General features: G+C 46.7%; 3 protein-coding genes across 7 annotated transcripts; 1 reads left to right on the top strand and 2 right to left on the bottom strand.

Moving 5' to 3' along the window:
• Window positions 1–1,627: 1,627 nt before the first annotated feature.
• Window positions 1,628–5,352, bottom strand: UBE2C (ubiquitin conjugating enzyme E2 C). 4 transcript variants are annotated; one of them, XM_021689160.1, is made up of 6 exons: window positions 5,212–5,352; window positions 4,625–4,652; window positions 3,763–3,849; window positions 2,524–2,728; window positions 2,355–2,414; window positions 1,628–1,849 (listed from the first exon to the last, which is right to left on the bottom strand). In XM_021689160.1, exons 1-6 carry the CDS (start codon window positions 5,310–5,312, stop codon window positions 1,791–1,793), a joined length of 540 nt encoding a protein of 179 aa, XP_021544835.1. In that variant the 5' UTR covers window positions 5,313–5,352; the 3' UTR covers window positions 1,628–1,790. The 4 variants fall into 4 exon arrangements, with proteins under 4 accessions (XP_021544835.1, XP_044774756.1, XP_044774754.1 ...); XM_044918821.1 differs by lacking the exons at window positions 2,524–2,728; window positions 3,763–3,849 and adding exons at window positions 2,729–2,863; window positions 3,080–3,094 and having other exon boundaries at window positions 4,621–4,652; window positions 5,212–5,349; XM_044918819.1 differs by lacking the exon at window positions 2,524–2,728 and adding an exon at window positions 2,729–2,871 and having other exon boundaries at window positions 3,752–3,849; window positions 5,212–5,349.
• Window positions 5,353–6,236: 884 nt separating this feature from the next.
• DNTTIP1 (deoxynucleotidyltransferase terminal interacting protein 1) lies at window positions 6,237–29,179 on the bottom strand. Its single transcript, XM_021689310.1, has 13 exons — window positions 29,027–29,179; window positions 28,378–28,448; window positions 27,618–27,714; window positions 23,249–23,347; window positions 16,930–16,998; window positions 16,633–16,689; window positions 16,316–16,374; window positions 15,192–15,237; window positions 13,086–13,144; window positions 12,924–12,984; window positions 8,261–8,332; window positions 6,702–6,757; window positions 6,237–6,591 (listed from the first exon to the last, which is right to left on the bottom strand). The coding sequence occupies exons 1-13, from the start codon at window positions 29,129–29,131 to the stop codon at window positions 6,453–6,455; spliced, it is 990 nt and encodes a 329-aa protein (XP_021544985.1). The 5' UTR covers window positions 29,132–29,179; the 3' UTR covers window positions 6,237–6,452.
• A 76-nt stretch (window positions 29,180–29,255) lies between these two features.
• On the top strand, window positions 29,256–42,990 carry WFDC3 (WAP four-disulfide core domain 3). 2 transcript variants are annotated; one of them, XM_044918829.1, is made up of 8 exons: window positions 29,256–29,335; window positions 31,218–31,452; window positions 31,922–32,053; window positions 33,135–33,281; window positions 34,486–34,488; window positions 40,404–40,535; window positions 41,978–42,163; window positions 42,756–42,990. In XM_044918829.1, exons 2-8 carry the CDS (start codon window positions 31,374–31,376, stop codon window positions 42,770–42,772), a joined length of 696 nt encoding a protein of 231 aa, XP_044774764.1. In that variant the 5' UTR covers window positions 29,256–29,335; window positions 31,218–31,373; the 3' UTR covers window positions 42,773–42,990. The 2 variants fall into 2 exon arrangements, with proteins under 2 accessions (XP_044774764.1, XP_021544815.1); XM_021689140.1 differs by lacking the exon at window positions 34,486–34,488.
• Window positions 42,991–66,970: the final 23,980 nt, after the last annotated feature.

Raw genomic sequence — 66,970 nt, 5'->3', positions numbered from 1 at the left:
GGTGGCGAACACTTTGATCAAAGACCACGTGGAGAGGCATCTTAAGGCAGGCAAAAAGGTCCGCCCACCTTGGCCAGCATCCAGTAAGAACCACTAGTGCCAGGTTCTGAGCTCCCTCTTCCTAGACATCCTCTAGCCAAGGGTTTTCAACGCTGAGAGGGCATCAGAATCCTGGAGAGCTTGTTGGGACCAAGACTCTGCATTTCTACCAAGTTCCAGGTGAAAGGGCCACACCTTGAGAACACCGCTCTACACCTTTAATTTCTAGAGAGATGTAGGACCTCAGGCCCCACCCAGACTGACTGAATCGAAGTTTGCATTTGGGGTAGACCCCTGGCAGATTTATCTGCACCTTGGATTGGGCAGCACTGCTCCAAACCCCCAGCGGAGAGCTAACAGCACCTCAGGAGAAGGACTCGGGGAGGTCATCCAAATCCCATCCCAGACCCGCCGGGCCACTTCTTCCCTGCCTGCCACTGCCCCTGCTCAGTGGGGGCACAGGGCAGGAAAGGAGCCTGGGCTGGCAGGAGCAAAAGGAAGGTGAGAACGTTCCTGATGCCCTCCACTACTGTCTTCCTCCCCCTCCCCCCAGGCCATGTTGGAGGGCACCTGGCTGTTGTGTCCGTCCACCGTGGAGATCTTGCGGGACTGGACCAGGGCCATCACCCTAGCCTGCTCTTCTTTTTATTTTTTTAAAGATTTTTAAAAAAATTTATTTATCTGAGAGAGAGAGAATGAGAGAGTAACATGAGAGGAGGGAGGGTCAGAGGCAGAAGCAGACTCCCTGCTGAGCAGGGAGCCCGATGTGGGGCTTGATCCCGGGACTCCAGGATCATGACCCGAGCCGAAGGCAGTTGCTTAACCAACTGAGCCACCCAGGTGCCCCCCTAGCCTGCTCTTCTCCCCTGCCTGCCCCTGCTGGTGCCCCTGCTGGTGCCTGTGGCAGGCCAGTGTCAAGAGGGCCTCAGGGCTGGGGGCCTGGGCCAGTGGGTGCAGCAGCCGGAGGACCCACTGGTGGAGATGAGCAGGTGAATGTACTCCCTGGGAGTGTGGAGCCATTCATCGGGGGGCCTGGGGTAAGGGCTGAGTCGAGCTGTCCTGGGGTCTCTGGCAGGAAAGAGGTGTTCCCTGGCTGTCTCCCAGACCCTGGGCCTGCTGTAGGGTGACCTGAGTGCCTTCTTTCTCCGTCTCAGCACCAGAACACCCCCTCAGAGAGAGTAGGTGGCTGGTCCTCACCTCCCAAGCCCCTGCTGTGCGCCCAGGTGTGCATATATACTCTTCCTACAGCTACAGCTGTTTTGCTTCAAGGTCTGGTTCAGCCTCATCTGTATTCCGCCGGGAGAGCTCCAGTATCCACCACCATTCCTGGTACATGTCACAACTCGATAGAAAGGCATTCTCTAACACCGTCTTATAGAGGAGGAAACAGATGCAGTCATAAAATGACTAAGGTCACAAGGGAAGGAATCCTCATCACCCCCTTGCTCAGCTGCTCAGCCTGTCAGCTGCCTCCAGGCTTTGGGAAGAGGAGCAGGGCAAGAGCTGGGACCCTACTCCACCGACCCTGAGCCCTCCCAACCCTGGGGTAACGACAAGGCAACTTGTAAAAAAAACCCAATGTATTTATTTAATATATTCATCACAAGGGCTCAACCGGAGACTTAATTTAAAAAACAGAAACAAAACAAAAATGACACCACAGCTTAAGATACAGAGTCCTGGACAGAAATGAAAAGAAAGACTATCTAAGGAGAAAATAAAAAGACAACACAAAGAGAGAGGCTGGATGGTCAGGGATCTTGGCTGGAGACCTGCTTTGAGTAGGTTTCTTGCAGATACTTCTTAAAGGCTGGAAGAGAACAGGCAGGTCTCAGGGAGTGGTGGGGACAAGGTTACAAGGGACCCAGTAACATCAGGTTACAAGGGTTACAGTGGGCAAGGGGGCAGGCAAGGATACAAAGGTGGGAGAAGTCTGGGGAGCTGGGGAGGATTTCCGGACACAACAGATTCTCCTGCTGCGGCCTGCCTGGTCAGGTCTCCTGGATGGGTTCTTCTCCCAGGGATGCTGGGGAGGTGACTGGGGTTCTTAGTGAGCAAGTCATTTACACAAAGTTTGCTTTCTACTTAAAAAGTCCCTCAACCTACATTAATGTAGAAAGTTAGCTTTCTGATTTTACAGCAAACAGGCAAATCAGAAACACCGAGGCCGAGGTAGAACTGGGTTATCTGGGTTGACACCCACCCCAACCCAGTCCTCAGGACACAATCCCAAGTCACCAGGATCCTTCTGTTTGAGGGAGCCTTTGAATACTGGGGAGGGATCACCCGGTGCCCGAGAAGGATGAAGGACCCACCTGTGGGGTTTTTCCAGAGCTCAGCAGCATGCGTGTTCAAAGGACTATCAATGTTTGGTTCTGTGGATGGAAAGAAAGAGAATGGTTAAGTAGGAGAAGAGGCTAGCTGGGGGTGGGGGGTCCCGACAGGTTCCCAGTCTCAGGGGGAGGCGCTGGTCTCAGAAGTCACCTCCTAGCAGGCTCTGGATGGACAGCAGGATGGTCCTGACATCATACAGGGCAGACCACTTGTCCTTCAGGATGTCCAGGCAGATGTTCCCCTGGGTGTCCACGTTGGGGTGGTAGCAGGGTGTGAGGAACTTCACCGTGGGCGCGTTGTAAGGGTAGCCACTGGGGAACTCCAGGGAGAGCTTATACCTCAGGTCTTCATACACCTGGCATTGGAGAAACAGAGGGCGGGAGTGAGCCTCCCACCCTGAGCCTCATATCCCAACCCAAGCCCCGGTAAAGGGCTCGTAAGGACCTTTGAGTTTGCCTGGGACTTGACAAAAGACCAAGTGTTATACTGGCTCTGGTACTTTCTCTCCTATCTGGTAGGGACTTCAGTGATCCTTTGGTGTAAACCGGCATCCCGAGGACTATCCTGAGGACTACCACAGCTGGGCTTTAGTCAGCCGTCACATTAGCTGCTGCCATGGAAAAATCAGGATATTTTAGACATACACCTGAATTTGTTGTTGTTGTTTTTTAAAATAATATTCCCTTTTGTGTCCATGAATGGACACTTGAGATGCTGCCACCTTTTTTTTTTTTTTTAACTATTAAAGATTTTATTTATTTATTTATTTGACAGAGACAGACACAGCGAGGGAGGGAACCCAAGCAGGGGGAGTGGGAGAGGGAGAAGCAGGCTTCCCGCCGAGCGGGGAGCCCGATGCGGGGCTCGATCCCAGGACCCTGGGACCATGACCTGAGCCGAAGGCAGCCGCTTAACCCACTGAGCCACTCGGGCGCCATACTGAATTTGTTTTTTTAAAAACGTTTTGTTTTTAAGTAATCTCTATACCCAACACGGGGCTTGAATGTTTAACCCTGAGATCAAGAGTCGCGCGTTCACTGACTGCGCCAGCCAGGCGCCCCTGGATTTCTGACTCATCTTTAACCAGATCTGCAGCAATGGGAAGCTGCCATCTTGAGACTGGTGCCCTCCCACTGGCCAAAGTCCTCACGTACCCTCCATCCTTCTTTCTGTTCGGGCCCCTATAGGCATCTGAGATGGAGAGCCCTGCTTTCAACCCAACGTCTTCCTGGACAGAGGGAGACACAAGGGCCCCGGGCTCAGAGCACCAGAACAGGACAGGCACGTGTCGAACCAGGCTCGAAACTCCCCGACCTGCACTTGGTTTTCACCCCAGCCCCGCCCCCAGACCCCGCAAAGTCACACTCACCTACCTCACCCTGCACTTACTGTGCCTGCTGCCCCATGGATGGTCCCCACCCATTTGAAAAGGTTGTCGGATTCAGGGAAGGCAGAGATGCCTTTGTCACCAGACGTCTGGGGAAGAAACAACATCTGCTGGGCTGCACAGTACACTTTTGGGGGTCAGTGGGTGAAATCCCCTTAAGCTCATCAAACTTTGATCCAAAATTTGGATCAAACTGATGGGCTTTTTTGAGGAAGTGATTCAATTCTTGGGGCTGAACCTGCCCCTTTGGGGAGCAGCACTGGGCTGTGTTAAGGAGGGAAGGGTTATGCAGAGAAACAGAAAGCAGCTCTGTGCCCCCAATCTTGTTGGAGCTGGGAATTCAGTTCGACATGCTAGTTAGTGCTGGTTACATACAAAGCCTCAAGACTATTCATTCACAGACTAGGGAGATAGGGAATATCGGCACTGACAGATTTGAGTTGGATAGTCAGGGTTAAAGTAGACAAGGTCATCTAGGAAAAATTACTTGAAAAGTATGACAGGCGTCTTCCCTAGGAATAGTAAGGGGAGAGTTGGGTGTGGTTAAATCTCAGGGCAGGGCAGCAGGGCCAGGCAGCATAGAGAGAAGAAGGCCTTGCATGGCTTCAGGGAACTGTATTTTAGAGGGAACTTCATGGTGGTGGGGGGGGGGGGGGGGAGGGATCTGGAGTAGACACTGCTGGAAAGAAAGGTGTAGGTGGGGTCTATTAGCTTCTTCCCAGAAGAGAGGAAAGCTGACTCATCTTTTTATCCCGTGCTGTTTCTAGCAAAGAGCCTGATGTAGGAAAGGAGGCTACAGATAAGTGAGTGGGGAGGTGGAGGGTGGATCAGTTGGCCTGGGGGTCTGGGCAGGTAGTCACTCACCATGAGGGTCATCAGCTCCTGCTGTAGCCTGCAACATAAGCGTTGGGAGTCACCCGGGAGTCTGGATGGGCCAGGGCTCCACACCGTGCTTCTGCCCTCACCCCAGAGTCCCTGGGGGAGCTGTCATGGAGGCTTCCCCTACCCTGAAGCCAGACTCAGCTGGGACACACTCACTCCCATTTCCACCGGAGAGTCCCAGTGAGTCCTCACCCTTCCTAATTCCAGGCTCCGGCAGGACGGTTCTGCCTTGTGCTTAAGCCCCTCGGCTTCTCAGACGTCTCCCTCCCTGTGGCGGATCCCAGTTTCTCCTCGCTTCCGTCCCCACTCCCCCTCCCTATCTCGCCGAGCCACCGAGGGTCCCAGGCACACTTTCATCTTGGCTCACCCGCGGAGGATCATGGCGGCGTGCCTCCCCCTTCTGTCCTCCTTCGGGGGGGCCCTCTAAGGGCAGCCCGAGCTCCCGGCGTGCCCTCCTGCTCCCGCACATTTACCCACTCCAGGAGGCGGTGGGGGCGCGGAAGTCCGAGCTCTGGACCCCAAGGCCCAGGGCGTGCCGGGCCCGGCCAATGTTACTCCACACTCCTCACCTCTTGCCCACGGGGCCCCGGGCGGCGCCCCCGCTGGGCTCGGCTCCTTTGCGGGCGGCGGCGACGCTGGCGGCAGCTGGGTCGCGGTTCTGGGAGGCCATCCCGGGCGGCGCTGGGAGGGAGACAGGAACTAGGAGAGCACTACTGCAACTGCAGGGCCGGCGGCCCGCCCGCCCGCGTTTGAATTGTAACCCTCCGGCGGCACCGGCCAATCAGCGGCTCGCTTGGGTTTGATCCAGCCAATGGGACGCGCCAGAGCGCTGTGTCACCGCGCAACTGCTAGACCCACCCCCCAGCGCACCAGTATTGGGCGGTGGAAACGTGCTTCTGAAGGGCGATTGGCAGAAGAGACTGTCATTAACTAACGAATCTGCAGCGGATTGGTGGCCTTTGGAAAACGCCGACCATTAAAGGGCCGAGAAAAAGTCCACGTGGGATGAACCCTTTCGGGTCCCAGGCCCGGCTACCAGAGCGAGCAGCCGGATCCCTACTCCCAGGGGAAGGGAACGTCTCCGGTCTGGCGACATCGGTACCCTTCCCTGAACCCGGAAACCCCTGCTCCTCCACATATTTTAATGTCCCGGACACCTCTGTAGGGACTTCCTGGAGGGGTATGATGGCCAGAGCAGGAGACTGTTGGAAACAGGCTCCTACAGCTGCCTCTCCAACGGTTCGCTGTGTGACCTCGGACACGGCATTTAGTCTTTTCACCTGTAAGACGGGGGTAATAAAAGGCTCTCCGCACTTTTCTTCTGGTCTGTCGTCAACCCCCATGGTGCCAGCCAACACGTCCTGCCACTTCTGTACCTTAGGGGATGAAGAAGTAAGAAACAGGGAAGGTTCGCAGGGTACGCGGTGTTCCCAGCTTTGTCTCATAAAGCAGATATGCACGGGGCAGTGGGACCTTACTCGGTCCGACCTGCGATGGGGGAGGGGTACCCGGTCCTTCTTTCCTACACCCACGTCTAGATCCTTTGGTATTTTGTCAGCCCCTACAACAGACCGCACAGCTAGCTCACTGTGTTTATTACAAACTGTTTAATTGCTTTTTAACCCGATAACTTTACAAATATAGAACCACGTGCCAGTCTGGGGGTGCTCTGTAGTGAGTCACTACAGACTAGCCCAGGCACAGCTTAATGCCGCTGAGATCCATCCAGAAGCAGTCCCAGCAGTGGCCTCAGTGGGTGACAGGGCCTTGGAAGAGGGCTGCCAAGTGTAGCCAGGGGACTTGGCTTTGGTCAGGTCTGTGGAGGTGCTTCAACAGCACGATGCTCGTTCTCTGTCCGTAGTGTCTCCATGTACTTTCGCATCTTCTCGACCATCCAGGAGGGTAGCACAAAGGATTTCAGCTCCTCCAACTTCAGGTCCAGACATCCTCTGGAACAGACATTGAGGAGGAGAGTTGAAGCAAGGAGGGTGCAGGCCCAGGTTCACCCCAAGGGGCCAGTGTGTGTGGGGGGGGGCAGGGGACAGATGACTGGTTTTACCTGTAGTCATCACTGGCTGCGAGGTCCCGGATGTCCTCCTCAATGAGGAGGTAGGCCTGGGGCAGGAGCAAAGGAGAGTGATCACTGCCTCTGATTCATTTCAACTCAACAATACTATTAAACATGTACTTAACTAAGGGCTGGAAGGGAGAGGGGCATAATTTACAGTTTAGGAGAGTGAGTAGGGAGAGACTGGAAAATAGCTCCATGAGACAACCTTTCACTCAAATAGAAACTTTATGGGTTAGGGAGTGGAGATGGGTGACTTACAGCCTCCTCCTCTTTTAAAAAAGGACTCTGGGTGCTTAAAATGAAATCGCAAGAGAGCTAGCAAAACACACATGGAAACAGGGAATCAGGAGGAGGAAGCTGTAATGTTAACTCTAGGAACTGAGATGATCTGGGTTTGAACTTTGTGGCAGAAGGGCAAACGTGAGAAGCTGCACTGCTGTCCCCTACCAGGGGTCTGCAGCTAGGCTGTGACACAATGCCATGGTCTGCAGGGGGAGAGAGCCCTCTCGTGGGCTTACCACGCAGGGGATGTCATTCATCACATGGGAAAGTCTTCTGGGGGAGACAGTTCTTTCTAGTCTTAGGGTCAGGAGTAATCTGTGTGTGTCCCCTGAGTAATCTGTCATCTTATGAGCACTGTGAACTATGTAACCAATGAGATGTCCCTGAGAAGGGCCTAGCACTGAATTTGCAAAAACCCATGGAAGTGTGCTAGTTTCCCAGGTCAGCTATTAAAAAAAACACTCCTTTCAAAGCTAGTCTTGTTCATGGCTTAATGTTAGATCCTGTCTTTCCTCTTCCCACCTATTTCTTATTTACGTTATGTTGCATTTTATGTATGTGGTAAGTTCCCTCAAATCTTCTTAAACAGGGTGTAGGAATAAGTAGAGTAGTAAAACAGAAGATAGTTTCCTTGCCAGAAGAGAGATGGTATACTGGTTTGCAAGGCCACTGAATTCTCACAGGAGCAGTCCCCACGGTGGGACTGAGTCCGCAGGTGATGGACAAAGCCCTGCTAGTTTCAGAACACATGCAACGATGGTTTTCCCAAGGTCGTTGCTTGATGAGCTAAGAACTCTTTAAGCAGAGGTGATTCCGGAAGAGGCTGCTAGGCGTGGCAAACAGGTTTCACTGCATGTGCTAACTCCTACTGACAGGAGGTGCTGCCTGGAGCACTGTGTTGGGGAGATCCTACAGCTGTGTCTGGTGGAAGAGGTGGTGATCCGTGAGAGCCATCTGTCAATGGGCACATGAGGCAAAAGTAGTGTTACGTGTGCTTTGCACCTGCCATTCTTATGCACAGCTAATATAATCTGAATAAGGATGGTGAAGGAGGGAGTGAGGGAGTGGTGTGTGGGAAGGGAATCCAGGGATTAAGTCTGGTCTTCAGTGGGAAGGAATGGGCCCCCTCTACCCTGGCAAGTCTCCCTTTCCACATTCATCAGGCTTTGAGAGTCTCAAACATGGAGGGAAGTGCCACCAATAGCCGGACCCTTGGCCCCTGGGCTGGGTGGGTCTCTGGCTGGGCATATGTGAACAGTGCTTACCATCTTCCCCCCTGTTGCCCGCATGTGATGCTGCTCAGCCAGCCAGTGCTTGTCCTGGGGGTCAGCTGCATACTGGAAGGGATGAAGTCACAGACGTTAGCCTAGTGGGAGAACTTTTCTCATTTGGTTTCAGAGCATCTCTCAGCCCCTGAGCATCTCTCACCAAGACCTTGTCCCAGCCTGGTGAATGCAGAGGGCTTGCCAACCTCTTCACAGCAAGCGGAGCTGAGCCCAGGAGGCCAGGGGATGAGACCCAAATCCCAGAGGTTTAGCACACTTCCTACCCCTTCCTTTCTCAAAGCACAGTACTCTGGCAACTGGTCAGACTGGTGACTATTATTCCAGAGCTCTACTTTTTCGAAAAATGACCTGAGGTAGTTTACCACACATATGAACTGTTATGGTGACCACATTTTCCGAAACAAAAATCAGGACAGGTCATGCTCTGGGGGGAGCAGAATAGCACCGTGGTTAAGAACTTGGTTTTGGAATTAGGTTTACATTCTGGTTCTGGGGCGCCTGGGTGGCTCAGTCATTGAGCGTCTGCCTTCGGCTCAGGTCGTGATCCCAGCGTCCTGGGATCGAGCCCCGCATCAGGCTCCCTGCTCAGCGGGAAGCCTACTTCTCCCTCTTCCACTCCCCTTGTGTTCCCTCTCTCGCTGTCTCTCTCTCTGTCAAATAAATAAATAAAATCTTAAAAAAAAAAAAATTCTGGTTCCTGCCTCTTAGTAGATGGTGTCAACCTGGGCAGTAATTTCCTTGAGACTCGGTTTCTTCATCTGTGAAACAAACAGTATCAATACTTAGAAGCTTGTTAAGGATAAATGAAATAGTGCATAAAAAATGGTAAAGACAGTATCTGACACAAAGTGCTCAATAAAGGTAGATTTTATAAAATAGGTAGGACAGTTGAAATAGAGACAAAGCTGAGAAATCTGTATGGTATACTACCCTTTGCGTGTAAATATTTCACTTCCCAAGTAATATAAATATTAATAAAAAAATTTAATAAGTATGCATTTTCTAACCCACTTTCAATCCCACTTCCAGGGATGTATCCTACAGAATCACCCACACATGTACCAACAAGGGATGTTTGGGCTAGCACTGTTTGTAATAGCAAAACTGTTAGAAAAACGTAAATATCCACTAATAGGGGGATAATGAAATAAATTATGGAATAGCCATTTTATGAATTCTACACAGCTGGTAGAAATAAAATGAGGGGGTGCCTGAGTAGCTCAGTCATTAAGCGTCTGCCTTCGGCTCAGGTCATGATCCCAGGGTCCTGGGATCGAGCCCCACATCGGGCTCCCCACTCGGCGGGAAGCCTGCTTCTCCCTCTCCCACTCCCCCTGCTTGTATTCCCTCTCTCACTGTGTCTCTGTCAAATAAATAAATAAATAAATCTTAAAAAAAAAAAAAAGAAATAAAATGAGGGAGACTTAATAACATGGATAAATCTTTAAGATATCATCCACAGATTTATAGTGGTCAGCTCACTTTTTCTGTAAAGGGCCAGCTAGTAAATATTTTAGGCTTTGCTGGCCACATACATCTTTGTCGCATATCCTTCATTTTAATTTTTTAAATTGTTTTTACAGATTTTATTTATTTTTATTTTTTTATTTTTTTTAAAAGATTTTATTTATTTATTTGAGAGAGAGAGAGAGCACATGAGAAGGGGGAGGGTCAGAGGGAGAGGCAGACTCCCCGCTGAGCAGGGAGCCCGATGCGGGACTCGATCCTGGGACTCCAGGATCGTGACCTGAGCCGAAGGCAGTCGCTTAACCAACTGAGCCACCCAGGCGCCCTTACAGATTTTATTTATTTATTTATTTATTATTTTTTTAAAAAGATTTTATTTATTTATTTGAGAGAGAGAGAGAATGAGAGAGAGCACATGAGAGGGGGGAGGGTCAGAGGGAGAAGCAGACTGCCTGCCGAGCAGGGAGCCCGATGCGGGACTCGATCCAGGGACTCCAGGATCATGACCTGAGCTGAAGGCAGTTGCTTAACCAACTGAGCCACCCAGGCGCCCACAGATTTTATTTTTAAGTAACCTCTACACCCAACGTGGGTCTCGAACTTATAACCCCGAGATCAAGAGTCACACACTCCACTGATTGAGCCAGCCAGTCACCCCCATTTTTATTTTTTTAAATCACCCTTTAAAAATATAAAAAACTCGAGTTAGACAAAAACAGGCTCCTGGTTGGATTTGGCCCACAGGCCATACCTGGCTGTGTATTAGAATTTTAGCTCTGTGAATGCAAGGAGTTTTGTGTGTCCATTTTGTTCACTGCCGTATCTCTAGCACTTTGAGAATGCTTAGCACTCAACAAATATGTGTTCAATGAATGAATGAATTTTGGGGTAAAAAAATAAAATCAGAGAACAATATGTAGTTATAGATGTATTATTGCTATTGACATGTATAGTCAATAACATAAAATATCACTGAAGGCCATATACACACCCACACCCATGTGTATGCACAGGGAGGCCTGGAGAATGCTGCCATGCTGGCGGTGGTGGCCTCGAGGGGAGGAGACTCGGAGTCAAGGATGAAGGGAACTTTGTGTTTTGTTCCCTATTAGCTTCTGCATATTGAGTCTTTTTATAATAAGAATGGGTTTTATATATTATTTCTATAATTAAAAAAAAGTTAAAAAGGAAAAGAAAAATTTGAATAATGCCTTTAGGAAGACAGAAACATGGGCAAAAGATACAAGAGGCAGTTTACAGAAGAAATACAAATGGATGCTAAATGAGTGAAAAGATGCCTGTCGTCACGAACAGAGAATTAAAACAACAAAAACATTTTCCCTCCACTTCTTAGACTGGAAAGATTATAGTGCGAGATCGTTCCCACTGGTAATGAGTGTGGGTCGGCAGTTTATTACAAACGGCAGATCGAAGAATTGGGAATATGTGCTGGTAATATCGAACATTCACGGAGCACTTGCTATGTGCCAGGCAGTGCGCTGGGAGGTTTGCTGCACTCTCCCCTAATTCTACCAATCCTATAAGGTTGGACTGTATCATTCTCTTTTTGTAGATAACAAAACAGGCTCAGAAATGGGAAGGAAAAATAAAATAAGATAAAAACAGAGAAGAAGGCAAACCATAAGAGACTCTTAACTCTAGGAAACAAACTAAGGGCTGCTGGAGGGGAGGTGGGGGGGTAAGGTAATTGGATGATGGGGCATTAAGGAGGGCACTTGATGGAATGAGCACTGGGTGTTATATGTAGCTGATGAATCACTAAATCCTACCTCTGGAACTAATAATATACTATATGTTAACTAAACTGAATTAAGAAAGAAAAGAAAAGAAAAGAAAGAAAAGAAAAGAAAGAAAAGAAAAGAAAAGAAAGAAAGGAAAGAAAAGAAAAAGAAAGAAAGAAAGAAAGAAAAAGAAATGTGAAGCTACTTGCCCAAGGTCACATGGTTACTAAGTAGCGGAACCAGGACTAAAACCATACTCTTAACCATTGTGCTACTGGAGTTCCAAGGAAGTTCCAGAGCACATACACTTGGGGGATGATGCATGAAGGGTTTTGGAAGAGGTGGATCTTACAGAAGAGTCAGGCAGAGATATAAGCCGGGGGGTAGGGGGAAGGTCATCAGAGGGAACATCAGGAGTGAAGACACTGAAAGGAAAATGAAGTAGCAAGTAGGCCACACTGTCTAGGTGCTGAGGATCTCCGGATGTAAGACTTAAAAAGAAGAAGCAGGTCCACCCTTCAAAGAACCTGAACTTGCACAGAATGTAGTAGACAGAGCTGTAATTCTGGGACCCCAAGCCTTACGGACGGGTGCAATAACACGTCTTGAACACACATGCGCTATTTTCTAATGTATTTGGATACTTTTGTGGCTGAAGAAACACAAATTCATTTAAGAGGGTGACTGATATCATGCCCCCCCATTATTTTCTTAAATAGTAGAGACTTAAGTACCTCTCTTTGAAAAGCGATAGAACTGCTGCCTTGCTCCAACCTCTTTATTTTATAGACAATGAATAAGGTAATGGGGAAGAGCTCAGGCTTTGCTGAAGACAGACCCAGACTGGAATCCTACTCATCACTTATTGGCTGAGTAACTTTGGGCAAGTCACTTAGCCTTTCTTTACCCCTGTTTTTGTTTTTTTTATGTTTTAATTTTTTAATTTTTATTTTTTTAAATTTATTTATTTGACAGAGAGAGACACAGCGAGAGAGAGAACACAGGCAGGGGGAGTGGGAGAGGGAGAAGCAGCCTTCCCGTTGAGGAGGGAGCCCAATGTGGGGCTCGATCCCAGGACCCTGGGATCATAACCTGAGCTGAAGCAGAAGTCTAACGACTGAGCCACCCAGGCGCCCCTATGTTTTAATTTGTAAAACAATGAGAGCCATCTCTGTTTTAAAGGATAGCTCCCTGAGATAAAGTGCAGTACCTGAAACCCGGTTTGGTCCGCAATAAGCACACAAGGAAAGCAGTTGTTACTGAGGGACAGAATGTTCAGTAAATTACAAAAGGTAAAGGTTAAGGGCAGAGGGGTAACTAGAACACAGAAGTCCTGACTCCCAGATCAGTGTTTGTTCCAAGCTTCTCTGTGCCATCCACAGCTCCCACCGCACACACTGCAACGGCCTGCCTGACTCGCAGCACTCACCTACCTTAAAGAGGTGTGGGTGCTTGATGTAGATTCTTCCTCTGGTGCCCCCCATTCCCAGGGCCCTGAAAAGGAACGGAGGGGTGGTAAGGAATCCAGCAGCTGCAGTCCTAGGGGTAGGCCCCCAAGTTGTCCCCTCCCTCAGTGCCAAAGCTCTGGAACTTACTTGTTGGCTCGAGATCCCAGCACAAACGTGGTAGATTCATTCAGCCGGGCTGGGTCCCACTATGCAAAAGAGAGAGAGGCTGGTGAGGGTGAGGTTTACCTGGTGGGCAGGATGGAAATACTCTTCTCCTGCCTTCTCCTACCACCATCCTTGTCCACTATTCCAAACAGCTGATTCAAGAAATCAAGTACTGACAATATGCTGGGCTAGATATTGGGGATAAAGAGGTGAGTAAGATACAGTCTCTGCTTTCTGGGGGCCACAGAAATTATGTATAGATAATTGTACCAGCATGAGACAGACAGGGATACAGATGCCAGGTGAGAGGGATGCCATGGGGGAGGGCAACAGGAAGGCTCCCTTGCAGAGGTAATTCTCAGGTTAATTCTGGAAGGGCAGTGGGGAGGAAGAAAAAGGGCAGTACAGTATAAATGAGAGGAAGTGAGAGCGGGCTTGGCAGGCTGGAGAGACCACGAGCGATTCCGTGTAGCTAAAAGGAGAGAGCACGGATTAGGGAGTGGCAACAGATGAGGTTGGAGAGGCAGACAGGGGCTAGAGGCCTGGGCCTGCTTTTAGGGGCCTGCACTTTATTCTGTAGGTCATGCGGAGTCACTGAGGTCTCTAAATAGGGAGAGCCAGATTTGCTTTAAAGACAGCTCACTCGCCCACACATGGCTAATGGATTCGAAATGGCAAGACTATAGGCTGGGAGCAGTTTAGAGGTTGCTGTACTAAAGCATTTCTTTTTTTTTTTTTTTTTTACAGATTTTATTTATTTGACAGAGAGACACAGTGAGAGAAGGAACACAAGCAGGGGGAGTGGAGAGGGAGAAGCAGGCTTCCCGCTGAGCAGAGAGCCCGATGCAGGGCTCGATCCCAGGACCCTGGGATCATGACCTGAGCCGAAGGCAGACGCTTAACGACTGAGCCACCCAGGCGCCCCTGTACTAAAGCATTTCTGAGAGAAGATGAGGCTCTGAGCTCAGACGGCAGTAAGGATGACAAGGAGGGAAGAGGAGCTGTGAGCAATGTGGGAGGTGGGATCAGCCAGGACTCGAGTGGATATAGACGGGAAGAGGGAAAGAGGACTAAAGCAGAGAATGTCAAAGAAGGTCTACGAGGAAAGATTCTGACTGCAATTTTGGATAGGCTGAGTTTGAAATGCTACAGAAATTCCAGGCAGGGAGGTCTAGCAGACGGTAGGAGGCATAAATTCTACACCAGAAAGAGACGTGAGGGACAAAGGTATGGCGACTTCACCATACACTGGTCCCTGAAATCCTAAGAGTGAATGATTGAGAGCATTCACAGAAATTTTACAGGCAGGAGTGGGCCAGCGAGACAATTCTGAGGGACGCCCAGTGACTATGGGTCACTGCTGAGGAAGAGGAACTCGAGAGAAAGGATGTCTGGAGAGTTACAGAAACATCAGGGAAATGCAGGATTATTGGCTTGAAGGGAGCAGAGTTTAAGACGAAAGGCACGGTCACCAGTGTGAGAGCTGAGACAGCCAGTACCACAGGCGGCGGAAGTTTTCTACTGGACAGAGCCTCCACCAGGCCAGTGGAGCTTTCACTTACTTTACTGGGCTTCCACTCGTGATTTTACTTGAAGAAAGGATTCTATTGCTAAAAGAGCTTGCAAACAATTGTTCTGGAGGCAACAGAGGCTAATGGTTAAGAGCATAGCGTCTGGTTGCAATGGACCTTGGCTTTGAGACTTGGCTTGACCATTTAGCAGCTATGTGACTCTGGGCAGGTCTCTGAGCCTTAATGTAAGTTCAAGGTTATTAAGTGTATACGATAACTACACTTAATATGCTACACCACAGAACAGTAACAGACTCTATCTCATAAGATTGTTATAAAGATCAAATGAGATGACATACAAAAGATTTAGGGCAGGGCCTATCCTATATTAAGCACCCTTAGTTCCAATCCCTGTTTAAGATCCTTCTGGGAGGCCAGTGGGGGTGCTGGTGCAGGGTGGGGGTTGGGGAACAGGTGGGGGGTGGCTCTGGAATGGCGTGTGGCACATCCCTCAGCCTCTTCCCTCATGGTGGGTCTCCCCGAGATAGTGGTCATTCCCATGCTCACATAATCATACCTTGGGGCCTTCTCGGCGAATTGGTTCACAGGATTTTGGTTTCCATCTGATTGGAAGGAAAGAAGAAAGGTGACTTCCCTGAGGTGAGGCCTAGGACTGGAACAAAGCCTGCTGGTGGTGGTGGGAGTTCCTCACACACTCTCACTTTGGCCCTGGTGGTCTTTCCTCCTGGTAAGCCACTGGAGGACGTACAAAGGCAAACGCCATTCTAGGACTGACTCTGAGGTTACCTAGCCACACGGGCAGGTCCAGGAAGCTCTCTGAGATGTCGTTTCCTTCTCTATGAAAAGGAGGGAACAACAGCAGCTGCCCCCCGTCCTGTGTTTGTGAGCCGCAGAGCTGCTTCGGGGGGGGCAGGTACGGGGCGGTGGGGCAAGCCATGGTGTGACGACCTTACTGCTCCGTCTCCTAAGCCAGTGGTTTCAGACTGTCCCTGCGGCTCCCAACCAAACCGGTGTGGCTTTCTCGATTAGACTTCCATGTAGAGTTTTATTTGAAAAACCTTTGCAGTACAATTGTGCTCATTATTAGCTGGTTGACCTTGGACAAAAATTCTCTGAGTCTGTTTCCTTTTTTTTTTTTTTTAAAGAAATATTTTATTTACTTGTCAGACAGAGAGAGAGAGAGTGCACAAGCAGGCAGAGGGAGAAGCAGGCTCCCCGCTGAGCGGAGAGCCCAACACGGGGCTCGATCCCAGGACCCTGGGATCATGACCTGAGCCGAAGGCAGATGCTTAACTGACTGAGCCACCCAGGCGCCCCTCTGAGTCTGTCTCCTGATTTACAAAATTAACTATACCTTCACTAGAGGGCGGCTGTAAGGATTAGAAGGTAAAGTATATAAGATATTTAGAGCAGTTACAGCACGTTATGAGCATTCAATGTGTACTAACAATAAAAACAGCTCTGGTATTTAATGAAGCTGGGCTGAACAGTTCTGGGGCAAAAGCAGGATAAAATAGTGTCCTCCCTGCTGCCTTCTTTCCCCACCCCTCAAACTAGACTAACCCTCCTCCATGGTGACTTAAACAGCTGGATCTGATTTCGGCAGGTGAGGAGCTCTGGCCTCTTTCCCTCCAGGCCCACCCCCTCCCTGCTCTCCCTGCACTGCTGGCCCCTACTCACACCATGCCGGCGGCTGCCCGATCATTTGACAGCATGTGTCCAGGAGGCCGTCCCTTCCTCTGCCAGAAAGAACAGCTGTCAGAGGCCTGACCACGTGGGAAGCCCCACCCCATGCCACTGGCAGGTCCAGGGTCACTTGGTGGAGACGGTTTTCCAAAGAGACCAAATGAGGCTTGAGAGTGAACAGGGAGAGTTAACAATCTCCAGGGGGCCTGCCTCTCATGCTAGAAAGGCCCCACGGTGCATGGAGGAAGCCCTCTACCTTCTTCTGGAATTACAGGGCCTTTTCCCAGCCAGAAAACATGGAGATGAGTTACCTTTTTGGGAACGGGGCTTCCTCGATGGGCACATTCCTCTTCTGTCTGTCGGCCACGCTGGAGGAAAATGGAAGGGAGGGGTTAGTGGAGAGCCAGTGCCTGGGATTGGCAGGTCCCCAGGGGCTGCAGAAGACAGAGCCCTGGACTATACCATCCGGCCCCTCCCCGGGCTGGGCCTCATTTGGACCTGGTCCTACGAATGGGTAGTATGTGGAAGCTCCCTGGGCCCACAGAATTCACCTGCCTCCCAGCCTCATCGGTCTCCCCTGGCAACACCCCAGACCCAGTGATTCTGACCTTTATTCCTGGAAGCTCATGGGTCAATCTGGGTATTACTTTTTCTCCATCTGAAAACAGTAGTTTAGCCTGAAGGGAAAAGATCAAGTATTAACAGTCACTATTTTGGTGGGTAACTGCTGGGTTAAAACTCCAAACTGGGTTGAAATGTTTTCATGGCCAGTACAAAGGCACTCCGAGATATGCATATACATAGATATCTTTTTTTTTTTTTTTAAAACTTAAGTACAGTTGACCCTTGAACAACATGGGTTTGAATTGCACGGGCCCACTTAACACAGTTTTTTTTTTTTTTTTTTTTTGATAAAAACAGTACAGTACTACAAATGTATTTTCTCTTCCTTATGATTTTCTTAGTAACATTTTCTTTTCTCTATTTTATTGTAAGAATACAATCGAAAAAACATATAACATACAAAATATGTGTTAATCAACTGTTGATGTTATTGGTAAGGTTTCTGGTCAACATAAGCTGTTAGTTTTTGGAGTCAAAAGTACATATGGGGGCACCTGGCTGGCTCAGCTGGTACAGCATGTGACTCTTGATCTTGGGGTCATGAGTTCGAGCCCCATACTGGGTGCAGAGATTACTTAAAAAAAAAAAAAGTTTATATGCGTATTTTCCACTGCAGGAAGTCAGCGCCCCTCACCCCTACCTTTTTCAAGGGTCAACTATAATTAATGATCATTGCTGAAAAATTAAAGATGAAACTATGCAAAAACCCCCCACACCAAACCTGAAATCTCTGTATCCACAGACTACTGTTAATATTTCAATGTAACTTCATTACTTTTTTCCATGTAAATATATACTATATATTATTTTTCCTAACTAAATGCATTAATATAATACATATTCCTCAACAGCTGCTGCTTTTCATTTAATAAATACTGAGCCCCTAGTCCAGAAGTGGCTGGGGACACAGTAGTAAATGGCACATGGACAGTCCCTGCTCTCGTGGAGCTATACTCCGCGGGCAACCTGGATAATAAGCAAATAAACAAACAAGGTAATTTCAGATCATGATAAATGGTGTGGAGGAAAAAAACCCCAGGCAGATGTGACAGAGAATCAGCAGAGGGAAGGGCTGCTTTAAGTAGGCGGTCAGGGGAGGCTGTGCTGAGAAGGCAGCCTTCTGGGCTGGGCTGGGCTGCGGAGAAGGAGCCAGCTATCAGAAGAGCTGAGGAGAAGCATGTCAGCAGCAGGGAGTCCAAGAGCCCCAAAGTGGGAACAGACTTGGCTTGTTTGAAGAAAAAGATAGCCTGGCAAATAATGGGCAGAGGAGAGAGGCGTGAATGAGGAGTTTGGCAAGGTAGGCAGGGCCCTGTAGGTTATGTGAAGAGTTGTGTTCCCATGAGCAGCATTCGATGGGCCTGACCACTCCCGTCTTCTGGAAACTCTCTCCTACTGGCTCCTATGGCCACACTTCCCTGGTTTTCCTCCTACTTGTCTGGCCACTCTCTCTTAGCCTTCTTTGCTGGCTCATCTTCCTCAGTGTGGTTCATTCTGTCTTCTTCCATTTGGTATTCTATCTGCTCTCATCATGCTCACAGCTTCAGTTAACATCTATAAACTGATGACACTGTAATTTTTAAGAATCTGAGTACAGCTGACACACAATGTTGACTCTATGATTTTTTCTCTTCAGCTGTGGCCTCTCCTTTGAGCTCCAGATTTATACAACAGTCTGCCTGGTGTCTATGTGTAGAGGTCCCAATTGCTAAGTCCAATACTAGACTCCTAAACCTCCTCCAAACATTGCAGTGAAGAGCGCACAAGTCTCTGCGTGGAATTATGCGCACGTTTTGTGGTACTGTAATTCATACCCGTCTGCCTAACCAGGCTGTAGGTTTTAGGAGAGCAGGAACCCTGTTTGTTCGTTTGCCATTTGTTCATTTCCTCCTTCATTCACGCCTGCAACATTCAGCACACACTCAGTGTCCACATATGAAGAGTCATATTCTAGGGCTGGGCATACTGCAGTGAACAAGGTCAGGCCTCAACTCTTGTAAAGCTCAAGCTTTTAGCAGAGGTGGGGGTGGAAAGGGAGACAGAAAATAAAGTCATGAACTATTAATAATTTCAGATTGAAATAAGTGGTAGAAATCAACAAGTAAGGTGATGGAGATTAACTGGAGGTGGGGAAAGGAGTGAGATGGGGGCTACTTTATTTTTTTAAATTTTAATTTAATTTTTTAAAGATTTTATTTATTTATTTGACAGAGAAAGACACAGTGAGAGAGGGAACACAAGCAGGGAGAGTGGGAGAAGGAGAAGGAGGCTTCCCGCCGAGCAGGGAGTCAGATGCGGGGCTCAATCCCAGGACTCTGGGATCATGACCTGAGCCGAAGGCAGACGCTTAACGACTGAGCCACCCAGGCGCCCCTGGGCTACTTTATTTTTAAAAAGATTTTATTTATTTGTCAGAGAGAGAGAGAGAGAGAGGGAGCACACAAGCAGGGGGAGCAGCAGGCTCTGTGCCGAGCAGGGAGACTGATGTGGGGCTCAATCCCAGGACCCCGGGATCATGACCTGAGCTGAAATAAGCTGAAATAATCATGACCTGAGCAGACACTTAACCAACTGAGCCACCCAGGTGTCCCTACTTTATTTTAAAAAAGATTTTATTTATTTGAGAGATAGAGCGAGAGAGAGCGAGAGCATGGAGGGGGGAGGGAAGGGGCAAAGGGAGAGGGAGAAGCAGACTCTCCGCTGAGCAGGCTCCATCTCAGGACTCTGAGATCATGACCTGAACCAAAGGCAGATGCTTAACCGACGAGCCACCCAGGTTTCCCCAGGAGGACTACTTTAGATGGAGTGGCCAGGGAAGGCCTCTCTGATGAGGCAATATTTGAGCTAAATCTGAAGAAAAGGAGGCAGCTATATAAAGAGTTAAGGATAGAGCATGCTGGGCAGCGAGAACAGCAAGTGCAAGGACGCTGAGCTTGGTGTACTGGAGAAGCAGAAAGGATTCCAGTACAGCTAGAAGATAGCCAGTGAGGGGGTGGTGGGGTGAGATGAAGTTAAAGAAACAGGCAGGAGCCAGTCCAGGTAGGGCTCTGTGGGTCACATTAAGGCATCAGGGTTTTATTCTGCCTGCAGTGGGGAGTCCCTGGGTTTTAAAGAGGAGAGTGACACAATCTGGTTCATCTTTAAAAAGATGGGTCTGGCTGCTGTGAGAATGGATCGAAAGAAGGCAAGAGTGAAGCAGCTCAGGGCTGAGATACACATCTGGGAATCAACAGCAGTTAAATTGTTTTCAAAGCCACAGGACTGGAGGGAATCAGCTAGTATGAGAGTGAACCACAGAAGAGAAGGCAAGCTGGTTCAGGAGGCTGAAGAGGAGTGGATGCAAAGTCAAAGCACTGGAACCGAGAAAGGAGTGTTCTAAGAAACATGAAATGACCCTGTGATAAATGCCACCAAGAAGCTGGGTAAACTGAGGACAGTTAGGGTCCACAGGATTTGATAACATGGAGGTTACTGAGGACCCTGATATAAGAGAGGTTTCAGGGAAGTGGTGGGGACTGAATAAAGTGAGCAAAAGAATGAACAGGAGGTTACAAAGTGGAGCCCGCGACAGCCCCCTTTCCCAAAGTCGAGCTGTAAAAGGGAACAGAGAAATAGTGTGGCCGCCGAAGGGGACCATGGGTTCCAGTGTGGTCTGTTTTTGCTCTTCATTGCATTCCCAGTGCCCCAGTGAATGAACGCACATGTGTAAAAACATACATAGGGAAATGAAGAAAATGCATCAAAATGTTAATAGAACTTATTGCTGGTAGTGAGACTATGAGAAATTTTAATTTTCTTCCTTATAATTTATAGTCTAATTTTAATACAAACCCACAGTAGTTAACATTTACTGAGTCCTTGTTACTGATCTAAAAGCCTTAAGAGTATTAGCACATTTAATCCTCACAACAATCTTATGATGCAGCACCTCTACACCCATTTCGCAGATGAGAAAACTGAGATTTAGTAAGGTGAGGTAACTCGCCTCAAGTCACATAGCTAGTCAGTGGTAAAGCCAGGACTCATATCTGGACAGTGCAAATCAAGAGAAAGCCTGCATTCTTAACTACCATGCCAAATTTTTCTTAACGGATATGTATCACTCACATAAATAAAATGAACAAACAAAAACAACGGCCATGCAAACAAAATCAAGCAAACAAAAAATGCAAGGCAATGGGCTATAGATAAGGTCAGCCATTTCTCCCTAGGAAATCACCAGAAAGGGGTAGCTAAGGAGATTAGGAAGCACGACTGAGATGGTCAATGTGGTGTCAGAAGTGCAAACAAATCAAGTCTTAACCCAAACAAACTAAAAACCCTTCTCGAACTGTCTCATATCCAATGTGAAGAATCTTTTCACACAACAAGAAGTTCTGTGTGCAGTTCAGACAAGGGGACCCCAAAGAACTTCAAGTATCCTGGGCTACCCGAAAGCCAGGCTCTGTTGTGAGGCAGTTGTGTACTATAATCATGAATAGAACTCCCATGTACTTGATATCTAGAATGTTCTGTGTTGTATGCACCCATGCGGTACTGGTAGTGTGCATAAATTTTCTCATTTAATCTCATAGCAAACCACTGGTGGTGGATTCTTGCTCCCAATTTTAGGGATAAGGAAACTGAGGAACAGAAAGGTCCAAAGACTTGTTTGAAGTTTCTTGATTCATCTGGTTTCCAGCTGAACTTTGGGCTTTCTACCTTCCTGTGCTCGATTCCTGTGCTCTGATCATACACCATCTGTTCCATATTCCAGCTTCCCAGTCACACTGATACCGGCAAAGGGACTCCACGAGGTGGACGTGGGGACTCAGGAGACTGGAAAGGTGTACCCATCCATGGAGTACAGATCATGCCCCGTTCACTTTCATCTCATCTTTCCCGGGGACTCCTGAAGAGTTTCATGCATTTCCCTTCTAATCTCCAGGCCAGATTCCCAAACCAATCTCCTTATAGCAGCCAGAGTGATCTCTCAAAATGCAAATCTCAGTAGGCAACTCTTCTGCTTAAAACTCCACACCTGTAATTTGGCTTGATTTGGCCTCTGCTTACCTTTCCAACCTCACCAAGTATCACTCTCTCCACCCTCTGAAAACCAGCAACTCTGGCTTCTTTCTGTCCCTGGGATGTACTCCGCTCCCTTTTGCCTCTGGGCTCTGTACCTTCTAGTGTACTCTCTTCATTGCCTCCTATGCTCATAGCACTTAGAACAGTTCGTAATTCCAGATCTATTGAATGATTAGTGGAGTAATGTCAGGGATCTGGGGGTAAGGACTGTGTCCATTTTGCACAGTGTAGCTGGGGCCTGGCACAGAAATGGCGCACAATATATATTAGCTGGAGAGGTAAATAAACTCAAGAAAGCATTCTGGGATGCAACTGAGACTGAAGGTTTACCATTTTAATCTTGATTCAGTTCAAACTTGTAAGAACATTAGCAAACTGCCATGTTTTATTATCAACAGATGTTACAACTGATTATAACATACTCCAGTTGCAGAATGAAGTAATGAACTGGCCTCTTAGGAGTTTGGTTGGCTTAAATTAAGACCATGGAAAGCAGATCAGCTTTCACTGCACTAATGGATGGAGTTCTGCCCTCTCCAAAGCTGAGGCTCAGGCCCTGGTCTTGCTCTTTTCTGAGGCTGTGCCTGAGCAGCTGGCCAGCCCACCTCCCAGAAGACATTACTCTCTCATCTCCTGAGAATCACCCTCCTAGGACTAAGTTCAAACCAGCCTCTGTGGTTCTGAGTATGAAGAAATTTCCATCTCTCACAGCTAGTGGTTTCACAGTTAAGCACAGAATCTGGGTGATGCTGACAATTCCTATTAATAAGAACAGCTGACACACACAAATAGGTTCACTTCTATTTTGGGAACACAGACATTTTTAGACTTGATGTCATTTCTGCTGAGCACACCCCTTGAGGCAGGAAGGCAGATAGGCCCCACGGTACCAAAAGGGGCTGTGACTTAAAGAGTGAAGTCACCACTTGCAGAGAGAGTCCTCAGCTGTTCTAATTCTTGCTTGTTCTGAGCCGCAGTTTCTTCATCTGGAAACTAGGGATTAGAATATGCCTTCTGGGGTGTCAATGAGCTAATGCATGTGAAAACATCAATCCCAGTACAGGGTACAGAAAAGCCACTTCCCTTCTGTCAGCAACAGCTCCAGGCCCTCTCTGGAGGCTAGTGGCTTGTCAGGCATCCCCCCAAGGACCACGAATGAAGTGATCACACTTCTCAGTAAAGTCCTGAGGACTAAGCCTGGGCCTACGTCTGTGCGTCTCTTGTCTGCTTGGGTCTCACCTGCTCCAGGCAGCTCCGACAGGCCTCCTGGATCAGCTGCTCCGCGTCCACCTCTTCCCCGACATTGTCTCTGACATTCAGTGCTGCCTTCTGGAAGAACTAGGGAGAAGTAGAGCAGAGGACAAGGTCAGAAGACCTGCTAATTTGCAACAACTTGAAGGAAACTGAATATAAAAGAGAAGCTTTTATCTTTCTCTCATACAGAAGGGAAAAGTGATTATGAATGTGGCTTTCAGATCAGACAGATCTAGAGTCAGATCCCATCTGTACTTCCCCACCCTATCCTGTCTTAAGGAGGATAACAATCATGGAGGTGCCCAGAGAATGGCCATTACAGCATTAAGGTGTAAACAGTACAGAATCAAAGAATAACCTAAATGTTAATTATAGCTTAAATAAATCATGGCATATCCATACCAGGAAATAATATGCAAATATTAAAAATTACAGTAAGGATGGTATAGCAGAGTATGTTTTTGACATGAAAAGGCATTTATGATATATTGCTAAGTGAAGGAAGCAAGGTATCAAACAGTTTGGTATAGAATGAGCCTATTTATTTATTATTTTTTTAGATTTATTTGAGAGAGAGCGAGAGAGACAGAGAGCGTGCGAGAGAGGGTGGGTCAGAGAGAGAAGCAGGGAGCCCGATGTGGGACTTAATCCTGGGACTCTGGGATCATGACCTGAGCCGAAGGCAGACGCTTAACCGACTGAGTCACCCAGATGCCCGAGCCTATTTATTTAAAACAGCAACAAGCAAACAGAGAAAGACAAAAGAACTACAGGGATATATATTAAATTAACAGTGGTGACATTATGGATGATTTCTTTCTTCTTTTGCTTATTTATAGTCTCTCAATTTTTATGATATACCTATATTACTTCTGTAGAAGGAAAAAAGAATGCCAGTGCCCTCAGTGAACAGCTCAGGGCAGACCAGAAAAGATCCTGAGAGTAGAAGGTCCTCACTGAATTCTGACCTTGCTCAACCCGAAAGAAACGTGTGGGATGGGTGGCATGAGACCTGGCCAGGGCCCCAGGACACCAGCAGTCCCAATCAGCTGGGGAAAGGGAAGGCAGAAGGTTCCTCCACGGCGGAAGAGGGACAGTTAGAGCCTGAAAACACTGAAGGACAGGTGATGGTCCCAAATGGAGGCACTGGGAACACATTCATACTAAGAGTCCAAGTTGTGTCTCCAGAAGACAGCGTCACACAGAAAAATTCTGGTACCTATACGCTGTGGGAGACAACTATGGGAATGTACTTTGTTTCCTTTCTTTTCTTTCTTCTTCTTCTTCTTCTTTTTTTTTTTTAAATTTTAAGTAGGCTCCACGTTCCCCAACCTGGGGCTTAAACTCATGACCCTGAGATTAAGAGTTGCATGCTTGGGGAGCCTGGGTGGCTTAGCTGGTTGTGTCCGACACTTGATTTCAGCTCAGGTCATGATCTCAGGGTCGTGAGATGGAGTCCCACATCAGGCACCCCATTCAGTGGGGAGCCTGTTTCTCTCTCTCCCTCTGCCCCTGCCCCCACTTGCATTTTCTCTCTCTCTCAAATAGATAAATAAATCTAAAAAAAAAAAAAAAAGAGGGGCGCCTGGGTGGCTCAGTTGGTTAAGCGACTGCCTTCGGCTCAGGTCATGATCCTGGAGTCCCGGGATCGAGTCCCGCATCGGGCTCCCTGCTCGGCAGGGAGTCTGCTTTGCCCTCTGACCCTATCCCCTCTCATGTGTTCTCTCTCATTCTCTCTCTCTCAAAATAAATAAATAAAAATCTTTAAAAAAAAGAATTGCATGCTGTACTGACTGAGCCAGCCAGGCACTCCCCAAGGGAATGTACTTTCATTTTATATTTGCCAAGTCCAAATGCCTGATATTGTTAATGTTTAACCAAGGAGAAGAGCGAGAAGGTGTGGATTAGAAACCTCACGAGATGAAGAGGAAAATTCTTCAGGCCAAATTAAATGAATAGTCAGATGAGTCACTTTAAAACAAAATCCCTGGGGCGCCTGAGTGGCTCAGTTGGTTAAGCATCTGCTTTTGGCTCAGGTCATGATCTCAGGTTCCTGGGATTGAGTGCTGCGTCAGGCTCCCTGCTCAACGGGGAGTCTGCTTCTCCCTCCCCCTCTGCCCCTCCTCCCTCTCATGCTCTCTCTCTTTCTCTCTCTCAAATAAATCAATAAAATCTTAAAAAACAAAACCAAAAACCCTAAGAACTAGAGATTAATACTGGTGTTCAGTGTTGATTACTGGCTAAGTGAAAGCTAGCTAAAACAATCTGGATTCTTTACAGCCAGCCTGTGAGGTAGGCAGTGTGATGAATATACAGGGGTGACTGTAAATGGATTCTGGACCTAAGAATGAAATCTGGTCCTGCATAAGGCATTCGCAAATGCTGCTGGGATAAATACAAAATTGTATGAGCTTCTGGAGAGAAATTTTCTTGAGGAAAAAATGTTTTCCTTTCCATTTTTTTCTTTTTTTAAAAAGACTTCATTCACTTATTTGAGAGAGAGGGAGTGAGTGAGCACGCGTGCACGCACGAGCTGTGGGAAGGGGCAGAGGGAGAAGCAGACTCCCCCACTGAGCAGGGAGCCTGACACAGGGCTCCACCCCTGGACCCGGAGATCATGACCTGAGCTGAAGTCATACACCTAATTGACTGAGCCACCCAAGAGCTCACCGAGGGATTTTATTTTATTTTTTTAAGATTTTATTTATTTGAGAGAGAGAGAGAGAGAGAGCACATGAGAGGGGGGAGGGTCAGAGGGAGAAGCAGATTCCCCGCTGAGCGGGGAACCCGATGCGGGACTCGATCCTGGGACTCCAGGATCATGACCTGAGCCGAAGGCAGTTGCTTAACCAACTGAGCCACCCAGGCGCCCGCACCGAGGGATTTTAAATAGGGGATTGACACCCTTAGGTTTACACCTTAGAGGTCACTGGCATCTGTAGGGAGAGTGGGATGAAAGAGGGGAAGAAGAGCGGCAGTCGGGGATTATAGGAGGAGCCTGGGTAAGAGAAAATGAAGGCCTGAACCAAGGCGGAGGCGAGGAAGAAGGGCACGACAGATTGTGAAGTGGAATGTACAGGACTCTGACTGGATGGGGAAGATGAAAGAAAGGCAGAGTCCTTGGTTTCCGGTTTCTAAGTGAATGGTAGTCACATTCAAACTTCACATGTCCCAAACTGAGCTCCTGATTCCCCCTGCTCATTCCTGTCTTCCTCATAGCAAGTCGGTGGCTTGTTTTTATAGTTGCCCAGGGCAGATAACTGATGAGTTTACTTCTCTTGTTCTTTTACCCTGCACATCTGAATCATCAGCAAAGCTCGTTGTTACCTTTAAAATACACATGGAATCTCACTCTTTCCCAACACCTTTACTGCTAACACTCAAGCCACTATCATCTCAAGCCTCCTAACTATTCCTCCTGCAGATGATTCTCTTCATATCAGTCAGAGCGACCCTTTAAAAATGTTCAGATTAAGTGCTCTGCTCAAAACTCTCGAAGAGCCTCTATTTTACTCAGTAAACCCCAACATCCTTAAAGGTTGGCCTCAAAGGTTCTGCATGAATTGGGCCCCTATTTCCTCTCTGATTACCTCTCCTATTACCCTCCTCCTGCCTCAGTCTGCTCCAGCCACACTGGAGACTTTGTTGCTTTGAATGTGCCAAGCACACTCCTGCCTCAGGGCGTTTGCCCTTGTTCCCTCTGCCTGGACTGCTTTCCCCTGATGTGTCCGCATAGCTTGTTTTTCCCTCCCTTTACTCAGGTCTCTGCTCACATGTGGCTTTCCCGGACACAATCTATGAAACACCACTACTGTTCCCCACTGGTCACTCTCTCCCCCTTCTCTCCGGCATTCCCTAATGTAGTATGTATCTGTCTAAAGAGGGCAGGGACACTGTTCATTTCATTCGCTATTACATCCTCAGTGCCTTGAACAGTGCTATTATGGTGGGAGCTCAGTAAATACTTCTTGAATGAATAAACACAAGAGGAAGAGGTTTAGGAAGAAAAAGTTCAGTTCTGAATATGCTGTCTGAAGCATCTATGGGACAATCAGGTAGAGTCATGTAGAAGTTTACTTAGAGGCCTAGAAAGGAATTTTAAATAATAATAATGTTGATACTGTTAAACAAGTAATAATAACACTTATTTGAAGCATGATGCCAAGCACATGCTTAACTTATTTTGTCCTCATAACAGCTTGGCAGAAGAGGTATTTAAATTACCCCTAAAGAGAGGGGGTAAAAGTTCTCAGGAGTTCATAATTGGAAGACTTTACACATCTGTGCGTCCTAGAGAGAGCCCGGGGGATTGTTATGTAGGAAAGGCCCACCCATGGGTCTCTGTCGCTCTCACCTTCATGTACTTGTTGAAGACAGTCTGGATCTCCTCATTGATGCTAGGCTGCAGGACAGCTCGGAGGAGGTCCATGGAGATGGCGGGATCTGTGAAACTGAATTCAGGAGGGAGACACGGGGGCCATGACCCAAACATATTTTCCTAGTCTGCCCAGCCAATTATTGACACAGGCTCCTTTAATGACAGTATCAGATAGCTTCACCTGAAAACAAGCTACATGCCCAGGTTCTGCGCAAACTACACAAGTGTATGGCTTTATTCCATTTTCATAATAACCCTATGAAATGAGTATTATTTTTTAAAGTGTTTAATGAAATACAAAGTCTATACACTTTAACAAATAGTTTTAGTGAACATCCACTTAATCACGACCCAGGTCAAGAAATATAATCAGCATCCCGTAGGTCCATCTTGTGCTCTCTCCCTTCACTGAGAAATATACTACTATTAGCCCCACTTTTTTCTGAACCTCCATGCTATTCTGCCTCTTTAGAGCCCTCAACCACAGAGCCCAGTGAACGTTAGGGATCTCAGGCACTGCTGAATCCATGATACCTCCTCATTTTGTACATGAGTCCAGAGCAGGCAATGATTCAACCCAAGGTCACACACAAAGTTACAGAAGCTGACTCTCCTCTTTCCTAGTCCAGTGTTCCTTCTAATGGCTGATGATCTCTTTTCACCTCGGTGCAGTGGGGACCCCAAAGGTGCCATCCAAGCCAACGCCTGGGAGGCAAGTACCCAGGACCAGCCTTACCTTGTTGTCATCTGTGAGCGGCGGCCCCTTCGCTGCACCTGCCGGTGCTTTATCATTATGTTCCAGGGGTTCTGTGGGGACCAACGGAACAGATGTCACTGAGGCCCCTGACACTGGGGTAGAGGTGGAGGGTGAGTATGAAGTTAAACGTAGACACCCGTTTCTCGGGTACTTTTAGCACCTCTCCCACCCTGGGATAGGCGGGAGGGCGGCGGTTGCAAGGCCCTGCCGGGGTGGAGGAACTGAGGTAAAGTTTCCTGCCTCGAAAGTCCCAACCCCCACCTTTTCTGGGACGGCAGGAGGAAGGGAACCAGTGTTTACAGAGGGACTACGCTGGGGCAGGTGGTGTGCTGGGCGCTTTCTTCGCATTTACACCCCATCCCCATAACAACTTTATGAGGCGGCACTAATCATCTCCATTTTACAGAAGAGGAAACTGGAGCTCAGGGGTTGACAGGACTGGCTCACGTCACCTAGCTAGGAGGGCGGCACCAGAATTTGAATCCAGATCGTCGGACTGCGAAAACGCCAACCCCCTGGGTAGCACCGGCCGCCGCGTTCTCTCGCCCGCGGGCCAGGGTCCCGGGAGCCCGAGGCCCAGCCGGCCCGAGCCCAGGCCCAGCCCCGGCCTCCCCAGGGGCGTCCTCACCGTGAGAACCAGCTGCCCCGCTGCGCCGGCATCGCCCAGCTCGGGGCCGCCCCGCTCTGCCCCGCCGGGTCCCCGCGGCTGCTCGGCGTCGCCAGTGGCCCCCATGGCTCCCCCGGCCCCACAACTTCAGCCCGACTCTGCCACCGGCCGGAAAGTAGCCCCGTGACGTCATTGGAGCGCGCCGCGCGCCGACGCGGAAGCGCGCCGCGGCGAACCGCGGAGTTTCCATGGGAACCGCAAGGCCGCGTCTCGCTGGGGTCCCGGACGCCTGCCGGCGCTGTGAGCGCTGTGGCCGGGGCTTTGTCTGGGGTGGGGCCGCGCCTCGGGTGCAGACTGTGGGTGTTTGGTCCGTGAGCTCTCTCCCCTGGGCCGAGACCGGTGGAAAAGTGCGGGGCAGGAGGAGGGGAGCAGGCTCCCTGGGCTGGGGTTTGGGTGCGGAGGGGAGCACAGCGGCGCCTGCAGATCAGTCTTTGAAAGCCGTAGAGTGGGCGTAATGCGAGGACCTGAAAACCCAACAAGAGGGGGGTCTGACCCATGCCGTCCCAAACACCCACCGGGTCCCTCCAGGCTTAGGCCTCAGGGGCTGCCTCTTGCATCTGAAGGCATCATAATGAAGTTTGGGTCTTGGCCCGTGGACTCCCCAAGCCCCAGGGAGCTGGGCTTCTCTCTTCAGACAGGTGATTCTGGGATGGGGAGGGGATGTAGGGGTTTAACAGCTGTGGAGTTCCCCAGAGCTCCACTTAGCTCTGGCTTAGAGATGAGATGTTACTTTTATCAGGTCACAATATGGGATAGTAAAAAGTACGAGTTTTTCATGTAGAAAGATCTGAGTTCAAATCCAGGATGATATGGTGATTAAGAACTTGCCTATTGAATTGGGCTGCCTGCCTTTGGTCTACCACCTCCTAACTGTGTGACCACGTGTCTTTCTGTGCCTCAGTTTCCCCATCTGTAGAGTGGGGATAATAGTACCTAATTCATAGGGTTGCAGTGAGGATTAAGTGAGTTAATTCATGTTAAGCACTTAGAACTGTGGAGCAAGTAAACACTCAAGCAATGCTATCTGTCCTTACTATTATTAAATTTCAGTAACCACCACTTACTAGCTTTATGACTTTGGGCATTCTTTCTCAACCCCCCGAACCAGTTTTATTACCTCTGCAAGATTATTGTGAGGTTTAAAAATAAATAATACAGGGCGCCTGGGTGGCTCAGTTGGTTGGGCGACTGCCTTCCGCTCAGGTCATGATCCCAGGGTCCTGGGATCGAGTCCCACATCGGGCTCCCGGCTCAGTGGGGAGCCTGCTTCTCCCTCTGACCCTCTCCCCTCTCATGCTGTTTCTCTCCTGCTCACTCTCTAATAAATAAATAAATAAATAAATAAATAATCTTAAAAAAAAAAAGAAAAAGAAATAAATAATACATATAAAGCACATGTTAAGTCGTCAACAAATGTTAATTACTTCCATGCTCCAATATCAGCCTTAAAATAATAAGGCAACTCTTTGGCACCAAACTCTTTGGCTCTATGAAGGAGATTTTTTACTTTACCTTTAATCTTACTGGGCTAAGCAGTCTCAGTGGATACCATTAAATATCATGTCTGACCAAAGTCATAAGCAGGACAGATAAAAGTAAAACGAAATAGAGGAAGAGGAGAAGAAGAAAGGGAGTATAGATGGTCTAGACTACTTGAGTCATAGCCACTTCTTTTGGATTCTGTCAACTAGCCTTCACACAATCCAAAAACGGCCTGTATGAGCTAGACAGACCAAGATGTAGGTGCTTGGTGCATTTGTATCAGTTCTGAACAAACTCAAATATGGCTTTATTGTAGTTTTTTGATGGTTTCTAAGTAGTCTGCTCCATTCTCTGTTTTCTAGGTTGCTAGCATGAACAGGAGCCACACTGCATTTTATTAGCTTTGGTTATTATTAAGTTGCGTCTCTGGTCCTTCCCCCTGTCACTTTGACTGCAGCTGTGTCCTTCCAAAGTCCTTTAGGGCTCCTTTTGATCCTGTGTCCAGTGGCCATCCCTCCATTTCCGCGGCTACCGACCAGGTTCCTCCTCATTGTCCAGGGGTGTTGTGTATATTGCATTACAGAGTCTGATGATCATCACCACATATGCTCTTTGGGAGTGCCAGGAATTTTCCCACACACCAGCAACCAGTCACTTTCCTTCTTGTCAGGAGAAGACATCCTTGGGGAATATTGCGAAAGGGAAGACTTTGGGGCTGGGTTTAGGCCAGTCTCCTAGTCCTGCCCTTCCCTTGGTTGATGCCCTGGGCAAGGTGTACACCTCTGGCCTGGACTGAGCGCTCATCTCAACTCTCGGCGCCATCGTCATGCTGAGCTGCCTCTTCCTCCTGAAGGCACTTCTTGCTCTTGGGTCCCTGACATCCTGGGTGGCTGCAGGAGAGCATGGTGAGCTATTATTTGGGATCCCAACAGAAAGTGACTAAGAAGTCATCCCCTACCTCTTCCTGGAGCGAGAGTCCTCATTTGTGGAGAATGGTCATCTCTGTAGGACAGGACTGGATGCATAGATTCTCAGGCCAGCCGGAGTAGGTCTTCCTGGCTTTCTTTTCCCTCTTTGGACAAGGAGGTAGGACTTCCAGTCTGGCTTATTAGAGGTTCTAGTGTTTCCCTAGAGCTCCTTAAATGTGAACAGGATCACCCCAACCTTTCCCTCTCTTTATCCGCAAAGTGGCTGGACATCCGGTAGTGGTGGGCGAGTTTCAGGGGTTGTGTGGGGGGAGGGGACAGTGGTTGCAGAGCTGTTTTGGATAGGAATGTTGGCAGAGGCTGAACATCCTTGAAGTGCGCTCAGCTTCCATTCCCCATTTCTTGAGGCTTAGCCAGTCACCCCAACCTCGTGGGATATCTTTTGCAGTGAAAGCAGGAGAATGCCCTCCTGATAAGAACCCATGCAGAGAGCTGTGCCAGGGGGATGAGTCGTGTCCGGCCAGGCAGAAGTGCTGCAGCATTGGCTGCGGTCGGGTCTGCCGAGGAGACCTTCCAGAAGGTATGTTGGCTGGAGGGGCAAAATCCAGGTGTGCTCTCTGACCTTGCCTCTGGGCTAGAAAGACCCAGAGAGCCTCCTCCCTCCTAGATGGGCTCTGGAAATCTAGCTTGCCTGCAGCACCTCTTCCCGCTTTGGGGGTTTCTTCTTTAATCACTCAGTGCCCAGTGCTTTGTCTTCTATCAGGAAAGAACACACAACTGATGATCTCTGCCTTTTATATGCACTCAGGGCTCATAGGCTGTATGGCCAAGTGAAGGCTGGAGGGCCCAGTTGTGAGGGGAAACCTGTTAGAGGTAGTGATCAAAAAAGTAGACCCCTGGGCGATTGGGTGGCTCAGTTGGTTAAGCGACTGCCTGCTCGGCAGGGAGTCTGCTTCTCCCTCTGCCCCTCCCCCCTCTCATGTGCTCTCTCTCTGAAATAAATAAATAAAATCTTTAAAAAAAAAAAAAGAGTAGACCCCAAGCCAAGCAGACTTTTCACGCTGCAAATAAGCCATAAGCAGCTCTTTTTAATTTTTTTTATTTTTTAAAGATTTTATTTATTTTTTAGAGAGCGAGCGAGAGAGAAACAGCATGAGAGGGGAGAGGGTCAGAGGGAGAAGCAGGCTCCCCGCTGAGCTGGGAGCCCGATGTGGGACTCGATCCCAGGACCCTGGGATCATGACCTGAGCCGAAGGCAGACGCTTAACCATCTGAGCCACCCAGGCGCCCGTAAGCAGCTCTTTTTAAGGGTTGAGCTTTTAAGCCTCCATTTCCTCACCTGTTAAATGGAGATAATGGTTTGTACCTCTTGGGATTGTTGTGAGGATCAAATGAGAGGTCCCTGGCACAAGGTGAACTCAGTAAATGTGACAGTAAATGTGAGCTCTTATCATTGTTACTGTCTCTGCTTTAGCGCCAGGGTTGAGAGTCCTTTTTTTTTTTCCTCGCAGGGTTGAGAGTCCTAAAGAAGCTCAGGGCTTCCTTCCTTTGATTTTCCCTTTTGCTACACCTGTGGGTGCCACCAGGCGGCACTACTATCTCTCTCTCTCTCTTTTTTCTTTTTTCTTTTTTTTTATGGTTGTCTCCCTTTTTTGCTACAGGGAGGAAAGGAGATTGTCCCAGGGCTGTTCGGAAACAGTCCTGCTTCCAAAGGTGTATCACTGATGAGACTTGTCCAGGTACAAAGAAATGCTGCACGTTTGGCTGCAACAAGCTCTGTGTGGTCCCAGTCTCTAAACCAAAGCTGGGTAAGAAACACTGCCCTTGGGGGGCCCATGGGCTCTTGGGCCTGCCTGCTTCTTTCTCAGATAAGCCTGCGCCATTCTATTGTTGGCTTTTCTTTCCTTTGAACAACAAAAATTAAGTGCCTGTCAAATTCTGAGAACTTTTCTAAAAAAAAAAAAAGATAGAGAACGGGTACCCCAGCCAGAATGATCTGTGTGGCATGTGATCCAGGCAGGCAGAGGAGGCTGCCAGGAGTGAGATCGTGGCTTGCAGAATTTTCTGCTCTAGTGCTTGCCGCCTCCCCCGGTCCCTGAGAGGCCTTGCCAAAAAGTGTTAGAAATTGATGATGTATCTCCCGTGGCTCACTCCTTCTCATTTCCCTCTTGTTTCCAGATTTTTATGGTTAATTTTGCTTGTTTGTGCTTGCAAATATATTTTATTATCATATTGTTTCTCACGACCCCACTCCCTGAAAATATGGAGGCTGCTTTTATTGGAGAGATGTTAGATGTATACATTAATTTCAGGGGGGCACCTGGGTGGCTCAGTCGGTTAAGTGTCCGCCTTCAGCTCAGGTCATGATCCCAGGGTCCTGGGATCGAACCCCGTGTCATCAGGCTCCCTGCTCAGTGGGGAATCTGCTTCTCCCTCTCCCTCTGCCCCTTCCCCCACTCTTGGTCTCTTTCTCTCTCAAATTAATAAATAAAATCTTAAAAAAATTAATTTAGGGACAACTGACATTTTTATGTTGAATCTTTATGTCTTCCCATTGTCCAGGTGCATTTGGTTTATTTCAGGTGTTTTATAGTTTTAAAATACTTTTTTTTTTTTTTAAGATTTTATTTATTTGACAGAGAGAGACACAGCGAGAGAAGGAACACAGGCAGGGGGAGTGGGAGAGGGAGAAGCAGGCTTCCCACCAAGCAGGGAGCCCGACGCGGGGCTCGATCTCAGGACCCTGGGATCATGACCTGAGCTGAAGGCAGACGCTTAACGACTGAGCCACCCAGGCGCCCCTTTAAAATACTTTTTGATAAGTCAATGCCTAAGTTTTATTTTTTTCTTCACTGCGTTAAATGGGGTCTTACAGCACGCCTTCCATTATGTTTTCTAAAGAGACTGGGACCATCCTCTTGAGTGCACGTGGCAGCTATTCCAGTGGAAAAGCCTAGGTTTTGGTCATCAGAGAGCTGGGTTCAAGCCTGAGGCTCACCAGTTACTGGCCAGCAGGTCCCTGATCACGTGTCTTCTGCTTCCCTGAGCCACATTTCCCTCCTCTGTAAAATGGAAAGAGTAAGCCTTGGAAGTTGTTGTAGAGAGTCAAAGTATGTGAAGCATTTAGCCCTCAGTAGACATTAGCTTCCTTCCTGTTGCCTGCTAAGGTGGGCTTCATGAGGAGTGCGGTTGCTAACCAGCCCCTTTGGTCAAGAACCAGGATTGCTTTCTCCTCCCCTGACCTCTTCCTCTCGGAGACCCTGGAACTCCACAGCGTGTGACCACCTCTTTCCTTCCGGCTGAACCTCCCCAGGTAGCGGGCCCCTCCCCTGAGCCCCGTGCGGCTGTCTGTGTCTGGTTTCAGCAGCTCTCTTGGGCGCCCTGCCCATAAGGGAGAATAGAAGGTTGTACTCCTTGCCAGGACTCCTGCGGCCCAGTTTTGGAACCAGAGCCTGGGAACCTGTGTCAGGCTGGTCACTCACCGCCAGCCTGGAGGGCCCAGCACAGTCTTCCAGTGTATGAAGCTAATGGCCGAATGACAGGGGCTGAGGGAAAGGACAGGGGCTGAGGGAGAGGCCGGTACGCAGGCCAGACCCTTGGTGAGTGACCCTGGGCCCTGGCCGGGCCAGATGGGGCTTCCTTGTCCCTTGGAGCCAGGCAGCCTGCCAGAGTGAGCTCCCTGCAGATCTCCCAGAGTGTACTTACTGGCTGAGTGGGGCTCCTAGTCTGGCGGGAGGCGGTACTGGCTGTGGTGTTAGTAGTTAATGACTTTTCTGTGGCTCCGGTCCTGGGCTGGGCCGCTCAGTGAGACTGGTTGCTACACTCGCTGTCACAGGAAGCTGTGCGTCCTGGGCTCTGAACAGTCCCTGCTTTCCCTCAGCCCTGCCATTGCCAGAGGTTTAAGGTGGAGGGACAGTCAGGCCACCCGAGGGCTCAGGGCAGACATTGGGCCCTGCTCCCGTGAGACAGTTCTGGTCTGAGCATGATGGGATCCTTGGCTTCTCTGCTTGCTGTGTGGCCTCTCTGAACCTCACCTTTGTCTCTGTAACGTGGAGATAAACATATTTACCTCAAAGAGTGATAATGACCTTTGGGCTGTTAGAACAGGATACCGTAGACTGGCTGGCTTATAAATAACAGAAGTTTATTTCTTACAATTCTGGAGGCTGAGAAGTCCAAGATTAAGGTGCCGGCATCTTCAGTGTCTGGTGAGAGCCAGCTTCCTGGGTCATAGGCTACCACGTCTTCACCGGGACCTCATACGGTGGAAGGGGGCAATACGGGCATCGTCCCCTTCATGGGGGCACCCCTCTCGTGGCCTGATCACCTCCCAAAGCCCCCATCTCCTAAGTCCATCACACTGGGGGAACACAAACATTCAGTCTGTATCATATACTTTGGAAGAAATGTATTTAAAAATCCTATAGAGGGGAGCGGGGTTGGGGATGGGTTAGCCTGGTGATGGGTATTAAGGAGGGCACGTACTGCATGGAGCGCTGGGTGTTGTACGAAAACAATGAATCGTGGATCACTACATCAAAAACTAATGATGCACTCTATGGTGATTAACATAACATAATAAAAATAAATAAATAAGTAAATAAAAATAAAAGGCCTGTAAAAAACCTGCCAAGTAACGCTCAACAGCTCATGCTGTGATGCCCAGCACCTCTCTGTTCAGGTTCCCTCCCCGCCATCCCAAGTCCGACCTGTCTGTCCACTCCCTCACTTACCCACTCACTCACTCCGTATCGAGTGTCGGCCTGGCTGGCATCTGTACATCTCGTGGTGAGCGAGGCAGCCGTGCTTCTAACTACTGGGCACCGATTGTGATGAGGGCTGTGAAGGGGCATCAAAGCGAGCTACGGAGGAGGTATCCTTTCAACCTGGAGGATGAGAGGGTGCTGGCCGTGGGGTGCTGAGAAGGGGGAACTGCACGGGCCAAGGCCGGGAGTAGGCACGAGCTTACTGTTTCAAGGAAGTGAAAGGAGGTCAGTGGGGTTGGAGAAAAGAGAAGGTGAAGGAAGATGGCTCCAGTTAGGGAGAGTCCAGATTTCGGATGAGTCTCCAGGGCCTCTGTCTAAGGCTTTGTTCTAAGAGCACTGGGAAGCCTTTGCAGGGCTTATAAAAGCAGGGAGGAGAGGCCCAGTCTGGTTTCCATTTTACTTATTATTTAAAAAAAATTTTTTTAAAGGTTTCTTTATTAGACTTTTTAAAGATTTTATTTATTTATTTGAGAGAGAGAGTGAGTGAGAGAGAGAGAGAGAAGGAGCAGGGGGAGGGGCAGAGGGAGAGGGAGAAGCAGACTCCCTGATGAGCAGGGAGCCACCCAGGCTCCCCGTGCATGCGTGAGTCCCAGCTCTTGTTCTTGGGTAATCCTGGAGGGAATCATAATGATACGGCTTAAAGGACCACATCATTGGTCCTAGTGTCAGAGCTGGGAATTTGGGACCCATTCTGCCACTATTGATCTCAGGCCAATCCTGTCCCTTTGCTGGATGTCTGGCTGTCTGTTTGCAAAAGGAGCAGGTGTGATGGCTCAGAGGGCCCTTCTTGGCTTAAGAAGTTCTGAGATTTCACTTTTCTACCAGCACCACTGTCCTTCCCTCAGATATAGGGGAAGGTTAGAGCTGGGGTAACAGTAAAGCCCATGTCTGAGTATTTCCTGGGCTTCAGCTTTGTATTCTTTCTTTTTTTTTTTTGTGATCGCTTGGGTCTTGGGATAGGGGCATTTTTGCAGGGTGGGGATGACCATTCCCATTCTGATTCTCATTCCTGTTTCTCATCCTGATTCCTGGTTAGATAACTGTGAGGTGCCTGGAAACCATGTGGTATGAGGAACTGAGCTTACCTAGTTTGGGAAAGCTGAGACAGTGGGAGGCAGAAGATCCTTGTCTAGGATGATGGCACTAGCCATGTTTTCACAAGGTCTCTGGGCATAGGACAAGGACCAATGGATAGAACTTTATTTTTTTTAAGATTTTATTTATTTATTTCACAGAGAGAGACAGCGAGAGAGGGAACACAAGCAGGGGGAGTGGGAGAGGGAGAAGCAGGCATCCCGCCGAGCAGGGAGCCCGATGTGGGGCTCGATCCCAGGACCCTGGGATCATGACCTGAGCCGAAGGCAGACGCCTAATGACTGAGCCACCCAGGTGCCCCTGGATAGAACTTCTTGACAACCAGATTTCAGTATAAAGTGTAAGGATGGGGGCACTTGGGTGGCGCAGTCGGTTAAGTGTCTGACTTTTTTTTTTTTAATATTTTTATTTATTTATTTGACAGAGAGAGACACAGTGAAAGAGGGAACACAAGCAGGGGAGTGGGAGAGGGAGAAGCAGGCTTCCTGCCGAGCAGGGAGCCCAATGTGGGGCTCGATCCCAGGACCCTGGGATCATGACCTGAGCTGAAGGCAGACACTTAACGACTGAGCCACCCCAGTGCCCCAAGTGTCTGACTCTTGATTTCGGCTCAGGTCGTGGTCTCAGGGTTGTGAGATCAAGCCCTGCATCAGGCTCTGTGCTCAGCACGGAGTCTGCTTGAGATTCTCTCTCTCCCTCTGGCTTGTGCTCTCTCTCTCTCTAAAATAAATAAATAAATAAACAGATCTTAGAAAAAAGTGTAAGGATGTCATAGTCTGGCTTGGAGGTCATGAAGTCCAGCGTTCAAGTGGAGAGTAGGGAATTATTTGGCAGGGATTCAGGCATCACACATGGGGGATGCAGTGGGTGGCCATGGTGGGCACTGGTCAAAGGGCATGTGCTCTGACCCCCAGGGCTTCAGCCTGTTCCCCAAGAGTCCCTTCACTGCATCTACTATTTGACAAAACCCCAGGGACCTCAAGGAAGCCTGGCCTGGAAGAGAGTAGAGGTTTGGTCTCTATGCCTAGTCCTGGGGATGAGGGCAGAGAGTAGCAGAGTGCTCCTGGCATTGGTCACTTCAGGGCCAAGCTCAGCAAAATGGTGACATCTGGGAAGGGTGCTTCTGCCTATAATCCCATGAGAAGTTATATTGGTAGGTTTTTCCCACCAGAGAGATGTTTTTATGCCCGGCGTTCTCAACTGTGGGATGAAAGGCTTTGTTCTTTGTTAAATAGATTTTAGTGTTTGTCAAGCAGGTGGGGAGGTGTGGAAAGCTACATCTGGCAGTTAGCATGACCATATTTCCTGGATAAAAAATCAGATTTGATGTGATCTGACAATGGCAGAGAATCTTTGAAATAGGGGCTGTTCAGGAAAACCCTGTGATGCCAGGTGATTAGACCCTGTTTGTTCAGCTGCAGCCTCCTTGGAGGCCAATGCTTGCTTTTTTCCATCATGGCAGCCTTCCCCGAGCCAGCCACAGGCAATTTTACTTCCATGTCCTAACTGAGTGGCACGGGGCCAGTCCTGCTTCAGTTTTCTACAATGCTTTTAATAGCCTGTCACTTCGTCTCTCCACCTAAAGAACCTGAAATAAACACTGAGATGAATTAGTCATGGTGAGTCGGTTTGGTTTGGATGTGGCTTCTTGGGGTGTGCCTGCCCCCGAGGACCTGGCCCAGGGCCTGCGTGTTTTACGGATGGCGTAGTGGAAGGAGTGCTTCCAAACCAAGAGGCTGAGTTTTGTCCTGCTTTGCCGCCGACTCACTCTGTAGTTCTGGGCAAACCCCTTCTCTTCTCTGAGCGTTGTTATCTTCAGAGGGGTGGTGAAGGGGCACGTCGTGGATGTGCTTGGCTGTATGCAACAGAAAATTAACCAAATACAAGTTTGTTTTTCTCACGTAACAAGAAGTCCTGAAGTAGGGACCAGGGCTGGGGTGGTGGCTCCACGATGCTAATAAGGATGAGGTTATTTTTTTTTTTCCTTCTCCTTCACATTCCTTGGCTTCGTCCTCATACTCGTTGCCTTGTGGTTGAAAGAAGACAGCTGTACCTCCCTGTGTTATGTCTGTCTTTGCACTGGAAGAAAGAGAAGCCAGGGGGCAGTCTGAAAGGTGCATTACCTGGATCAGGAATGCAAAAGTTTTCCCAGCTGATGTCTTAGCTTGTGGCCCACTCCAAGCTACAGGGTAATTTGGGGAAGCAAATCATTGTAGCTGGCTGGGCTCACTGCCTCTCCTAACACACCTGTGGTTTTATTAGCAAGTGTTTCAGTTATCCATGGCTGCATAACAAATACTTCCCAAACTTAGTGGCTCAAAATAACAACAGTTGCCTCTTTCCCACAGCTGTTTGGGTTGGCCGGGCTCAGCTGGGCAGTTCTTAGGCCCACATATGCCGAAGCTAGGTCACTCACGCAGCTGCGTGCAGCTGGGAGCTCAGCGGGGAGCTCAGCAGTGGCTGGACCAGACAGGATGCTTCTCTTCATCCAGCTTCTCTCTCTTTGGGGCATCTCATCATCCTGTAGTTGAGCCCAGGCTGCTTCTCAGCGTAGCGGCTGGTTTCCAAGGTGGGGGTGTTTTAAGAGGACCAGTCCCAATATGCAAGTGCTTATCAAGCCTCTGCTCACATCACACTTGCTGGTGTCCTCTTGGTCAAAGCAAATCACACAGTCCAGCCCAGAGACAATATGGGAGGTGTGGTTCACGGGGGGCCATGACCATAGGTGTCTGCCACAGGAAGGAGGGAGGGAGAGTGAATATGGGGCTGGCAATAAGTCTGTTTGCCACAGTGGGTTAGACCTCAACAGTGTTTTCCAGACTACGAGTCTTGAGATCAGTTTAGTAGGTGATGAGCAGCATTTAAAAAAAGAAAAAAAAAAAGAAAGAAAAGAAATAGAAAGACTGTAAAGTATATACATGTATGCACATAAATACCTACATTTTAAGCATGCGTATGGATTAACATACGCAATGAAAAATAAAAATTTGCACTCAAGAGTCACAGTGAAAATAACTGGAAACACTGGGCCTGAACACCTCTGAGCCCCATGCTCTGATTCAATGGCAGAGTCTGGCGGCGAATGTCCTGCCGACCCCCTTCCGTGCGAGGAGCTGTGTGACAGGGACGAGTCCTGTCCCCAGGGGCATAAATGCTGCAGCAGTGGCTGCGGCCACTCGTGCCGTGGAGACATCAAGGGAGGTATGTTGGCCCCTGGGGGAAGGAATCCTTGAGTTCCAGGGTCGGTTGGGGAGGGAGCCATCTGTGGCCTCCTTGTCTTTCCCTTCCTGGGGGGAGTCAGAGTTCTCATCCCTCCTGTCCGCCTAGCCCCCAACCCAAAGCCACCCCTCCTCCTGGGGCCCCGGGGGCCCATGCTGGCGTTGAAAGAGCTAGGGGAAGGCAGTGTGGGTTAGTAGGAAAAGTCCCGAGTCTGGAAGACAGGTAGCTTGGCTTGCGGTCTTGGTTCTGCTGCTGACTGGCTCTGTGACCTCGGGGAAGCAGACTCATCCTGAGCCAGTTTCTTCGTCTGTAAAGTGAGGGAATTGCCCAAGATCATGGTTTTCTGACCAGATTCTTAGCAACATACCCACAACAGATAAAAGCATTCCTGATTTGATTTCTTTAGTTTCAATATATATATTTTAAACAAATCCCTATTTTTTTTTTTTAAAGATTTTATTTATCTTTTTGACAGAGAGAGACATAGCGAGAGCAGGAACACAAGCAGGGGGAGTGGGAGAGGGAGAAGCAGGCTTCCCGCAGAGCAGGGAGCCCGATGTGGGACTTGATCCCAGGACCCTGGGATCATGACCTGAGCCGAAGGCAGACGCTTAACGACTGAGCCACCCAGGCGCCCCCCTATTTTTTTTTTAATAGTATCTAGACCAAGGACTTTCTTTTTCTTTCTTTTTTTTAAAGATTTTATTCATTTATTTGACAGAGAGAGACACAGCGAGAGAGGGAACACAAGCAGGGAGAGTGGGAGAGGGAGAAACAGGTCCCCTGCGGAGCAGGGAACCCGATGCGGGGCTCGATCCCAGGAGTCTGGGATCATGACCTGAACCGAAGGCAGACACTCAATGACTGAGCCACCCAGGCGCCCCTAAACAAATCCCTATTTTTGAATGCTCCTTTTGTACCAGGCACTGTGGAACTCCACTTCAGAATCACTGGCTCAGATGTTGTTTTTAGACAACATGTAGATTCCCAGGCAGTGTTCAAGGTTCTGAAGACAGATTCTTTTCCGTATTAGCTTCTCAGGGAAGGTAGACAGATCAGGAATTGTAATAAATTCTGATGAGAGGAGCACAAAGCAGGGTGACAAACCTTGTCTGGGGTGGCAGAGGAGGCCTCCCTGAGGAAGGGACACTGGGAGGCCCAGCCTTGGGGGAGGCAGTGGGGGGCTCCTTGGCACTCCACCCAGGCCCACCGACAGAAGTATCAAACCAAGGGACCTCCAGGAAACTCTGTGGGATGCCATTTGAAAACTGTTGATCCCGATGCTCTCTTGGGGCCCCACCGATTCTCAGAGGCTCTAACTCCCAGATTTCCCAGGCACATCTTTGGTTAAGATCTAGTTACAGTCAGGGATGGATTCCTCTGGAGCTTCTGAGTCTCTTTACCTGTGCCTGTTTATCCTGCAGGGCGGGCTGGTGATTGTCCACACATTTTGGTGGGCCTGTGCATTGTCAACTGCATGATGGATGAGAACTGCCAGGCCGGGGAAAAGTGCTGCAAGTCAGGCTGTGGCCGCTTCTGTGTCCCGCCCGTTCAGCCACCAGAACTGGCCACAAACCCCAACTGGACCCTCCGCTCTGATTCTGCCTTAGGTGAGTCAGGTCCAGCATCACTGATAAGAGTGCACTTAGCTGCTGTGTGTAGACCACTGGCTTAGGTGCTGGGTAGGGGACTTCAGAGGGTCGAGACAAAGTTCTTGCCCTGGAGAGTCGAGTGGGAGAAAAAGATCCTATGCCCCAGATGAGAACCCTTTTTGTAGACCGCATGGGCTTTTAGGCTTTCAGAGTAGGCGTGGCTCCTTGGGAAGATCTTTCTGCCCGAAGTAGGATTAGATCTGGGCCCTGAAGGCTAGGCAGGATGTGACAAAGGGAGGAAAGCACGGAGAACATGCTGGACGGGGGTGGGGGTGGGGGTCTGGTGGTTAGTAAAGGCACAAAGGGTGGAATGCGGGTGATGCATTTGGGGAGCCGGGTGGGGCTCGGGCGAGGGTGGGCTGTTTCCGTGCTCGGAGACAGAAGGTTGACAGCTGAGTGAGTAGGGTCTTCACTGCCAGTTTGGACTGGAGTGTCTGGGAAGCAGGGCGCCATCCAAGGCTTTGGGGAGCAGTGCATGCCGAGCTTCTCTAGGATGGAGGGGAGCTGGAGCCAGGAGGGCACAGCTGTGACCCGATGCTTCTTTTTGCAGAGACCCCAGTGCCTTAGCTGTCCTGATTTGTCCTGAGCTGCTTCGGTGACTACAGGGGGCTTGTCCTGGCTGCCAGGAGAGGGTGACGTCCTGGGGCTGTGACCCTCCCGGGGGCTCTCGTTGCCCTCTCTGCCCTGCTTCTGTTCTGCTGCTGCCCTGAGCACTGGAAACAGTCGTGGGTTTGAGCAATGGTGTGTGGCGCTGCTTTTCCCCAATAAAGACTGTGCTGACCTTCTTGTCTGTGCTGTTTGAGGGCCAGGATGAGAGAGCTAGGGGGTCTGAGCATGTCAGCAGGATTACGGGACTTAATGAGAACACTGAACGTGGGCGCTGCCCTGGTGGCGAGGGCAGAGGTGGGTGGGAGCTCAGCCTAGGCTGACTTGCCACAGATTGCCACAGATGTCTCTCTCAAGCCTCAGGGGTGGGACCCTCAGGCCTCTTCTTGGGCCAGCTGACTTTTCTTTTATCAGAGAATGTGAGTTGGGGATGGAACAGGGGTAGGCAACTAGTTTACTGTAGTCCCTTGGATGTTCCCACCTTGGACCTCCTTCCTTGGGGGCTGGCCCTTGGCTCCAAGGCAGGCAGTTTGTCCCCTCCAGGTAGCTTTGCTGTAGGGAGGGGTTGTCTTTAGGTTCTCAGAATATAAAAAATTAAAAAAAAAATTAAAAATGCATACAAAATGGATCACATTCTATATCCTGGAGAAATTTATGTCATCACATTATTCTTGTAATGGGACACCATGAAAATAGCTAATTTTAACTAGTCATCTCTTGGTGGACATTAATCCTTGTACATATAAATGTTGGCCCACTTTTGCAGGTAAATCTGGGGAAATTCTTTATAGTAGAATTCTAGTTTCTCCAATAGAGCCTGACCCAAAAAAAGGCCCTCAATCAGTATTTGTTGAATGAATGAAAAAATGAATATAATTCGCAAGTCTGTCCATTAGGAATTTGTTGAGCTTCGTAGTAGTAGAAAACCCAACTAACAGTGGCTTAGCCAATAAAGACATTTAATTTTTTTCACATCAGAGTCTGGAGAGAGGCAGTGAGGCTGGTTCAGCAGCTCACCCACAGTACTAATGAACAGACTCATTTCCTTCCTTCCCCACAAACCTCAGCGTGCTGGCTTTTGTCCTCGTGACACTCACCTCACTGTGTGAGATGGTTGCTGCAGCTCTGGATGTCACAGCAAGAAGGTCTGTGGCGAGGGTAATGGTGAAAAGACCTTTACCTCAAATGGTGCTCTCCTTTTAATCTCAGAGACCATCTTCCCCGGAAGCTGACCCCTCCCCATATTTCCCTCATCCTCTCATTGGCTGGAAAAGCAAATGTCTGCAAATGGGAAAGGGAAAATGTGACAGTCTTAAACGTGCTTCATCCTTGAGGCTGAGGGAGGGGCCCACCTGGATTTGAAAATTGAGATTCTATTAGCAAGGAAGAAGGAGAGAATGATTTTGGGGGAGGTAAGTAATGAACCACATGTGTCGTACTGGGTCAAAGGACATATGCATTCAAAATTTGGACAAATTGCTAAGTAGGCAGGGCTTTTATAACAAGAAAGACAATATTAGTACTCACCTTGAATATTGCAAAAATGTTTTTGTAATTCCCAACTCTAATGGAAAAAGGCAAGTTACAACTTAAAAAAAAACTTCCAGGGTGCCTGGTTGGCACAGTCAGTTAAGTGTCTGACTCTTGATTTTGGCTCAGGTTGTGATCTCAAGGTCGTGAGATGGAGCCCTGTGTCGGGCTCTGAGTCTGCTCAAGATTCTCTCTCCCTCTGCCCCTCCCTCAATAAATAAATAAAAATCTTTAAAATTAAAAATAATTTCCATCACTGCTATCTTTTTTGCCCCCTTTCCCTCTGTTTTCACACTGGCCTGTGAAATTCTGGTTTCTACTGGGTTCAGAACACTCATTTTTTTGAGTAGACATGTCTGTGTTTGATCTGAAGAAGAGTGGCTGGCATGAGCCTTGAAGTGGCCATCCTAGGGACACTCAGGGCTCCAGGCTCAGAGTGCAGGGAACGAGGAGGACCCCCCCCAGTGTCAGTGTAATAGGCTGCCGAACATTTTGGTAGGGTCCTCTTCCATTGTTTTGCTTATTGTGTTATTGTTTATTAAAAAAATCAAGATAATACGTGGATGCCACCTAAAAAATCAATATGGAGAAGTCTTCAGTGAAAACAGCAGTCCTGGGATCTTAAAATACTGAAGGGTGATTTTCTGCTGGGGGTGTGGGCGAGACTGGAAAGGAAGGTGTGAGCCTCAGCGCAGCTCAGGCTGAGCATCAGGAGAGATGTCCCTTCCAGATCTTTCTTCCTCATCTGGGGCAGCCCACCCTGTCCACATGGGAGCAACAACATGGGGCGGGGGGAGGGGAGAGAAAGAGAGAGAGAGAGAAAAAGCATGAACCAAAGGGCTGAATTTGACCTTGGGATTGTGTTGGAGTTGGAGGTCATAGGTTGAGATGGGGCCAAATTCCATGTCCCCCTCCCCCACCCCTGGGGCCTTTCTAGGCCTCTTTTCCTATTGTTGTACCCTAAACCAAAGAAGCCATCAGAACCTTTCCTTCCTCACTTTAAGGCCATTTCAGCCTCAGGCCTGGGGGAGCAGGTCTCAGTGGACCCTGCTCCTCTGGATGCCCTAACCTTACACCCTGAAATTAGCTCTGACCAGACTGAAAAACCACACACACCCCCCTCCCCATCAGCTTCCTGGTGGCTCGCTTGGGGGTGAAATCCAAAACCAGCTCCCCATACACAGAGGGCATGCTGAGACAAGGAAAGAGGTCACTCCCGATCAGCAGGTGACAGGTGTAATAAGCAAGGGAACTTACACACAACACTTGTCTTGGGCTCTGGAAGCCAGCAGATCTCAGCACTTGACCACCAGAACCTTAACAGTTTACAGAGAGGCCTTTACGGGGCTCAGTTACACACACCAGCCAGAGGGTCTCAACAACACCTCGCTCCCTCAAGGCCACATCCTTGAAAATGGCTCCCACTGTGGGAAAGGTGGGCGGAGGTACATTCCAAGGACAGGGCAGGGGGAGGAACTCCCGATTGCCCAGGGCCAGCTTGCATGTCAACTGGCAGTCATGTCCTCTCCATGACCTCCTCCAACACTTCCGCACAGTGGGCAGGAATTTCTGGGGCTCTGATACTTACTAGTCCTCAAGTGTGAGTCATCTCAGACCTGTTCTTTGACCAAAGTCAGTGGGTTCTGAGCTCCCTACTTCTCCATCCCTTTCCTTGACCATCAAGTGGTGGAGACGCCAGGTTGCACACGTGTGCTGCCTCAGTGACATCATGGGCTCTGCATCCTCTCCCTGCTGCTCTTCTGGATCTTACTCTCTGGGCGGCATAATGTCATTGGTAAGTGGGATATGTGGGGTGAGAGGGGCTAGAGGCGCAACCCGTGCCCCTGGCAAGGGGGTGCTCTTGAGGGCCACTTTCCTTTTCCTACCCAAGGTAAGTCCTCTTGTCAGGGGGGTTGGTGCCTAGAAGGCTAGCTTCCTATAGATTCACAAGCTCCGGAAAAGAATGAAGAAGCCCCCCCAAAGAGTTAACAGCTAACTGAGCACTGACGATGTCCCAGGTGCTGGGCTAAGAACCTGACATACACAGCGGCCCTGGGAAGTCCTGTGTCTTTCACATGAGGAAACAGAACGTTTAAATAACTCGCCCAGGGTCTCAGAGTGAGTTGCAGGGCTAGTTTGAACCTTGGTCTGTATGCTTCAACAATTTTGGTATTCTTCTTTCTCTCACTATAAAATGGAGGTAGGCAAGTGGTTTGGGATCAGTTGTGATATTTTTGGAAGTAAGGAAAAGGGACAGGCAAGGGAAACTCTGGATTCCAGTCCAGATTGGCTGCATGAGCTGGAGTGGGCTGCTTCTCTCTCTGTAGGGAGAGAGAGGGAGAGAGGGGGAGAGAGGAGAGAGAGGGAGGGAGGGAGAGAAAGAAAGAGAGGGGGGAGAGAGAGAGAGGGAGGGAGGGAGAGGGACAGGGAGGGAGGGAGAAAAAGAGAAAGAGAAGGGGACAGAGAGACAAACATCAGTTCCACAAGAGTTACAGTCCCTTCTAGCCCTGAGACTCTGTCTGGTAGGATCTTGGCCCTGGATATCTGTGACCTATTCATACTCTCTCTTTCATGCTTTCTCATTCATATTCTGGTCACTCTGCCCTCCTGGTCTTACATACCGAACATCAGATAGCAGCTCTTGAATTGCTTTCTTCCAGGAGTGACCTGGGTCCCAGCGCCAGCCTGAACCAGGAACCCCCCCTCCCCTTGCAACCGGGGCAGGGAAATGAAAGGCAGTTTGTGAGGGTGGGGGCAGAGCCCAGACCCTGAAGATGGGGTGCGGGTATTCAGCGAGGGCTCAAGGCCTATTTAGAGTGGTGGGGAGTTCAGATGCTCCTCTCCTCAGATCCTGGGCTGAGCTGCTTTAGGGACGCTAGTGGGAACAACAATGGGTGGGGAGTTTTGAGTGGAAAGAATTCTTGGCGGGAGGGGCGCCTGGGTGGCTCAGTTGGTTAAGCGACTGCCTTCAGCTCAGGTCATGATCCTGGAGTCCCGGGATCGAGTCCCGCATCGGGCTCCCTGCTAGGCGGGGAGCCTGCTTCTCCCTCTGCCTCTGCCTCTCTCTCTCTCTCTCTCTCTCTGACTCTCATGAATAAATAAATAAAACATTAAAAAAAAAAAAAAAAGAATTCTTGGCGGGGTGCCTTTATTCTCAGAGCCACCAGAGGGCAGCAGAGGTCTAAGTCATAGGCCACTTCCAGGCAAGAGAAATGAACCGGTCCATATTTTTGGAAGCCTAATTAAGGGAAAAGTTCAGTATTGTCTGAGTTCCTCCCAGCCTTTTCCAGGCACTCTGAGAAAAAGTTACATAGCCGGCTCTATACTCCAGATCCCTACTGAATTGCACTTAATCTCTTCGTGATAACCCTCTCTATTATTCTCTTGGCTCTCTTTTACTCTTGGCATAATGATTTTCAGTTTCCTGTCATAGTATTATATTTATAGTACTATATTCCTCCAATCCTGCTTGGCAGATAGGGCGGTATACAGACATGAGAGGTTAGCATCTGTGGAATTCTTGGGCAGAAAGAAACATCTAGAGCCGCGCTCTCCAAGAGAAATATAATGCAAGCCACCTATGTAATTGCAAGGTTTCTAAAGGCCAAATTAAAAAAGTAAAAAGTTTGGTCGCTCCTCAAAAAGTTAAACATGGAATTACCATATGACCCAGCAAGTCCGCTCTCAGGTATATAACTAAATGAATAGAAAACAGGTGTTCAAATAAAAACTTGTACGCGAATGTTCGTAGAACGCCATTTGCAATAGTCAGAAGGTGGAAGCAATGCAGATGCCCATCAAACGATAAATGATAAAACAAAATGCAGCCTATCCCTCCAATGGGAATGAAGTATTGATTCTTGCTACAATACAATGAGCCTTGCAAACATTGTGCTAAGTGAACGAAGGCAGACACAAAAGGCCACCTCCTGTGTGCTTCCATTCATAAGAAATATTTAGGATAGGCAGATCCATACAGACAGAAAGCATAGTAGAGGTTGCCAGCGGCTGGTTTTAGAACAGAATTACTTGAGAGGGCTTGTCAATGTGCAGACTCCCAAATTTCATCCCAGATTATTTTGATTCAGTAGGTCAAATGTGGGGTGGGCCAAAGAAACTGCTGGTTTGTCCACAATAGCTACATTTTGTTTTTTAAAGATTTTATTTATTTATCTGAGAGACAGGGAGCGAACGAGCACATGAGCAGGGAGAGGGGAAGAGGGAGAAGCAGACTCCCCACTGAGCAGGGAGCCCAATGCGGGGCTCCATCCCAGGACCCTGAGATCATGACCTGAGCTAAAGGCAGACGCTTAACAGACTGAGCCACCCAGGCACCCCTCCAGTTTCTTATTTTTTGAGAAAGGATGCGTAATCATTTTTGAGATATTTAAACAACACAGAAGAATCCAAAGAGAAGATCTCCTGCCCACAGATAACCATTGCTAATTGAAGAACATTGTTCTAGCTTGCCCTTAGGTATTCACACAAATGTTGATATGGTAGCAAGAGTGGGAAGGAAGTTCCTGCTGTTCTGTAATAGGCTTTTGTCATTCAGCAGTATGTCATAGATAGATATGATTTTTATTTTTTTAATTTTTATTCAAAAAATTTTAAAAAGATTTTATTTATTTATTTGAGAGAGAGAGAATGCGTGCACGAATGGGGGGAGGGGCAGAGGCAGAGGGAGAAGCAGACTCCCCGCTGAGCGGGGAGCCAACGCGGGGCTGGATCCCAGGACCCTGAGATCATGACCTGAGCCGAAGGCAGACGCTTAACTGACTGAGCCACCCAGGCGCCCTGATAGACATGATTTTTAAAAAAGATTTATTTATTTACTGGAGAGAGAGCAGGGCAAGCGGCAGAGGGAGAGACTCCCCAAGCAGACTCCCCGCTGCGTGTGGAGAGCCGCTGCAGGGCTCCATCTCATGACCAATGGGATCATGACCTGAGCCGAAACTAAGAGTCGGATGCTTAATCGACTGAGCCACCAGGCGCTCTGATCGACATAATTTTTAATTGTTAAAGTATTCGGTTTCTTTAAATACATATGAATTTTTTATATGTAACAAGACCCTAGAGCTCTGTAGCTGCTGCTTGACCTGTTTCCCATCTTCTTTGCCAAACAGCTTCAAAGGCTTTTATCTTCTGTCTTACTGCAATTAAACCAGTAAGCGTATCTGCGCGGCAAAGCCTCTATTTTTCGCAACACTTCTTGGGCTCGCGGATAGATTGTGAGGCGAACGTGATAACCACTACACTACGGAAACCCACGGGCTCGCGGATAGATTGTTACGGATTTTTTTTTTAAGGTTTTAGTTATTTGACAGAGAGAGACACAGCGAGAGAGGGAACACAAGCAGGGGGGTGGGAGAGGGAGAAGCAGGCATCCCGCGGAGCAGGGAGCCCGATGCTGGGCTCGATCCCAGGACCCTGGGACCATGACCTGAGCCGAAGGCAGACGCTTACTGACTGAGCCACCCAGGCGCCCCGGTTCTACTACCATTTTAGACTAGATACTTCTTTTAATGATTATTATTATTTTTAAAGATTTTATTTATTTATTTGAGAGAGAGCAGGAGTGGGGAGGGTGTGCAGAGGGAGAGGGAGAATCTCAAGTAGTCTCTGCAGTGAGCATGGAGCCTGATTCGGGGCTCGATCCCAGCAGGACCTGAGTCGAAGACAAACGCTTAACTGACTGAGCCACCCAAGTGCTCCTAAACTGGATAATTCTTTGTCATGGTGGAGGGACTGTCCTGTGTATTATATGATGCTTAGCAGTATCGCTGGTTTCTTCCCACTGGTTGCCAGCAGACTTCACCCTCATTTGTGACAACCAGACTGTCTCCAGATATTGCCAAATGTCCTCTAGGGGAGAAATGACCCCAGGTTGAGAATTTTAATCTTAACTCATATGCTGCCCCTTTGCAGTGTTGTGTAGAGAAGTGGTCTGGTTCCCTGACTTCAGGTGCAGTTAGCAGGCTCCTGGAACTGATCACCACAAGACATCAAGAATTCCCTAAAAGGGAAATAAGCTGCTACTAGGAATGGGAAAGGGATGGATGTGAAAGGGATGGATGCACCTCACAGTAAATCCTCGGGGCTCTATAGACTCCTGTTAAGAGTTTTATATGTTGGTTGCCTGGGTGGCTCAGATGGTTAAGCATCTGCCTTCGGCTCAGGTCATGATCCCAGGGTCCTGGGATCGAGTTCCGCATTGGGCTCCCTGCTCAGCGGGGAGCCTGCCTCTCTCTCTCTCTCTGTCTCTTATGAATAAATAAATAAAATCTTAAAAAAAAAGTTTTATATGTTAATTAATTGAATTTAAATTAAAAAATAAATTTAAAAAAAGTTTCACATTTTATTGGTGCAAGTCAGCTGGTGTAGGAGAAACCTTTGTTCTAAGAAGTTACTCAGGTAGATTGCCTTTCCTGATAGCTTCCTGATTTTTCATAGGCTCGTACTTACGAAATGAGCATACAGATCACCAAGGGGTCTTGTTAAAATGCAAATTCTAACAAATTGACAAATTGGCAATTCTCTGATGGGCCCAAGATTCTGCATGTCTAACAAGCTCCCAGATGGTGCTGTTGCTGCTGTTTTTTTTGTTTGTTCATTTTGATTTTTAGATTACTGTTTTTATGTTATTTCATTTAAAAAAAAACAACAATTTTTTAAAAGGTCACAAAAATCTTACTTGCTTATTTAAAAAAAAAATCAAAGCTGAGACGCCTGGGTGGCACAGTTGGTTAAGCGTCTGCCTTCAGCTCAGGTCATGATCCAGGGGTCCTGGGATTGAGTCCCACATCGGGCTCCTTGCTTGCCGGGGAGCCTGCTTCTCCCTCTCCCTCTGCTGCTCCCGCTGCTTGTGCTCTCTCTCTCTGGCAAGTAAATAAATAAATTTTTTTTTAAAAAATCAAAGTTATGAAGCCTATCCAAAAATTTGGCACCTGTATCATGGCTGAATCCTTGGAATATTACCTGCACATTACAGACTGATGAGACAAGCAGGGATTTGAGAGGAGGTTGTATAACAATGTTGGAGATTCCCCTTTGTGGTTGTCTCCTCTTTGGATTTCCTCTCTCGATATAAAGCTGCTTTGGGAGTCTATCCTCAATACTGTCTTCTGGCTGCTCAGGACACAAGACCGTGGTTTTCTGCTTGAGCTTCATCTGCCATATGCAGGTTGGATTTGGCATCATCCTCAGGGAAAAGCCATGTGGATCCCTCCCACTGTGGTTCTTTTCTTTTGAATTAAATCCTATTCAGCTTCTGCTTAGTTTTGGTCACTCTCCAGTGCCTTAAAACAGTTGTTTTTTTACACTTTGTCAAGATATTATAACTGTTATCTGCAGAATAGTTTGATATAAGCTGTTCTGCCATTTTCAGAACCAGAATTCTCCAAATGGTCGCTTAGAAACATGACTCTCCTTTTTGAAACCCTCCATTTTTATCCAGCACTGCTGGAATAAATCTAAACTTCTTTTCCTGATATATAAAGTCATGTGGGAGACCTGGGTCTGCTAACCTCTCTATCCTCACGGTGCCCCCAGCTCTCACAGTCCATTGGACTGCCTCACAGTCCAATTCTTGGACTGTGTTATACTCTATCTTGCCTCAAGGTTTGCATATATCGTTCCCTCCGATGGGAGCACCTGTCTCCTTGTGCCTAATTATGCTTCAGATGTCAGCTCAAATATCACTTGCTCTGAAAAGTATTTGCTGAATCTATGGATAGACTAAGTTCCTCTCTTCCATCTGCTAATAACACCCTATGCCTTTCTTGTAGATCATGTATTACTGTTTAGCATCAGATACCTGTGTGGTTATTAGATAAACCATGCAGATACCTGTGTGGTTATTAGATATCTCCTCTTTAAAGATTTTATTTATTTATTTATTTATTTGAGAGAGAGAGAGAGAGAGAGAGAGCACATGAGAGGGGCAGGGTCAGAGGGAGAAGCAGACTCCCCGCTGAGCAGGGAGCCTGATGCGGGACTCGATCCTGGAACTCCATGATCATGACCTGAGCCAAAAGCAGTCGCCCAACCAACTGAGCCACCCAGGGGCCCTGTCTCCTCTTTAGATTGTGCATTCCATGAGGACAGGATATGGCCCTCTCTGCTCACTACTTTATCCTATGCCTTATATGGTATCTGGCTTACAGCAGGTGCTCAATGAATGTGCTGAATGAATGAAGAAGTAGGAGAGAGTGCATCACGCATGGAAGAAAGTTCCCAACTGAGAGTTGAGGTATACGACATAAATGAAACTATGAGATGCGATAAGGCATTTGTCAAGTCACATCACATTTCAGACCTTCAGTTCCAATATGCACAATAGGTCAGAGTTGGATTAGAGGATCTTTTTGGTCACTTTCCTCTCCCAAAATCCATGCTACTCAAAAAAGACAAGTAAAGTTGATGGACGCCTGGGTGGCGTCAGTTAAGAATCTGCCTTCAGGGCGCCTGGGTGGCTCAGTTGTTTAACCGACTGCCTTCGGCTCAGGTCGTGATTCTGGAGTCCCGGGATCGAGTCCCACATCGGGCTCCCTGCTCAGCGGGGAGTCTGCTTCTCCCTCTGACCCTCCTCCCTCTCATGCTCTCTGTCTCTCATTCTCTCTCTCGCAAATAAATAAAATCTTAAAAAAAAAAAAGAATCTGCCTTCAGTTCAGGTCATGATCTCAGGATCCTGGGATGGAGTCCTGCATCAGGCTCCTTGCTCAGTGGGGAGTCTGCTTCTCCCTCTGCCTGCAGTTCTCCCTGCTTGTGCTCTCTCTCTCTCTGACAAATAAATAAATAAAATTTTAAAAAGGAAAAAAAAAGACAAGTGAAGTTGAGACAAAAGCACCGTATAGAAGACAGTAATAATATGAAACAGACACGGGAGACCTGGTTATCAGGTTAAAGTTTTAACCACAGACACTGCATGTCTTGGATCAAGGGCCTGAAAAACAGAAATGGTGCTTGAGGATAATTATTCTGGCAACAGCAGCTAGAACGAATGAGGTTTGGAAGTGGCTAGATCATGAATGGATCTGATGAAGAGAGACTGGCAGGATGAGACTGGTTTTCTCTTAATCTGTTTATTCCTCTATAGGAGACAGAAGGGGATGGTTAGGTGGGGGAAGAGATCAGTTTTCGTGATGATCATTTGTGATGATCTCCCTTTCTTTCCATCTTCTCCCAGGTCCTGCTCTACACCCATATGTGAGGGCTGAATGCACTGAGTATCTCTTTTTAAAAACTTTAAAAAAAAATTTAAATTCAATTTATTTAACATATAGTGTATTATTAGTTTCAGGGGTAGAATTTAGTGATTCTTCAGTTGCATATAACAGCCAGTGCTCATTACATCAAATGCCCTCTTTAATGCCCATCACCTAGTTACCCCATCCCCCCACCCACCTTCCCTCCAGCAACCCCCAATTTGTTTCCTAGAGTTAAGAGTTTCTTATGGTTTGCTTCCCTCTCTGTTTTTATCTTATTTTATTTTTCCTTCCCTTCCCCTCTATTCATCTGTTTTGTTTCTTAAATTTCACATAGAAGTGAAATCATATGGTATTTGTCTTTCTCTGACTTCTTTCACTTAACATAATACACTCTAGTTCCATTCACATCATTCCAAATGACAAGATTTCTTTTGATGGCTGAATAATATTCCATTGTGTATATATATACCACATCTTCTTTATCTATTCATCTGGGTTCTTTCCATATTTTGGTTATTGTGGACATTGCTGCTATAAACATCAGGTACATGTGCCCCTTTGAATCACTATGTTTGTATCCCTTGGATAAATACCTACTAGTTCAATTGCTGGGTCCTAGGGTAGCTCTATTTTCAACTTTTTGAGGAACCTCCATACTGTTTTCCAGAGTGGCTGCACCAGTTTGCATTCCCACCAACAGTGTAAGAGGTTTCCCCTTTCTCCTCATCCTTGCCAACATTTGTTGTTTCCTGAGTTGTTCATTTTAGCCATTCTGACAGTGTGAGGTGGTATCTCATTGTGGTTTTGATTTGTATTTCCCTGATGCTGAGTGATGTTGAGCATTTTTAATGTGTCTGTTGGTCATTTGTATGTCTGTGCATGTCTTCTGCCCATTTCTTGAGTAGATTTTTGTTTGTTGGGTGTTGAGTTTGGTAAGTTCTTTATAGATTTTGGATACTAGCCATTTATCTGATGTGTCATTTGTGAATATCTCCTCCCATTCCATAGGTTGTCTTTTAGTTTTGTTGACTGTCTCCTTTGCTGTGCAAAAGCTTTTTATCCTGATGAAGTCCTAATAGTTCATTTTTGCTTTTGTTTCCCTTGCCTATGGAGACATATCTAGCAAGAAGTTGCTGTGACCGAGGTCAAAGAGGTTGCTGCCTGTGTTCTCTTCTAGGATTTTGATGGATTCCTGTCTCACATTTAGGTTTTTCATCCATTTTGAGTTTATTTTTGTGTATGATGTTAGAAAGTGATCCAGTTTTATTCTTCTGCATGTGGCTGTCCAATTTCCCCAACAACATTTGTTGAAGAGACTATCTTTTTTCCCTTGGATATTCTTTCCTGCTTTGTCAAAGATTAGTTGACCATGGAGTTGAGGGTCCATTTCTGGGTTCTCTGTTCTGTTCCATTGATCTATGTGTCTGTTTTTGTGCCAGTACCATACTGTCTTGATGATTATAGCTTTATAACACAGCTTGAAGTCTGGAATCGTGATGCTTCCAGCTCTGGTTTTCTTTTTCAACATTAATTCGGCTATTCAGGACTTTTCTGGTTCTATACAAATTTTAGAATTGTTTGTTCCAGCATTGAAAAATGCTGGTGGTATTTTGATAGGAATTGCATTGAATGTGTATATTGCTTTGGGTAGCATAGACTTTTTTTTTGTAGTTTTAAATTTTATTATATTATGTTAGTCACCATACAATACATCATTAGTTTTTGATGTAGTGATCCACGATCCATTGTTTTCGTATAACACCCAGTGCTCCATGTAGTATGTGCCCTCCTTAATACCCATCACCGGGCTAACCAATCCCCCTGTTTGTTTCTCAGAGTCCATAGTCTCTCATGGTTCATCTCTTCCTCCAATCCCCCCCCCCATTTTTCCCTTCCTTCTCCTAATGTCCTCCATGTTATTCCTTATGTTCCACAAATAAGTGAAACCATATGATAATTGACTTTCTCTACTTGACTTATTTCGCTTAGCATAATCTCCTCCAGTCCCATCCATGTTGATGTAAAAGTTGGGTATTCATCTTTTCTGATGGCTGAGTAATATTCCATTGTATATATGGACCACATCTTCTTTATCCATTCATCTGTTGAAGGGCATCTCGGCTCTTTCCACAGTTTGGCTATTGTGGACATTGCTGCTATGAACATTGGGGTGCATATGGCCCTTCTTTTCACTACATCTGTGTCTTTGGGGGTAAATACCCAGTAGTAGCATAGACATTTTAACAATATTTGTTCTTCCAATCCATGAGCATGGAATGTTTTTCCATTTCTTTGTGTCTTCCTCAATTTCTTTCCTAAGTGTTCTGTAGTTTTCAGAGTACAGATCCTTTACCTCTTTGGTTAGGTTTATTTCTAGGTATCTCATGGTTTTTGGTGTAATTGTAAATGGGATCAACTCCTTGATTTCTTTTTCTTCTGCTGCATTGTTAGTGCATAGAAATGCAACAGACTTCTGTGCATTTTTTTATATCCTGTGACTTTGCTGAATTCCTGTATCAGTTCTAGCAATTTTTTGGTGGAGTCTTTTGGGTTTTCTTCATGGAGTATCATGTCATCTGCAAAGAGTGAGAGTTTGAATTCATCTGATTTGGATGCCTTTTTTTGTTGTTGTCTAATTGCTGAGGCTAAGACTTCCAGTACTATATTGAACAATAGTGGTGAGAGTGGGCAACCCTGTTGTGTTCCTGACCTTAGGGGAAAAGCTCTCAGTTTTTCCTTGTGGAGGATGATATTTGCTGTGGATCTTTCCTATATGGCTTCTATGATATTGAGGTATGTTCCCTCTATTTCTACATTGTGGAGGGTTTTTATCAAGAAAGGATGCTGTATTTTGTCAAATGGTTCTTCTGCATCTATTGAGAGGATCATACGGTTCTTGTCCTTTCTTCTATTAATGTGGCATATTACATTGATTGATTTGTGGATGTTGAACCACCTCTGCAGCCCAGAAATAAATCCCACTTGGTCCTGGTGAATAATCCTTTTTAATGTAGTCTTGGATCCTATTAGCTAGTATCTTGGTGAGAATTTTTGCATCCATGTTCATCAGGGATATTGGTCTGGAATTCTCCCTTTTTGTGGGGTGTTTGTCTGGTTTTGGGGATCAAGGTAATGCTGGCCTTATAGAATGAGTTTGGAAGTTTTCCTTCCATTTCTACTTTTTTATCAGTTTCAGAAGAAAACTTATTAATTCTTCTTTAAATGTTTGGTAGAATTCCCCCTGGGAAGCCATCTGGCCCTGGACTCTTGTTTGTTGGGAGATTTTTGATTACCGATTCAATTACTTTGCTGGTTATGGATCTGTTCAGGTTTTCTATTTCTTCCTGTTTCAGCTTTGGTAGTTTATATGTTTCTAGGAATTTATCCATTTCTTCCAGATTGCCTAATTTGTTGTCATATAATTGCTTATAGTACTCTCTTATAATTATTTGTGTTTCTTTGGTGTTGGTTTTGATCTCTCCTCTTTCATTCATGATTTTATTTATTTGGGTCCCTTCTCTTTTCTTTTTGATAAGTTTGGCTAGGGGTTTATCAATCTTGTTAGTTCTTTCAAAGAAGCAGCTCCTAGTTTTGTTGATCTGTTCTACTGTTTTTTTGATTCCTATATCATTGATTTCTGCTCTAATCTTTATTATTTCTCTTCTCTTGCTGGATTTAGGCTTTATTTGCTGTTCTTTTTCCAGCTCCTTTAGGTGTAAGGTTAGGTTGTGTAGACTTTTCTTGCTTCTTGAGGAAGGCCTGTATTGCTATATACTTCCCTCTTAGGACCACCTTTGCTGCATCCCAAAAGTTTGAACTGTTGTGTTTTCATTTTCATTTGCTTCCATGTATTTTTAAAATTCTTCTTTAATTTCCTGGGATGACTGGGTGGCTCAGTCAGTTAAGCGTCTTCCTTCAGCTCAGGTCATGATCTCAGGGTCCTGGGATTGAGCCCCTCATTAGGCTCCCTGCTCAGTGGGGAGCCTGCTTCTCCCTCTGCCTGATATGCCTGCTCTGCCAGCAGCTCTTCCTGCCTGTGCTCTCTCTCTCTGACAAATAAATAAATAAAATCTTAAAAAAAAATTCTTCTTTAATTTCCTGATTGACTCATTCATTCTTTAGTAGGATGTTCTTTAACCTCCATGTATTTGTGGTCTTTCCAAATTTTTCTTGTGGTTGACTTCAAGCTTCATAGCATTGTGGTCTGAAAATATGCATGGTATGATCTCAATCGTTTTGTACTTGTTGAGGCCTGATGTGATCCTGATGTGATCTATTCTAGAGAATGTTCCATGTGTATTCACAAGAGTCTGTATTCTGCTGTTTTAGGAAGAACTGCTATGAATATGTCTGTTACGTCCATCTGGTCCAGTATGTCATTCAAAGCCATTGTTTCCTTGTTGATTTTCTGCTTAGATGATCTGTCCATTGCTGTGAGTGGGGTGCTAAAGTCTTGCTACTATTATTGTATTATTATCAATGAGTTTCTTTATGTTTGTTATTAACTGATTTATATATTTAACTCGTCCCAAGTTAGGAGCATAAATCTTTACAATTGTTAGATCTTCTTGTTGGATAGGCCCCTTTATTATGACATAGTGTCCTTCTTCATCTCTTATTACAGTCTTTGGTTTAAAATCTGTATTTTGTTTGATGTAAGTATGGCTACTCTGGCCTTCTTTTGATGTCCATTAGCATGATAAATGGTTCCCCAACCCCTCACTTTCAATTTGGCAGTGTCTTGGGGCCAAAATGAGTCTCTGTAAGCAGCATATCGATGTTTTTTTTTTTTTTTTTTACATCCATTCTGATACCCTACGTCTTTTGGAGCATTTAGTCTATTAATATTTAGAGTAATTATTGAAAGATATGAATTTAGTGCCATTGTTTTACCTATAAAGTCACTATTTCTGTAGATTGTCTCTGTTACTTTCTGGTCTTTGTTACTTTTAGTCTCTCTTTCCACACAAGGGGTCCCCTTTAATATTTCTTGCAGGGCTGGTTTAGTGTTTTACAAATTCCTTCAGTTTTTATTTGTCTTTTGTAACTCTTTATCTTGCCTTCTATTCTGAATGACAGCCTTGCTGGATAAAGTATTCTTGGCTGCATATTTTTCCCATTTAGCACATTGAATATATCATGCCAGTCCTTTCTGGCCTACCGGGTCTCTTTGAACAGGTCTGCTGCCAGCCTTATGTGTCTATCCTTGTATGTTAAGAACCTCTTGTCTGGAACTGCTTTCAGGATTTTCTCTTTATCTTTGTAATTTGCAAGTTTCACTATAATATGTTGAGGTGTTGACCTATTTTTATTGATTTTGAGAGGAGTTCTCTGTGCGTCTTGGACTTGAATGCCTGTTTCCTTGTCCTTATTAGGGAAGTTATAATTTGTTCAAATAAACTTTCTGCCCCTTTTCCTCAGCTCTTTATCTTCTGGGACTCTTATAATATGCATATTATTTCTCCTTATGGAATTGCTGAGTTCCCTAGGTCTACCTTTGTGATCTCATAGTTTTCTTTCCTTCTTCTTTTCAGCTTCCTTATTTTCCATAATTTTATCTTCTGTATCACGGATCTGCTCTTCTGCTTCATTCATCCTTGTTTTTATGGCACCACTCGGGACTGCATCTTGGTAATAGCATTTTAATTTTGGCCTGACTAGATTTTAGTTCTTTTATCTCTACAGTAAGGGATTCTCTGGTGCTTTCTATGTTTTTTTTTTTTTTTTGAAGTCCAGCTAGTATCTTTTAATTTATTTTATTATTTTATTTTTAAAGATTTTATTTATTTATTTATCAGAGAGAGAGAGAGAGCACAAGCAGGGGGGAGTGGCAGGCAGAGGGAGAAGCAGGCTCCCTCCTGAGCAGGGAGCCCGACGCGGGACTCAATCCCAGGACCCTGAGATCATGACCTGAGCCGAAGGCAGAGGTTTAACCAACTGAGCCACCCAGGCGTCCCCAGCTAGTATCTTCTTAAACATTATTTTAAATTCTAGTTCAGACATCTTATTTATATCCATATTGATTAAATCTCTGGCAGGGAGTACTACCTTCTGTTCTTTCTTTTGGGGTGAATTTCTCTGTCTCTTCATTTTTTTTTTGTTTTGTTTTTTTAAAGATTTTATTTATTTATTTGACAGAGAAAGGCACAGCGAGAGAGGGAACACAAGCAGGGGGAGTGGGAGAGGGAGAAGCAGGCTTCCCGCCGAGCAGGGAGCCCGATGCGGGGCTCGATCCCAGGACCCCGAGATCATGACCTGAGCCGAAGGCAGACGCTTAACGACTGAGCCACCCAGGCGCCCCTCTGTCTCTTCATTTTGTCCAGAAAAAAAAAAAGAACGAAAAAGAAAAAAGCAACAAAAACAACAATGACAACAACAACAACAAAAGGAAAAAACCCCCTAGATCCTGGGTGTGTTTTGGTCTGCTTGTAAAAGAAACTAGATCCAAAATAAGAAAGAAAAACATATATATATATATAAACCTATACATATATATAACATATATAAATTATTTTATTATATATAACAAAATAAAATGCAATAAAAGGAAACAAAAATTAAAAAATATATAAAATATATATATAAATAAAAATTGAAGAATAAAAAAATTGAAAAAATAAGAAAACTGAAAAAATAATGCTAAAAGACTAAAGAATAAAAATACAAAGAATGCTACATACTGTTTTCCCCAGGAGCTGAAGTTTTGCAGCCCTCTATGATCAGTAAACTTGGTGCCAGCCATTTGTTTGTACTGGTCTTCTGGGGGAGGGGTCTGCTATGCTGATTCTTGGGTGGACTTGCCCTAGTGGAAAAGCGCCTCCAGCGTGCAGGGAGGCAGGGCTCCGGACTCCACTAAGTGGCGCTGTTTTGCTCTCTGAAGGCTTTCAGTACTGATGGGCAGGTGAATATGGTTGCACCCACGCTCTAGCCCCAGAGCTGAAAATTTGCACCCACACTCTTCAGTGAGCCCTCACAGAAAAGCAATCAACTACTCTTGTCTCCCCAGTTTCCATCAGAACTCTGTGTTCGCCCTGTGAACTGAGCCTTTTTATCTCAGGCACGCAACTGAGTTTCCAAACTCCAAAATTTAGGGACTCCCAGGCTTGAACCTGTGCTGTTCCTCCAGGGGTGGAGGGGTTGGGGGAAAGTGTCTTGCCATGCTTCTGCCTTTTGCTGGAACCCCAGGAAAGCAATTGCAGGACCGTACAGTGGTTCACAGTTTATGGCAACACAGAGCAGAAAGCTGGTACCTAGACTCGCTGTTCTCAGCCGGCTTCCCCACTCCTATGCCTGGGAAGTCTGCTGCACTCAGGCACCACCTGTTCTTCTTGTGACCCCTCGGATCCTGAGACAATGCTATGCCACCAGGGATTCCACCTCACATTGCTACCTGAGCACCTTTAAGCCAGACACATCCCGCACTGTAGCAGACTTCTAAAAGTTCCGATTTTGCAAGCACTGAGTATCTCTTGAATGACAGTCAATCTTGTGCCACATTCCAAGATCTGCTGCACAAATTCCTTCTCTTTGGGAGCTTTTCGAAAGAGAAACCAAATCATTCTTTTTTTTTTTTTAAAGATTTTATTTATTTATTTGAGACAGAGAGAATGAGATACAGAGAGCATGAAAGGGAGGAGGGTCAGAGGGAGAAGCAGACTCCCCGCCGAGCAGGGAGCCCGATGCGGGACTCGATCCCGGGACTCCAGGATCGTGACCTGAGCCGAAGGCAGTCGCTTAACCAACTGAGCCACCCAGGCGCCCGAAACCAAATCATTCTTAAACTACTTTTAATTCTCTGCCATATATGAGGGAATTTTTCCCTTCGAGTTTCTCTAGTGATCAGATATAACCTTGGGAAGAGACCAGATTCAGCACTGGAATCTTTTAGTCTGTCTTTGGTGTGTACCCCAAGACCCTGTTTTATGTTATCTGTGTCCTCCTCTTACCAGTGATCACCCCCTCAAAATATCTCACTGAATTTAATGTGAAACTCATTTGGGTTTCTTATAGATTGATGTTCTGTGTTACTCCTTGGGTATATAGTTCTGTAAAGGCTGCAAATATTGTATGGCTCTGTGCCATTTTACTGATGTTTATGGGCACTTGCGAACATCTTCCTTCAGCACCATGGACAGCACACACAAAACTTCTTAGAGGCAAATTTAGGACTGAGCGAGAACGAAACTTGGACAATTACTTGAGCCCCCAGAAGAAACCTGAAACTCTGAGGCTAAAATGGACTTTGGGTAATAATTGTTTTCAGAGAGTATTTTACTTATAGTAATTCTTTGGAATACTAGACTATAGTTCTGAAAGAGTTTTCAAGGAAATTACACTCAAGTCCTGTTTATGTAACACTGTGTTTCACAATAGTCAGAGGGAGGAAAATCTCCAGAATCCATGAATGGACACCAGATAGGTTATACCCATGATGCCAGGCCTAGAAAAAAGTTTTCTGTGGATTCAGAATGGCCTGGGATACTAGACTTTGGCTCAATACCCAGAAGCTACCTTTTTCAGTTGCCCCTTTTTACACAGGACCAATTCCTGGGTGAAGCGCTAGGCTGACATCTTGAACCTATGCTTTCTGCCAATTCCCAAGATGGTTCCAAGACTGCCCAAAGTCCAGAGGCGGGGGTTGCCATTGTTGGGATTGACCTATAATGCCCATGTATGGATTTACCCTGGGCTACAGTGCCCCTGACTGTTTATGGTCCTTAGAATACTGGTCTAGGCTGCTCATATTGCAGGACTCCTTTGTAAGGCTGGGTCCTTGATGAGAATATGAATATGGCAGTCAGGGCAAAGGGGAATGACCCTCCATACTCTGACTATAGAAGTTCAGCTTGGTTCAAGATCTGCAGCTTCCAGGTGTAAAGTCACAATTTCTATATTGCTGGCACCTGGGGCACTGAAGACATTTCCTAGAATATGAGCATTGTTGAGGGTTGAATGCTCATTGATTTGCGGCAGATGAAATAATTTAATGATGATTATTTTGGTGCCACTTAAATGTAAATCCACTGGGATCAGTGACAAAATACAGAAGCAAACTCAGTTTTGGCAGGTCATACCAAGGAGATATCAACAGTGACTGCCTTTATACAGACTGACTCATTACATGGTTTGGGACTTCAGAGAGGTTACCTGTGGTTTACAGTGGAAGAATCTAGGATGGGAGAGATGAGTGAATTTAGACCAGGTCTGACATACAGGAATTTTTCAGTTGAAGTTTTATATATCTAATCAGTATGAAAGGCAAATCTGGGCAAGGAAATTAGGCAAGAATTCTGAATTTGAAAATCTTCCAGTAATAGTTCAATTTATTTACTCAGAGTAATTTTGGCATACTTTTGCATAAAGAATATTCCTTTTTCCTTGTTTCTTCCTTCTGTCATGTTAAGCATCGCTTTTTCCACCAACTCTTTCTCTGTTAATAAATAAATGTAGTGATTGTTACGGTCTTTGGTAGAATCCATGGGTCCTTCACATCTCAGAAGAACTTCAGAGCTGTTTTTAATTCCTATATCCATCCTGATCCATAATCCATCCATAAAATTTTAGTGAGTAAATACAGTGCTATACTCCAAGGATATACAAATTAATAAATTGCGGTCTCTGCTCTTGATCCTGACCTATTGTGTAGCCATTCACTATAGATACTGAACTATTCTACCAACTCTCACTGTTTCTCTTTTAACTGTGCAACAATAAGAGTTGGAGGCCATCATGGTAGTAGCGAGATGCTGGGTGGAGAGCTAGGGGGTGTGGATCCACGTCCTACTTCTGAATGAGCTTGGCAAGTCTTTAGCCTCTCTTGGCTTTAATATTCACATTTACAAAAGAGTTTCATTGGATTAAATGACCGAGACATTAAAATTTGTGCCTATGACTGATTGTCCCCAACCCAGGTATAATCCCTTGTCCCATTGCTCAGTCTCCCCTGGCCTTTTATTTGCTTTTCTCTGAAAAAAAACAGGGTTTCTAGTATTTGGTGTCATTGGGTGGGGTAAGGAACTGAGAGACTTACTTTTCAGGAATGCAATATTTTTCACAGATATATTTTTGTTTAAAGTTGTTTCTGTTGCCTCCACAGCCAGAGAAGACGAAGGGCTCACACAGAAATGTCAAGGTGTTGTAGTAGAATCTGGTGTAAATTGACTTACAGGTGCCAAATACTGGAGGATAGTTGCAGATTTCTGGGCATGAGAATCCTGGAGTCAGGTTTTCTTTTCTACTGCTAACTGGGCATTCCTTTCCTCATGGACTTAGATGACTGATGGCCATCAGCCCATGTGAATCTACCTGATACTTTTTCATTGGGAGAGTTCCTTCAGCATAAATTTCACTGTATATAGAATATGGGGCAATGATTTAGACTCTGGCCTGGGTCAGGGACTCAAGTAATTGGAGAAGGACAATAAAGTAGCTCAACTACCCTAGAGCTAAAAGCAAGAGAGACCCGAGGCTTCTGCCCTCTCTTGCAGAATTTCATATTAAATATAACCCATTTCCTAACTCTCCACAGGCTTTCCCATGGCATTGGAAGTGAACATGTCTTCTGCTCCCCCAAGGCCATAGGTCAGAGCCCTTACTTTGACTTCTCCAGAGTCTCTGCAAACACACAAGCTAAATAGGCCTTTGGCTATCTACATCTGCTCCTGAAGGATAGGATTAAAATGCTTAATTTGGCAGGAGATCTTCCTTTCCTCCACCAGTGTCTGTGTCCTCTCCCATCTAGCTCCCCTTTTTACCTACCATGCAGACTCACCTGGCCTCACTGAGACCATGGAGGTGGGTAGTCAGAGCAGGAACAATGATGGCCACGTTGGAGACAAAGAAGGAGTTAATGTCAGTCTTCCTCAAATCCAGTTATAGCCCTTACCCACAACTGGGAATTTGCCATGTTTACTCGAGTATTTCACATGTATTCATCATGATAAGTAGAGGTGAGTCAGAGTGGTCTTGTACCTACGTGTTAAGTAGAATTAAAGCTCATCTAATACGCACACACACCCACCGCCCCCCCCACCCCCCCTACACACCCACAAACACACCAATAAAGGGGTTTCCTGGACCCTCCTGACGTTAATCCAGTTTTCATAACCCCACTCCTCTTCCTCGGAAATCCCTTCGAAAAAAATTAAGTTGATTCTATTTTCTGTCTTCCTCCTTCTCCAATCCATAGACGGAATTGAATGAGACTTCTGGAATCAGATGCTTTAGAGCCGTATGGTTTGAGATAAAAGCAAGACTTCCATTTCTGCTTGTCACCCAGGCTGTCTAGACCACCTTTGCCTTCACAGTGTTCCCCTGGGCTGCCCTTCCTATTTTGCCTTACTTCCAAGATGTCCGCTTTCACACAATTCTTTTCTGAGATGTTCAGGAAACAGGATGCCTGAAAGTGTCTGGAGGGGCATGGACAAGATGAGGAAACACAAAGAAAAGAGGATCCATTCAGGCTTCATGGTGTTGCAGACAGCAGATAGGAGAATCCTGGACTGGGCTGACATTATATCTTCAGGGTGGAGTTCCTTCTCTTGGGAGGAGTTGAACCCATCTCTCTGATTTCATCCCCCCAGGACCCAAGCCTGGGCAGGGTTCTGGTGTGTCCAGAATCAGCCTGGTGAGCAGAACACTAAGTGCTTGGGTACCCAACCATGTAGCATTGCATGTTCATGGTTTGTCACAGCTCTATTGGTGAGCCTCAGCCTCCCCCTTCTCTTCTTCATATCTAGGGCTCATGACTACTCCTGGTCGGGGAATCAGCATTTCTATAATGAACAGTTGTAAATAAATTATTATCAGTGCTTTAATATATAAATTAAAAAATTTGAAAGTAAGTTAATGTGGGCTTGAACCTAAGAAAATGGAACAAAAACAGCAAAATAAATATAAAGAAAGTAGACAAGATACTGATGAATATAACAGTTGAAATTAATGAGTTAGAAAAAAGAAACAATACAATTGTCAAATAAAATGAAAAATTTGCACTTTAAAAGCATCATTAAAATAGACAAAACTTTGGCAAGAATGGCCAAGAAAGACAGAGAAGTGAGCATTTTCAATACTAGGGATGTGAAAAGGATAGAACTCAAGCATGGAGGAGATGAAAAATTTACTGGGAAGTAGTTTGTACATTTTTATGGTTAAAAGCATAAAAAATCTCCACAAAATGAAATTACTCAAACTGACTCAATATACAGCAGAACACCTGAATTCCTTAATAAACATGCATGAAATTGAAGTAAATGCTGACTTTATAAGTGAGATGATTATACTGTAAGTTCTACCAAACACTGGTCAACACTTTTCTGTGTCTTTTAAACTGTTCTAGTAAAAATATTTAAAAATTACAGAAAATGAAAAGGTACAGATCTTCCTGGACTTACTATGTTCCGATAAACCCATTGTAAGTAAAAAATATTGTGGATCAGGGGCGCCTGGGTGGCTCAGTTGGTTAAGCGACTGCCTTCGGCTCAGGTCATGATCCTGGAGTCCCAGGATCGAGTACCGCATCAGGCTCCCTGCTCAGCAGGGGGTCTGCTTCTCCCTCTGCCCTCTTCCCTCTCGTGCTCTCTGTCTCTCATTCTCTCTCTCTCAAATAAATAAATAAAATCTTTAAAAAAAAAAAAGAAAGAAAAAGAAAAATATTGTGGATCAAAACTACATTTAATACACCTAACTTACCAAATGTCATAGCTTAGCCTAGCCTACCTTGAATGTGCTCAGAACACTTAGATTAGGGCGCCTGGGTGGCTCAGTTGGTTAAGCGACTGCCTTCGGCTCAGGTCATGATCCTGGAGTCCCGGGATCGAGTCCCGCATCGGGCTCCCTGCTTGGCGGGGAGTCTGCTTCTCCCTCTGACCCTCTCCCCTCTCATGTGCTCTCTCTCATTCTCTCTCTCAAATAGATAAATAAAATCTTTAAAAAAAAAAAAAAGAACACTTAGATTAGCTTACAGTTGGGCAAAATCATCTAAGCCAAAGCCTTTTTTAATAATTAAGTGTTTAATATCTCATATAGTTTATTGAATACTGTACTGAGAGTGGAAAGCAAAATGGTTTTATGGGAGGACAATGGTGGCCATTGAAAGCTGAAATATCGTTAAGTTGAACCGTCATGAAGTTGAAGGCCATCTATATCTATCCTCATCATTTTCTTTATTGAATTAGAGAAAGAGTTACTTCTCTCCTCAGTCCTTCCACTCAATCTCCAGTTTTTTCCCATATGCTTAGAAACCTATCTCTAAGTATCAGTAGTATTCTTTGCTCCTTTAAAAGCTAGAATCATCTTTTTGAGGGCAAATTATGTTTTACCCATTTACTACCCATGCGTGTCTCCCAAGGATAGAACAAATCAGTATATTTCATATAGGAAATGGAGTGCCAATTAATTCATTAAGTGTGTTTCATTAAG

This window comes from Neomonachus schauinslandi, chromosome 10, assembly GCF_002201575.2.
Source record: "Neomonachus schauinslandi chromosome 10, ASM220157v2, whole genome shotgun sequence".
NCBI lineage: Eukaryota > Metazoa > Chordata > Mammalia > Carnivora > Phocidae > Neomonachus > Neomonachus schauinslandi.
Note: the sequence above shows the minus strand (reverse complement) of the source record. Positions and strands in the feature narration are given on the sequence as shown.

What these genes read in the sequence shown, in the direction of transcription:
- WFDC3 (XM_044918829.1), top strand. Translation starts at nt 31,374, where the DNA reads ATGCTGAGCTGCCTCTTCCTCCTGAAGGCACTTCTTGCTCTTGGGTCC. An exon ending in GGTGGCTGCAGGAGAGCATG is followed by an intron (nt 31,453 to 31,921) that starts GTGAGCTATTAT and finishes TATCTTTTGCAG; the next exon opens with TGAAAGCAGGAGAATGCCCT. An exon ending in CCGAGGAGACCTTCCAGAAG is followed by an intron (nt 32,054 to 33,134) that starts GTATGTTGGCTG and finishes TTTTTGCTACAG; the next exon opens with GGAGGAAAGGAGATTGTCCC.
- UBE2C (XM_021689160.1), bottom strand. Translation starts at nt 5,312, where the DNA reads ATGGCCTCCCAGAACCGCGACCCAGCTGCCGCCAGCGTCGCCGCCGCC. An exon ending in CGGGGCCCCGTGGGCAAGAG is followed by an intron (nt 4,653 to 5,211) that starts GTGAGGAGTGTG and finishes CTTATGTTGCAG; the next exon opens with GCTACAGCAGGAGCTGATGA. An exon ending in CATCCAGAGCCTGCTAGGAG is followed by an intron (nt 2,415 to 2,523) that starts GTGACTTCTGAG and finishes TTCCATCCACAG; the next exon opens with AACCAAACATTGATAGTCCT.
- DNTTIP1 (XM_021689310.1), bottom strand. Translation starts at nt 29,131, where the DNA reads ATGGGGGCCACTGGCGACGCCGAGCAGCCGCGGGGACCCGGCGGGGCA. An exon ending in GAAGCCCCGTTCCCAAAAAG is followed by an intron (nt 16,375 to 16,632) that starts GTAACTCATCTC and finishes TCTTTCTGGCAG; the next exon opens with AGGAAGGGACGGCCTCCTGG. An exon ending in TTCGCCGAGAAGGCCCCAAG is followed by an intron (nt 13,145 to 15,191) that starts GTATGATTATGT and finishes TCTTTTGCATAG; the next exon opens with TGGGACCCAGCCCGGCTGAA.